At 51.9% G+C, this 71,485-nt stretch overlaps 1 protein-coding gene and 1 long non-coding RNA gene across 8 annotated transcripts; one reads left to right on the forward strand and one right to left on the reverse strand.

Moving 5' to 3' along the window:
- Nucleotides 1-37,061: 37,061 nt before the first annotated feature.
- LOC147975669 (uncharacterized) lies at nt 37,062-39,004 on the reverse strand. Its single transcript, XR_015601004.1, has 2 exons — nt 37,252-39,004; nt 37,062-37,129 (listed from the first exon to the last, which is right to left on the reverse strand). It is a non-coding gene; the product is annotated as an uncharacterized LOC147975669 (long non-coding RNA).
- A 219-nt stretch (nt 39,005-39,223) lies between these two features.
- LOC125551320 (uncharacterized) lies at nt 39,224-45,017 on the forward strand. 7 transcript variants are annotated; one of them, XM_087518283.1, is made up of 6 exons: nt 39,224-39,397; nt 39,583-39,653; nt 39,993-40,408; nt 43,947-44,090; nt 44,177-44,206; nt 44,520-45,017. In XM_087518283.1, the coding sequence occupies exons 1-4, from the start codon at nt 39,375-39,377 to the stop codon at nt 43,974-43,976; spliced, it is 540 nt and encodes a 179-aa protein (XP_087374409.1). In that variant the 5' UTR covers nt 39,224-39,374; the 3' UTR covers nt 43,977-44,090; nt 44,177-44,206; nt 44,520-45,017. The 7 variants fall into 7 exon arrangements, 2 of the variants coding, with proteins under 2 accessions (XP_087374409.1, XP_087374408.1); XM_087518282.1 differs by having other exon boundaries at nt 39,226-39,397; nt 44,177-44,339; XR_007302428.2 differs by lacking the exon at nt 39,993-40,408 and having other exon boundaries at nt 39,269-39,397; nt 43,940-44,090; nt 44,177-44,339.
- Nucleotides 45,018-71,485: the final 26,468 nt, after the last annotated feature.

A 71,485-nucleotide genomic window follows, 5' to 3' on the forward strand; every position in this document is an offset into this window, starting at 1 on the left:
CAACATGTGGTGTTTGCTTAGGATCTGTTTCTAGCCAAAAATTTCGTACTAAGTAGAAATACTACTTGTACATCCAAAAACCCTTAAACCCAGTTTATTTCCATGAGAATCCACCATATCTATCTATGGATTGAATAAGATCCATCAAGTTAGTTGTCATCGATGCGTAAAGCAATGAAAATTGCTCCTAAATATATTATGGCTTTTATTGTAAGGGAAAATTAGCGTTGTACAAACTTGTGATGGCAAAGTAATAAAAGCGACGGACCACATAATAAAGGTGGCTGTCATAAGGGGCAATATAACGTGACGTTCTTTTGGATTAAGAGCTTGCGCATCCAAAAATAAAAAGCACATGACAACCTCCACTTCCCTCAGCGAAGGGCCTATATTTTACTTCCAGTATTACTTTTATGCACGAGTCAATTGTATTACTTCCCATTTGAACCTCAATTATTCTCTAGTTGGCAAGCATCATGTGGTGGTGAAATATCTAGGCACATATGGCCAGTCAAATATATTTGATCATGAGTTATTATTATTGACAATTATCTCTATGATAAATGAGTTGGGAGGGAAAACATTAAGCCCCTATCTTTCTCTGTGTTTGATGGATGCCATTTTTTCTAAAAATATGCTTTGAGTACTAGCAATCATAGAAGACTATATGATGATTGAGTATGTGGAGCTCTTACTTAGAGTTTGTTGAGAATAAGTTGAATTGAAATTGTTTGGTGACTAAGAACATAGTTTGTTAAGTTTCAAGAGAATGCACTATTTGAACCATAACATGTGAATAGATTGCTACTTTATCATGATGAGTTTTATGAGAAAGAGTTGTTGTTATGATGCTAGGAAAAGTGATTGAAATTATCATTCGAACTTATGCACTATAATAGAATTCACACTTCATAAATTACTTCTTTTATCATTTACCTACTGGAGGCCGAGCAGGAATTAAGCTTGGGGATGCTGATACATCTCCAACGTATCTATAATTTATGAAGTATTCATGCCAGGCACCTCATGGCCCATCTTTGCGTGAAACCAACGCCAAAAATAATGTAAATAGAGAAGCCACCAGAAATAAACCTAGAACTTGGACTCCGCCACCGAAGCCTCTGTACCTCCACAATCAAATATAGAGCTCTTTTATGGCACTCTACTGAAGGGGGAATTCATCACCTTAGGCCATATTCATCACCTTCGTGATCTGCATGATGAGGAGTGAGTAGTTCACCCTCTGGGGTGAGGGTTTGTAAAAGTAGCTATGTGTTTGATCTCTCTCTATTTCTCTCTCTCTCTATCGTGTTCTTGAATTGACATGATCTTGATGTATCGCAAGCTTTATTAATATAGTTAAATCATATGGTGTTTCTCCCTCTCTATCTTGGTGCGATGAATTGAGTTTTTACCTTTGAGGTTTCACTTTTATTGGATTGAATACTTTGTTGGATTTGAGAACACTTAATGTTTGTCTTGCATATCAATAACCGTGGTGACAATGGGGTATTATATTGATTCACTTGATGTATGTTTGGGCACTCAACTCACGTATTCGAGAGGAGACATTGGGGTAATATATGCATTGGGGTTGATGCACTTTTTCGTCCTTGTTTCTCTGGTAGAAATCTTGGGGAACTCTTTGAGGTTCTTAGTGTTGGATTGAATATTATGAATCTGAAGTTCTTTGATGCATATCGTATAATCAACTCAGAGATACTTGTGGTGACATTAGAGTCGGTTCATGTGTATCGTATGGTGTTATTTTAGTATGAACTCTTGGGTTGTTTGTGACACTTATAGGAATAGCTCGATAGATCGATTGGAAAGGATAAGTTTGAGGTGGTTTCGTACCCTACGAACAATTCTGTCTTATGTTCTCCCCTACAAAAGAACTTTGGAGTGATTCTTTATTGCACATCGAGGGATTGCCATATGATATAATTATATTAGCACCATTGAGAGATTGGACTAGTGGAAGTATGAACCCTAGGCCTTGTTTTCAAGCATTGTAATACAATTTGTGCTCCGTTTTATCACTTGCTGCCTTGCTATTTTTTATTTTCGGATTACAAAACCTATGTCTACTATCCATAGTACACTTGTATCACCATATCTTCGTTGAACTGGTGCACCTATACAATTTGCCATTGTATTGGGTGTGTTGGGGACACAAGAGATTTCTTGTATTTGATTGCATGGTTATTTGAGAGAGACATCTTCATCCTATGTGTTCCATGCATTGATAAACCTTGTGTCATCCACTTGAGGGGAAATTGCTACTGTCCTACAAAACTCTGCATTTGGAGGCCCAACATGAGTCTACAAGAATAAAGTTGCCAGGTGGACAACAAGCTCTTTTCTGGTGTCATTGCCAGGGAGGTGAGTGCTTGAAGGTATATCTTTAGATCTTGCAATTGAATCTTAGTTTCTTGTTTTATTACTAGTTTGGTTTATAAAACAAAACTACAAAAAATGGAATTGAGGTTGCCTCATATTATTCGTGTTTATCATGTCATTCTTGAAAATGATGGAAAGGAAAATTGTGCTCGATTGATAGAAGAAGAATTCAATAAAAATGTTTGACACAAAAACTTTGAATGGTGAGCATGATTGCAATGTTGTTAATATGAATTATTTGAATATCCATGAAGCTAATTGTATGCAAAGCCATAACCTTGGGGATGCTATGTTTGATGAAGATGATATTTTTAGTCCCCAAGTTTTGATGAGAATATTTTTTATGATGATCGCATGCCTCCTGTTTATGATAATTACAATATTTATGAAAGTGGGTTTGGAAGAGTGTCAACTTTAGATAATAATGATCCCACCATTTTGGAGGGTGTTGGATCTTATTTCAATAACTATGGAAGTGGATTTGGAGATGGCATGACTTTATTTAATGATGAATCCACTATTTTGGAAGAGGTTTCGATTGATTATTATGATAACAAAGTTGCTATCTATGATGATTATTGTGTTGACATGTATGCTCTAAAGAACAAAGATAACCATGAAATTTGTCATCATGATTTTAATGCTCAAATTGATTTTGTAAATGAAGTATCACATGATAGTTATTTTTTTGAGTTTTCCCCCACTACTACTCATGAGAACAAATTTGCTTATGTGGAGAGTAATAAATTTTTTATGCTTGTGGATCATGAAAATAATGCTTTATGTGAAAGTTATTATGCTGGATTCATTCATGATGCTACTAAAAAATATTATGAGAGGGACATATGGTTTTACATACCTCAGTAATATCAAGTTTCATCTCTATGTGTTGAAAATTTTGAAGTTGTGCTTGTTTTGCCTCCGATGCTAGTGGATTCTTGCTCACAAAAATTGTTTGCTCACAAAATCCCTATGCATAGGAAGCATGTTAGGCTTAAATGTGTTTTCCATATGTCTCAATTCTTTACTTTTATGTGAGACAACCCAAGACTTATAACTACTATTTTTGTGTGTTCACATGATTAACTACTGTAGTAATGATGTTTTATAGCTTTTGTTTCAATTAAGTACCAAGTAAAGCATTTGGGATAGTGTGGATGTTAGTTGACTTGATTTTGTGCAAAAATAGAAACTTTGGCGCCCAGTAACAAAAATGTGTAAATTGTCTTGAATGTGATAAAGTTCTATTTTTTACGTATGGTTGGTATACAAATTTCCTACGTTGTCCTAAGTTTTCATAAGTTTGGGAGTAATAGAAGTATGGTCATTATTCAGATCATTACAAACTGTTCTATTTTTGACAGATTCTGTTTTCAATGCATAGTTTGCTTGTTTTGTAGTTTCTATATCTTATATTGTTCAATATGAATTGTGGAAATGATAAGGTAAAATATGCATTGTGTGAGAACAATACGAATCTTGTCTTCGACAGTTCCCAAGTGGGAGATTTGTCTTATCGTACGAACCTATCTCATGAAGTTCCATTTAGTTTTATGTGATTGAAGTTCTGCCATTTTGGGTGAGATATTGATATGAGGAGAATGAGAAGTGGCAAGACCCAGAGACTGGGGATTCCCAAGGAACCCCAAGGTAATATTCAAGGAATACCCAAGCAACTAAGCATGGGGATGCTCCGGAAGTCATCCCCTCTTTCCTCTTCAACATTATCGATAACCTCACTTGGATCTACATTTTTATTCGTCACATGATATGAGTTTTGCTTGGAGCGTCATTTTCTTTTATTGATATTCGCTTGTTGTTATTTATAATAATGTTCTTTATACTTTTGTGCAATAAAAATGTCAAGTGTATCCTTTACCATACTTATTTTGCAAGTCTACATGTTGCTGTTCAAAAATAGAAAGTTTCCTATCTTTGTCTAAATTCTTCTTGAAAGTCAGAATGTGATAAAATCTTGAAATTTTTTGACTATAAGCTACACTCAAATTTTCAAATGTGGTAAGTTTTTAGAATTTTTGGAGTTAGAAATGTATGAATATTCTTGCATTCTTTACAGACTATCCTGTTTAGATAGATTGCTGTTATGTTTGCATTGTTTGCTTTGGTTTGCTTGTTTAATGATTCTATTTTAGGGTAGGACTATTAAATATGCAGATGCATTTAGTATGCAATGTTAAATATTAATTTTAGTGATTTGCTACAATAGATAATGATAAGCTTTTCGCATTGATTTATACTAACTCATCTCATGAGTCCTTGTTGAGTTTTGTGTGGATGAAGTTTTTGAGATTAGGAAAACCGTGATATATAGGTAATGAAGAAGACACAAGTGCTCAAGCTTGGGGATTCCCAAGGCGTCTCAAGATAATATTTCAAGAAGTCTCAAGCATCTAAGCTTGGGTATGCCGCGGTAGGCATCCTACCTTTCTTCTTCAACAATTATCGGTTAGTATCTGTTGGATTACGGGTTCCGGCAAACCCTTGAGGTTTGAACACCAGGGTGCGCATGAAGATCTCTCCCCACAGCTCACGCTCTCGCAATGATCTCAAAGCCTAGCTCGCCGAACCCAAGGAACAAGGGACACAAGAGTTTATACTGGTTCGGGCCACTGTTGCGGTGTAATACCCTACTCCAGTGCGGTGTGCTGGATTGCCTTGTAGGCTGAGGATGAACAAGTACAAGGGAAGAACATCCTCCTAAGGAGAGGCGTTCTTGAGCTCGATGAGATTTTGTGGCTGGGGATGATCCGAGTGATTTGTCTCCAGATGAGCCTCTCTCTCTCTCTCTCTCGATGAGCCCCCCGGCTATGGTGGTGGCTAGCCCTATTTATAGAGGGCCGGGTCCTCTCCCCAAATATTAGGTGGGAAGGGATCCCACAACGGCTAATTCGAAGGGGGACAACAAGTACAAGTTATCCTGACAAAAGGTGGTCTTTGCCTGCCAAAGGTTCTGGTGGTGACGCCGTCGTAGGCTCCGTGTTGACCTCCGTCTTGCTGTCCTGCTTGTCTTGGTCTCGTTGCACCAATATGGAAACCTTTGCCTGACGCCTCGGGACTCCTTGCCTGCACTTGCCTCTTTAGCACCGAAGTGGAAACTCGCACTCTGCGCCCGCTAGCGCCCTCCTGGCCTTGGTCGCCATGGCTCACGTCATGAGAACCTCACGAGGTGCCCTTGCCTTGATCTCTCCGCTCCTCGTGAGCCAGCCTAGTGAGGCTGCCCCTGAGGAGGTCTTGTGTCGTCTGCCTCGCGAGGCTTGGCCCCTTGCGAGGGTCTTGAGCATTGGTTAATAAAGATGGGCCGTAGCAGGCTGCGGGTGGAGCCATGCCCTGGGCCGCATGTAGGCAGGTCTCGGTACCCCCGTTCCTAGGACGCCAACAGTAGCCCCTGGGCCCAAGGTGTGCTCGTGCTTGGCTTCGCGGCGAAGCCAAGGGGCAAGTACGGAGCGCCACGGGCCCCAATAGCCTGCGGCCTTGATTAACACATGGCGATTGGCAGGTCGTGGGCGTCTCCGCTTCCCCATGCTGCCTCAGCAACTGCCCGACTTGATGAGTCCTTGTTGCACGCAGAAAAAGGTCATTATTACCTTAGATCGTGGAGGTCGGCGGTTGGCCTCCTCCTGGCTATAAATGGGAAAGAGGGCGGATCCCTCGTCACCCATCTCTTCCTCCACTCCTCCTGCTTCTCCTTCTTCTTCCTTCCTTCACTGCTCTGCTGCGTCACCCATGGCGCCGAGACGGAGGTTCTCCGCCGCCGAGAAGGGGAAAGCCCCCCCCCCCTCCCCGCGAAGAGCTTGGGCCTCTCCTGCCGAAGAAGAGGCCGGCTCATTCGCCTGATGTCATTGTATGGCCGGAGGTGACGAGGCCTTGGTATGAATGGCCTCCACCGGGCTATCCACCACCTTTGTTCGCCCAGGCAGAGGGCTCCGGAGGAGGTAGCAGGGGTCAACGACCTCTGCGCCACGGCCACGGTGGCCGTGTAGTGGCGGCGCGCGCTGCCACCCCACGAACCCACACAGAGGGCTCCTCACGAGAACTCGTGCTTTGGGCGGCGTTGTCACTGAGCACATGGATCTGGATTCCACTATTATTCGCTGACATGATGCCGCCGAGGGGGGCGCTGAAGCTGTGGCTGCAGCATGCTGGGTGCGACACCCCGGCAAGGTCTTCATGACCCGAGGATGGGGCGAGGTCGCCCACGTCTGCCGCGTGGAGGGAGCTCTAGCCATCCATTTCGAGTACGACGACGCCTCCACACTATTCTTCAAGGTCTTCGACGAGGAGGGCAATTGCCTAGATTGTTGTCCTGGAGGGGCCGCTAGGATGGTGTAGCGGAAGGCGCTCAGCCCGCCCTTGGTCCTGCCGACAGCTCCTCCAGCAGCAGCGCTGGCTCCTGGTGGTCCGGCGAATCTCCCAAACCCGACGAGACTCCGGAGATGAGCGACGACAGATACATGCCCCCGAGCTCGCGCCGTGTCCCGAGCACAGCGGCAGCGTCTGTCCGCCGCCGCCGTTGATATGGATGGGTTTGGCGCTGGCCCCTCATGGCCCACTGTTGATGATGGCATCGGCAGTGATGCTTGCAGATAGGGCTCGTAGAAACCTTGTTGTTTTGTTTCCTGAATGGTGTCGAGATGAACCCCATGGGGGCGTGTAAGGAGTCTGTAGTGTCTTTTGTTAATATTTCCCTTATTATGAAGACCTATGACTGGGTGTCTCTCGGCGGCTCGGTCCCCACATTCCGTCCTCGTTGTAGCCTAGTGCTCTACGCCACTAGGTCCCGGTCCCTAGGCAGGCTACAGCCATCGCTGGTATGCCAGGTTATGATGCCATGGTCAAGGCCCGAGGTCCAGTAAGAGCTCCTGACGCGCGATGCTCAAGAGGTCCCCTTAGCACGCAAGCAACTACCTGAAGGTAGGAAAGGAAGGCGGTGTCACCGTAGCAAGGCTGCAAGAGGGAGGAATCTTGTGTAGCAGCACTTAGCTGATCCGGGTGTGAGACTTATCTTAGCGGTCCAAACTCGATTCCTTGTGCCACGCTAGCTTCGTGTGCCAATTGGCTCGAACTCGCGCGAGTCTCCCCCTCCTTTCATGCCCTTCTATGTGCTCTGTGTCCTCGGGTCCTGGCCCTCGAGCGAGCTCAGCCGCCGCCGGTATGCCAGGTCGCGATGCCATGGTCAAGGCCGGGGGATGAGGGCTGGAGAGCTAGTAAGAGTTCCTGAGTCGTGATGCTCAGGAGCCCCCGCTTTAACGCGCAAGTGAATTCTGTGAAAGAAAAGGGGGAGCCTGCGGTTCCGTCCGCCATCAGCCTTCGGTGGTTCCCGTAGGTTAGCATGAAGGAGGAATACAGGATGCAACCGCGCTCGCTGGCCTGCCACTTGTTGTTCCGCAAGAAGATGAAGGCACTAAGGGCCTGGAGAGGTGACGTGCGTGGGGCGTGCCGCGAGCAAGAGCTCGACCGCTCAGATTTGTCAGCATTGCAGGGACGGACCCGAGCACAAGCGCCGTGCCAGCATGGGTAGCCTCCATTGCGGGATGAGCAGGGGGCCAATGGGCAGCGCGTGTGGCCATGATGGATAATAAGCAAGTGATGACCAAGAAATGAGTCAAGCAAGGGGACATGTTAGCTCAGATAGATGCAAGAATGATACATGCCATCGGGACAGACCCGAGCGGCATGGGGATGATGCAGCCTGACGGGAGCCCCCAGCAAGGTAAGCTAGAGGTGTGAAAGGATACACGTCGTAGGGGCAGACCCGTACGACTTGGGGATGATGCAGCCCGAGGAGCGCCCCCAACTGAATGAACTGAAAGGAGTCACCTGATAACATTGCCGGAATGGTGTTGGAGTAGCCGATGACGCATGCCGAAGAGTCGCTCCTCACGATCCGCCAGAACCCTGAGCCTCAGGAGGCTCTGGGGCTCGGGTGGTTCCTTGAAGGCCATCGCCATCTCCGCCAGGACAGCGTGATGCCTGGCCGCCTGAGCCGCCAGAATGCTTCGCAGGTGGCGCTGGCAAGTGACGGTCGCGTTCGGCAAGCCAAATGGCATGCGAACGTAGCTGAGAGGTGGAACCTCACACCGACCAACGCGCGAAGGCCAGAAGCGCTCCTGAGATGCGGCCCTATTGAGCCCTGGAATGTCGATGCAGACGCACAGCCCGCCGTCCTCGCCAAGATGGGGGCTACGCCAGTTTTCAGTCGCTGCATATGGCCCTTGCCTCTTGAAGCTCCTGGGTCATCTTGACGATGAACTCCTGAGCTCCGGGTGCTGCTCGCCCAGCACCCTCCTGAGGGAAATGTGCGGCAAAGCACGCCTCCACATGGTGCCCGAGCGCCTCCCTCATGATGTTGGCTAGGTCTGAGGCTCTCTAGAAGAGAGCCCCCGAGCATTGCCTGAGGAGGGTGTCAGGCGCGCCTTCCTATGCAAGGGAGGGAGGCGCCCCAGCTGTGGGCGCAGGTCCTGAAGTGGTGCCACTGGAGACGCTACTCTCCTGAGTCCCCAGGAGGAGTAGCTGCTTCTTCTTGGGGATGGCCTCAGGAGGGTACATGATGCCTTTGTTTTCAGGATCTTCTTTCGCGGTGGCTTGGAAGGCGCACTCAAGGGAGCACACCACATCTCTTTCTTTGCAGGGGACCATGATGATGCCTCCACTCCCCGGCATCTTAAGGACATTGTAGCCATGGTGGGTCACCTCCATAAACTTGGCCAATGCTGAATACCCAAGAATGGCATTGTAGGGCAGACGAATGTGGGCGACGTCAAAGTCAATGAGCTCGGTGCGGTAGTTGTTACGCTGGTCGAAGGTGACAGGGAGGCGGACCTTCCCTGTAGATGTGGTGGAGCCATCGGTCACTCCTGAGAAAGGCTTGGTGGGCTGTAGTTGATTGTATGGCACTTGGAGGCTGTCGAATGTCTCAACGGACAGGACATTGAGCCCTGCGCCACCGTTGATGAGGGTCTCGGTGACTTGGACGTTGCTGATGATGGGTGAACAATGCATCGGGAGGACGCCAACAGTTGCCGCGCACTTGAGCTGGTCCGCTGATCTGAATGTGATGGCGCACTTGGACCACCTGAGCGGGCGTGTGGCCCCGAGCCTGGGAAGGGCTGCGTACACCTCATGAGCAAACTGCTTGAAGATGCGCTGGGAGGCTGGGGCCTGAGCACCGCCGAGGATGCAGGCGACAGCGCACGGCTCCTGGAAGCCTCGAGCCCCCTCGTCCTGATTGTGGTCATCGTTCCTCCTTGGTGGTGGCGGTAGCAGAGGGAGGCCAGCATTTCCCTGAGGACGGTTCTCACTAGGCTGGTCTCTCCAGACGCCCTCACGAGGTTGGTCCTGCCGGTGGTCCTCGCGAGGCCGGTCGCGCCACTCCTCACGGGGCTTGCGGTCGTCCCAGCGTCCCCCACTTCTTCCTCCTCCTTGGCCGTAGCCCCGATCATTGCGCTCGGGGCGCCGACCGAAGCATCCATCTCGAATGGTTCTAAACTCCTGGCAGTCAGTAGTGTTGTGGCTGTACGTTGTGGAAGGCCCAGAACAGATAGCTGCCCTTAGATGACTCGGGGTGGTCCCGGCCGTGCTTCGAGTCCGGCTCCGCCGCGAGCACGGCTACTCCCTTTCCCTTCACATCCTTGGCCTTGTCCTTCTTCTCTTCAGGGTCAGCCACAGGGAGCTCGAGGAGGGAGAGGCACCCCTCCTCAGCTCTTGCGCACTTGGTCGCCATGTTGAACATCTCCAGGATAGAGCATAGCTCTTCGTGGATGGCGAGCTCCTCCTTCATCTTGATGTCATGCACGCCATAGGAGAACGCGAAGATGATGGCCTCGTCCGTCACCTTGGGGATCTTGAGGCAGACGATGTTGAAGCGCTGGATGTACTTGGGTATCCCCCGGTTGCTGCTTGATGCGCCACAGGTCGCGTGCGACTGGCGGGCAGTCACGAGTACCCTGGAAGTTGGCGACGAAATGCTCACGCATCTCGCCCCAGGAGGAGATCGATCCTGTGGGTAGGTTCAGGAGCCACGAGCGAGTGCCATCCTTGAGAGCCATGGGAAACCAGTTCGCCATGACTTTTTCGTCGCCGTTGGCTGCCTCGATGCTCAGCTCGTAGAGCTGCAGGAACTCCGCAGGGTCGGGGATGCCATCGTAGCGCGGATGCAGATCCGTCTTGAACTTTCCTAGCCAAACAACGGTGCGCAACTCGGGAGTGGAGGCTCGGCAGCCTGCTATGGTCACCGGAGCCCGTCCTGGCGGTGGAATCTGGTCTTGCCACCGACACACCGCCACGGCAGGCGGCGCATGGTCTTGTCGTGGAGGCGCGGGGAGTGCGAGAGTGTTTTCTTGCAGTCGAGAGACCTCCTGGAAGCTTCTTTCTTCGTGCGCGGGCAAACGGCATGGCAGATCACGCCGCGGGACCACGCGTCTTGGGGCGAGGACACCGTCTTGGTGCGGAGGAGGCTTGGGTGCTCCATGAGCCACGCATCTCGACGCGAAGGCGCCGTCTTGATGCAGGGGCGGCGGAGGCGCTCCGTGAGTTACGTCTCCCGTGGCTGGAGGCGGGCGAGGTAGCGAGAGGGACGGTGCAGGAGAGCCCCCAGTGGCGCTGACGAGCTCGGCGATGCGGTCCAGCCAGTCTTCGTAGAGGTCGTCGACCGAGCAATAACACATGTGCTAGCGTGCCATGAGCAACACAGCCTGTGCATCCGTGGGCGCGCGACGAGCGTGGGACGATGAGCCGGCCGGAGTCAGCGACGGGGTGGCGGTGCGGCCGTCCCGCCGCACAGAGGGGTGCAGCGATGAAGCTTGCTGCTCATTTGCTGCCAGGCCGCTAGCGATGTTGGCAACAGGTGATGGAGAATGGCGGGGAGGTCCGCCAACGGGCGCCGTCTGGGCAATGCGAGCGGCGAGTGTGGCGCGGCGCTCAGCACGGGCTCGGCAAGCGTCTGACATGGATGTGATGGAGCCGCAGAACATGGATCGACGAAGGGAAAGCTTTAGCGCACCCCTACTTGGCGCGCCAAATGTCGAATTACGGGTTCTGGTAAACCCTTGAGGTTCGAACACTAGGGTGTGCACGAAAATCTCTCCCCCCAGCTCACGCTCTCGCAACGATCTCAAAGCCTAGCTCGCTGAACCCAAGGAACAAGGGACACAAGAGTTTATACTGGTTCGGGCCACCGTTGCGGTGTAATACCCTACTCCAGTGTGGTGTGGTGGATTGCCTTGTAGGATGGGGATGAACAAGTACAAGGGAAGAACAGCTTCCGCAGGAGAGGTGTTCTTGAGCTCGATGAGCTTGTGTGGCTGGGGATGATCCGAGTGATCTGTCTCCAGATGAGCCTCTCTCTCTCTATGATGAGCCCCACCAGCAATGGTCGTGGCTAGCCCTATTTATAGAGGCCCGGGTCCTCTCCCCAAATATTAGGCGGGATGGGATCCCACAATGGCCAATTGGAAGGGGTACAATGAGTACAAGTTATCCTGACAAAAGGTGGTCTTTGCGTGCCAAAGGTTCTGGTGGTGACGCCGTCGTGGGCTCCGTCGTGACCTCTGTCTTGCCGTCCTGCTGGTCTTGGTCTCGTTGCACCGATATGGAAACATTTGCTTGATGCCTCGGGACTCCTCGCCTACGCCTTCCTCTTTAGCACCGAAGAAGAAACTAGCACTCTGCCCCCGCTGGCGCCTGCCTGGCCTTGGTCGTCATGGCTCACGTCACGAGAACCTCACGAGGTGCCCCTTGCCTTGATATCTCCGCTCCTCGCGAGCCAGCCTAGTGAGGCTGCCCCTGAGGATGTATTGTGGCATCCGCCTCGTGAGGCTTGGCCCCTAGCGAGGGTCTTGAGCATTGGTTGACGAAGATAGGCCGTACCAGGCCACGGGTGGAGCCACGCCCTAGGCCGCAGGCAGGTAGGTCTGGATATCCCCGTTCCCAGGACACCGACAGTATCGGTTGAGCCTAAGTTTTTGCTTCTTCACATGATGTGTGCTATTATTGGAATATCAGTTTATTTTGTTTTTCTTTCTGTTTTAATAAAATACTTAGATCTAAAAGTTGTTTAAATAAGAGAGAGTCCTCAAATAGCTACCCATTTACTTAACTACTCTCTTGATCGTCAGATATCTTTTTGGAGTAGTTTGTCATCTACTATTGTCCTTCAACTATATCCTATGAGTAAATTGTTGAATGAATTGAATATCATGAAGTTGAAATTTTATGTTCATACCATGCCTACTAATAGCTTCACATTGGGTTTAGAGAGTGAAATCTTTTGAAGCTTGACAATCACAATATTGGTCATATAAGAAATTCATGAATGATTAGTATAAGTAAGAGAACTTTCACATACAAATATATTATCTTGGTCATCTTTTATGATTGTGTATTCCCATTAATTATTTTCATACTTGAGAAAATTAGTTGAAGTTGGACAAGGAAGACAATGTAATGAGTTATGGTTGTGTATATTGGCATATAAGTTATGCTGTGATGGATCCTCCAACATGTGGTGTTTTCTTAGGATATTTTGCTACCCAAAAATTTGTACTAATTAGAGATACTATGTGTGCATCCAAAAACACTTAAACCCAATATCTTGACATGAGTGTGCACCATATCTACCAATGAATTGAATAACATCCTTGTCGGTGTCCTGGGAAGCCTACCTGCGGCCCACGGCGTTGCTCCATCGACGGCCTGGTATGAACCATCTATAAGACCATCAAGACAAGACCCATGTGAGGGGCCAAGCCTCGCGAGGCGGACGACAGCAAGACCTCCATATGGAGCAGCCTCCTGAGGAGCGGAGATTTCTATGCAGGCGCCCAACCTCATGAGGTTGTGATGATGCAAGCCATGATGACCTAGGCCAGGCGGGCTCTAGCGGGTGTAGAGGAGGCAGTTTCCTCTTCGGTGCTCAGGAGGCAAGCGCAGGCGTGGGTTCCCAAGGACTCAGGCCAAGGTTTCCATTCCGGTGCAACAAGACCAAGACAGCTAGGAAAGATGTCATTGCCGAGCCAACCACAGCGTCACCACCAGAAGCTTTGCGGGCGAAGACTACCTTTCATCAGTTTAACACGTACTACTTGTCCCCTTTCACATTGGCCACTATGGGATGCCTTCCCTCCTATGTTTTGGGGGAAGAGGACTGAGGCCACTATAAATATAAGTTAGCCACCACCATAGATCACATCTTTCCACCCTAACCAGAGGAGGCCTCGCGAGGTTGTTCATCCCTCGTACTAGTTCATCCGCAGCCCCTCGCGTGGCCAATCCACCACAAAGCAGGAGTAGTGTTTTACACCGCAAGGTGGACCGAACCTAGGTAAATGGCCGTGTCCATCTTCTCCTTTGTTCATCGAGCAAGGCCATGGGGCGACAGCTGGTTGGCTGGAGAGGTTGAGTTCTTCACGCACGCCCTAGAGTTCGAACCTTTCTTAGGTCTGCGAAGCCCTAAATCTGACATTTGGTGCGCCAGGTTGGGGTGTGTCGAAGCCTCTCTTCCACCGATCGGCCTGCCGCCGTCCCGTCGTTCCTATGGCTGATGCTCGCCCTGTTCGTGCCTAGCGCTGAGCCGCCCGTGTTGCCCAGACGGCAGCCATAGGCAATGCCGCTCCTCACCGCTCTGCCTCCCCGGTGGCTAACACCGGCACCGACCCTGCTGCTCCCGAACAGTAGAATTCATCGCTGCACCCATCCGTGCGGCGCGACGGCCGCACCTCGACTCCAACACCCCCTCCAGCGACGGCATTGTCTTCTCATGCCTGTTGTGGGCCGGCAAACACACAGGCTGTGCTGCTCATGGCGCGTGAGCTTCTGGGCTACCGTCCGGCAAACGACTGGCTCGCTCGCATCACCGAGCTCATCAACGCCACCGGTGAGGCCTCGGCACCATACCGTTCACCTCGTCCTCCATCGTCCCTAGCGGGCGACATGGCTCACGCCACGCCTCCTCGTCCCCTGCATGGCATGGACCCCAAGCCTAGGTGTGAGGCACCCCAGCGTGACTCGCCGTGCAGGGCACTAGCGCGCGATGAAGGAAGCTGCCAGGTGGTGCAGTGGTCCCAAGGAGAAGCGCGCGCGCTTCCAGCACAACCGTGTCAAGACCGCATGCTGCCAGAGACTGCGGCGCGCGGGCGGCAAGATCAGGCTCCCCCAAGAGACCGGCCCTAGTGAGTTCGGCAGGCTGTCGTGCCTTCACCCCGGAGCTGCGCCGCATCGTTTGGCCTGGGAAGTTCAAGATGGACCCGCCTCCACGCTACGACGGTACCCCCGACCCTGCGGAGTTCCTCCAGCTTTACGAGCTGAGCATCGAGGCGGAGAACGGCAATAACAAGGTCATGGCAAACTGGTACCCCAAGGCCCTCAAGGATGGCGCGCGTTCTTGGCTCCTGAACCTTCCAGTGCTGTCAATCTCCTCGTGGGACGTGCTGCGCGAGCGCTTCATCACCAACTTTCAGAGTACTCACGACCGCGCTCGTGCAGCAAGCGACTTGTGGTGCATAAAGTAGTAGCCTTGCAAAACCTTGCACAAGTACACACACTTCTCGAACGTTCGCCTCAAGATCCCAAAGGTGTCGGCCGAGGCCATAATTTTGGCGTTCTCTGATGGCGTCCGGGATGTCAAGATGAAGTAGGAGCTCGCCATACACGAGGATCTGTGCTCGGCTCTGGAGATGTTCAACATGGCAACCAGGTGCACTACGGTAGAGGAAGGTCGCCTCTATCGGCATCCTGGGAATGGGGGTACCCAGACTTGGCTGCCTGCGGCCCAGGGCGTGGCTCCACCAGTGGCCTGGTAAGGCCCATCTTCACCAGCAACCGCTCAAGACCCTCACAAGGGGCCAAGCCTCGCGAGGTGGACGACAGCAAGACCTCCTCCGGGGCGGCGTCCCTACGTTGGCTCCCGATGAGCGAAGATATCTATTCAAGGGGCACCTCGCGAGGAGCGCGTGACGTGAGCCATGATGATCAAGGCGAGGCGGGCGCAGAGTGCCAGTCTCCTCTTCGGTGCTAAAGAGGCAAGCGTAAGCGAGGAGTCCCAAGGCATCACGCAAAGGTTTCCATATCGGGGCAACAAGACCAAGGCCAGTAGGACGGCAGGACGGAGGTCACCGTGGAGCCCACGACGGCATCACCGCCAGACTCTTTGCCAGGCGAAGAACACCTTTTGTCAGGATAACTTGTACTAGTTGTCCCCCTTCAAACTGGCCGTTGTGGGATCCCTTCCCGTCTAATATTTGGGAAGAGGACCAGGGACACTATAAATAGGACTAGCCACCACCATAGAAAGGGGGACAAGAACAAGACGAAAAACCAGACCATCCACACACACACAAGCTCATCGAGCTCAAGAACACCTCTCCTCAGGAGGCTGTTCTTCCCTTGTACTTGTTCATCCTCAGCCTAAAAGGCAATCCACCACACCACACTAGAGTAGGGTATTACACCACAACGGTGGCCCATACCAGTATAAACCCTCGTGTCCCTTGTTCTTCGGCTTCGGCGAGTTAGGCTTTGAGATCGTTGCGAGAGTGGGCTCACGGGCGAGAGAGATCCTTCGTGTGCACCCCATTGTTCGAACCTTAAGGATTTGCCGGAACCCGTAATCCGACATTTGGCACGCCAGGTAGGGGTGCGCTGAAGCCTTTTCTTCCGTCGATCCATGTTCCACTGCTCCATCGTATCCATGTCTGACGCTCGCCAAGCCCGTGCTGAGTGCCGCGCCGCCCTCGCTGCCCGCGTCGCTCAGACGACGCCCGTTGGTGGACCTCCCCGCCGTTCTCCATCACTAGCTGCCAACGCCGCCACTGGCCCGGCAGCGAACGAGTAGTAGGCCTAATTGTTGCACCCCTCTGTGCGGCGGGACGGACACACCGCCACCCCATCACTGACTCCGGCCAGCTCGTCGTCCCACGCTTGACGCGCGCCCACAGACGTGCAGGCTGCGCTGCTCATGGCACATGAGCTCTTGCGCTACTGCCCGGTCGGCGACCTCTAGGACGACTGGCTCGACCGCATTGCCGAGCTCGTTAGCGAGGGCTCTCATGCACCGCCCCTTTCGCTACCTCGACCACCTCCAGCGGTGGGGGACGTCGCCCATGGAGCACCTCCAACACCTCCACACCAAGACAACACCCTCGCACCAAGGTGCACGGTCCCGCCGCGGTGGGCGCCCTCGCACAAAGAAAGAAGCTGCCAAGAAGTCCCGGGGCCACAAGGAAACGCTCCTGCGCTCCCGGCACCGCTGCGTCAAGACCGTGCGCCGCCTGCGCCGGCGGCGCGTGGATATCAAGGCCAGGCCCCGCCTCCATGGCGGGCTCTGGTGACCACAGCAGGTTGCCGTGCCTTCACTCCCGAGCTGCACAGTGTCGTCTGGCCTGGCAAGTTCAGGCCAGACCTGCCTCCGCGCTACGACGGCACCCCTGACCCCGCAAAGTTCCTGCAGCTCTATGAGCTAAGCATCAAGGAGGCCAACGGCGATGAGAAGGTCATGGCGAATTGGTGCCGTCTGGCCCTCAAAGATGGCGCACACTCATGGCTCCTGAACCTTCCCGTGGGATCAACCTCCTCCTGGGACGAGATGTGTGAGCGTTTCATCGCCAACTTCCAGGGCACTCGCGACCGCCCGCCGGCCGCGGGCGACCTGCGGCGCATCAAGCAGCTGCTGGGGGAAACGCTGCAGAAGTACATCCAGGGCTTCAACAGCGTTTGCCTCAAGATCCCCGAGGTGACAGACAAAGCGGTCTCCGATTGTATCCGCGATGTTAAGATCAAGGAGGAGCTCTCCATGCACGAGGAGTTGTGCACGGCCCTGGAAATGTTCAACATGGCAACCAAGTGTGCGAGAGCCGATGAAGGGCGCCTTTCCCTCCTCGAGCTCCCAGCTGGCGATCAGGAGGACAAGAAGGCCAAGATCAAGGATGTGAAGCACAAGGGGGCTTCCGTGCTCGCGGCAGAGCCAAAGACGAAACACGGCTGCGACCATCCCGAGACATCCAAGGCCAGGCACTAGTTATGCGCCTTCCACAACGTCCACAGCCACAACACCAACGACTTTTAGGAGCTCAGGGCCATCCGTGATGGGCATTTCGGTCGACGCCCCGAGTGCAATGATCGAGGCTACGGCCGAGGAGGACGACGAAGTGGAGGACGCTGGGACGACCATGGCCCCCACCAGGAGTGGCGCCATCGACCTCGTGAGGACCGCTGGCAGGACCCGCCTCGCGAGGGTGCCTGGAGGGAGCAGCCTCGTGAGGACCGCCCTCAGGGCAATGCCGGACTCCCTCCTCTGCCACCAATGCCAAGGAGGAACGACGAACATCATCAGGACGAGGGGGCCGGGGGCTTCCAAGAGCCTCGTGCCATCGCCTGCATCTTGGGTGGAGCTCAAGCCCCAGCCTCTCAGCGTGTCTTCAAGCAATTTGCTCGTGAGATGAACGCAGTCCTTCCCAGGCTAGAGGCCACACGCCCGCTCAGGTGGTCCAAGTGCGCCATCACCTTCAGCTCGGCGGACCAACTCAAGTGTGTGGTGACCGCCGGCGTCCTCCCGGTGCTCTGCTTACCCGTCATCAGCAACGTTCAACTCACCAAAACCCTCATTAGCGGTGGCACAGGGCTCAAAGTCTTGTCCGTCGAGACGTTCGACAACCTTCAGGTGCCATACGATCAGCTATAGGCTACCAAGCCTTTCTCGGGAGTGACCGACGCTCCACCACCCCGATAGGGCAGGACCGCCTCGTTGTCACCTTCGGCCAGCGTGACACCTACCGCACTGTGCTCATCAACTTCGACGTCACCCACATCTGCCTGCCCTACAATGCCATCCTTGGGTATCCAGCCTTGGCAAAATTTATGGAAGTGACCCACCACGGCTACAACGTCCTCAAGATGCCAGGGAGTGGAGGCGTCATCTTGGTTGCCTGCGAAGAAAAGATGCAATGTGCTCCCTCGAGCGCGCCTACCAGGATGCTGTAGTCGAAACCCCCGACAATGAAGGCACCCTATACCGTCCTGAGGACATTCCCAAGAAGAAGAAGTAGCTACTCCACCCAGGGCCTCGGGGGAGCGGCGTTTCCAGTAGTACCACCTTAGGACCTGCGCCCGCAGATGGGTCGCCTCCCTCCCTCGCATAGGAAGGCGCACCCGACGCCCTCCTTAGGCTAGGCTCGGGGGCTCTCTTCTGGAGGGCCTCAGACCTAGGCAACGTCATGAGGGAGGACCTCGGGCACCACGTGGAGGTGTGCTTTGCTGCACGTTTCCCTCAAGATAGCGCAAGGCATGGAGCGCCCAGTGCTCAGGAGTTCATCACCAAGGCGATCCAGGAGCTTCAAGAGGCAAGGGCCGTACGCGGCAACCGCCGCCTACTACCCCACGCAGCTCCCCACCCTGGCAAGGATGGCGGGCTGCACGTCTGCGTGGACATTCCGGGGCTCAACAGGGCCGCATCTCAGGGGCGTTTCTGGCCTTCGCGCATTGGACGCTGTGAGGGTCCTCCTCACAGCTATGTTCGCATGCCAATCGGCTTGCCGAGCGCGGCTGTCACCTTCCAGCGCCATCTGCGGAGCATCCTGGCGGCTCAGGAGGCCAGGCATCACGTTGTCCTGGAAGAGGTCGCGACGGTCCCTCAGGAGCCACCTGGGCCTGCGGAGCCTCCCGAGGCTCAGGACCCTGGCGGCTCGTGAGGAGCAACCCTTCGGCGCACATCTTTAGCTACTCCAACACCGCTCCAGCTAAGATATCAGGTGACTCTTTCCAGTTCATTCTGTTGTGGGTGCCCCTTGGGCAACATCATCCCCAAGTCGCATGGGCCTGTCCCTGCGACGTGTATCCTTTTGCATCTCTAGCTTACTTTGATGGGGGCGCCCCTCGGGCTGCATCATCCCCAGGCCACATGGGTCCGTCCCTGTGGCATGTATCGTTCTTGCATCTATCTAAGCTAACCTGCCTCTTTGCTTGAGTCATTTCATGACTATCTCCTGCTACCTACTATCCATCACGGACACCCACGTCACCAATCGGTCCCCTGCTCATCCCACAACGGCGGCTACTCATGCTGGCACGACGCTTGTGCTCAGGTCCGTCCCTACAACGCTGACAAATCTAAGCGTTCGAGCTCTGGCTTGTGGCACACCCCACACACGTCACCTCACCAGGCCCTCAGTACCTTCATCTTCTTGCGGAACGACCAGTGGCAGACCGGCAAGCGCAGTTGCAACTTGTATTCCTTCCTCGCGCTAACCTGCAGGGATCTCCGGAGGCTGACGGCGGGCGGCACCGTGGGCTCCTTCATTTTTCACACAATTCTCTTGCACATTAAAGGGGGGCCCTTGACCATCGTGCCTCAGGAGCTCCTATTGGCTCTCCAGCCATCACCCACTGGCCTTGACCACTGCATCACGACCTAGCATACCAGCGGCGACTGAGCTCGCTCGAGGGCCGGGACCAAAGGACGCAGAGCATATAGAAGAGCATGAAAGGAGGGGGAAGCTCGCGCGAGCCTGACCCAGCTGACACACGGAATGGGCGCTGCGCAAGGAATCAGCTCCGGACCACTAAGATAAGTGTCGCGCTCAAATCAGCTCAACACTGTGAGACATTATTCCCACCTCCAGCAGCCTAGCTATGGCGCTGCCGCCTTCATTTCCTACCTTCAAGTAGTTGCTTATATGCTAAAGGGGACCTCTTGAGCATCGCGCCTTAGGAGATCTTACTGGACCTCGGGCCCCTCACCTCCTGGCCTTGACCACGGCATCGCGACCTGGCATACCAGCGATGGCTGCAGCCTTCCCGGGGACTGGGACCTATCAGCGTAGAGCACTAAGCTACCGCAGGGTCGGTAAGGGGGACCGAGCCATAGCAAGATGCACAATCACGAGTTTCATAATAAGAGTAACATCACGACAAAAAGCGCTACAGAGTCTTTACATGCCCCCGCGTGTTTCGTCTCGACCTCTCGGAGGGCACAAAAGGAGAAGGCCGATGCTAACCTCTTCCAGATCGACGACGGTGACTAGCGGACGCCGTCGCTGCGCTCCGGGCGCGATGAGAGCTCGGGGCCCGTAGTTGTCGTCGTTCGTCTCTGGTGTCTCGTCAGGCTCGGGAGAGTCACTGGAATCCCAAGAGTCGCCACTGCTACTGGAGGAGCTGTTGGCAGGCCCAAGGGCGGGCTGAGCGCCTGCCGCAACACCATCCTGACGGCCCCCTTAAGAGCAGCATTCCAGGCGATCGCCTTCCTCGTCGAAGGCCTTGAAGAACAACATGGAGGCGTCGTCGTACTCGAAATGGATGGTGAGCGCACCCTCCGTGTGACAGATGCGAGCGACCTCACCCCATCCGCGGGTCATGAAGATCTTGTCTGGGGAGACGACCTCGAACCTCCGCTCCTGTCATCGGGGTGTCGCACCCGGCGTGCTGCATCCACAACTCTAGTGGCCACCTCGGCAGCATCTCTTCAGCGAAGAACGGTGGAAACCGTATCCACCTGTGCGGTGGCATCGCCGCCCACACCACAAGTTCTCGTGAGGAGCCCTCGGCCTGGGTTCGTGGGGCAGCGGCACGCGCCACCACTTCACGGCCACTGCGGCCATGGCGCGAGGGGCATCGGCCCTTGCCTCCTCCTCTGGAGCCATCCGCCTGAGCATAGAAGGGCAGCGGGTAGCCTGGGGGAGGCCACTCGTGCCAGGGCCTTGTCACCTCCGGTCTCGCCACCATGTCACGGGAGCGGACCGGCCTCTTCTTCGGTGGGAGTAGGCCTGGCTCTTCGCGGGGGGTTTTCCCTCTCTCAGCGGCGGAGAACCTCCGTATCGGCGCCATGGGTGTTGCTGCAAGGAAGAAGAAGAAGCGGGCAGAACGGAGGAAGAGATGAGCGACGGGGGCTCTGCCCCTCTCCTCATTTATAGCTAGAGGGAGGCCAACCGCCAGCCTCCATGATCCAAGATACTGATGACTTTCCTCTGCATGCAATAGGGTCTCCTCAAGTCGGGCAGTTGCCGAGGCAGCATGGGGAAGCGGAGACGCCAACAACCGCTCAATCTCCACGCGTCAATCAAGGCTGCAGGCTATTGGGGCCCGCGGTGCTCTGCCCTTGACCCTTGGCTTCACCGTGAAGCCAAGTACGAGCGCGCCTTTGGCCCGAGGGCTACTGTCGGCGTCCTGGGAATGGGGGTACCTAGACTTGCCTACCTGTGGCCCAGGGCGTGGCTCCACCAGCGGCCTGGTTCGGCCCATCTTCACCAGCAACCACTCAAGACCCTCGCGAGGGGCCAAGCCTCGCGAGGAAGACAACACCAAGACCTCCTCCGGGGCGGCCTCCCTAGGCTGGCTCCCGAGGAGCGGAGATATCTATGCAAGGGGCACCTCGCGAGGAGCGCGTGATGTGAGCCATGACAAACAAGGCCAGGCAGGCGCTAGCTGGCGCAGGGAGCCAGTCTCCTCTTTGGTGCAAAAAAGGCAAGCGCAGCCGAGGAGTCCCGAGGCATCAGGCAAAGGTTTCCATATCGGTGTAACAACACCAAGGCCAGCAGGACGGCGGGATGGAGGTCACCGCGGAGCCCATGACGGTGTCACCGCTAGAGTCTTTTCCAGGCGAAGACCACCTTTTGTCAGGATAACTTGTACTAGTTGTCCCCCCTTCGATCTGGCCGTTGTGGGATCCCTTCCCGCCTAATATTTAGGAAGAGGGCCAGGGCCTCTATAAATAGGACTAGCCACCACCATAGAAAGGGGGACAAGAACAAGAGGAAAAAACAGACCATCCACACACACGCAAGCTGATCGAGCTCAAGAACACCTCTCGTCACGACGCTGTTCTTCCCTTGTACTTGTTCATCCTTAGCATACAAGGCAATCCACCACACCACACTGGAGTAGGGTATTACTCCACAACGGTGGCCTGAACCAGTATAAACCCTCGTGTCCCTTGTTCTTCGGGTTCGGTGAGTTAGGCTTTGAGATCGTTGCGTGAGTGGGCTCGCGGGGGAGAGAGATCTTTGTGCGCACCCGAGTGTTCGAACCTCAAGGGTTTGCCGGAACCCGTAATCGAATAGCCTCTCACTCCTAGAGCTCCCGGAGGTCGATCCTGAAGACAACAAGGCTATGGCTAAGGAAGTTAAGCGCAACGGTCATGTCGTGCTGGCCGTAGAGCCCGAGATAAAGCGCGGTTGTGACCATGATGAGCCTCCCAGAGGCAACCACCATTCTGCGTCTACCACAACGTCCACAGCCACAACACGAACGACTGTCACGAGCTCAGGGAAATTCGTGACGGGCGCCTTGGCCACCACCCGAGCATAAACGACTGTGGCCCCCGCCCGGAATGGCGCGACCAACCCTGTGAGGACCGCTGGCAGGGCCAGCCTCGTGATGTCCCTTGGCGTAACTAGCCTCGCGAGGACCGTCCTCAGGGCAATGTCGTCCTCCCTCTGCTGCCACCGCCGTCGAGGAGAAATGATGACGACTGCCAAGATGATGGGGGTGGGGGCTTCCAGGAGCCTCGTGCTATCGCCTGCATCTTGGGTGGTCCCTGGGCCCCTGATTCTCATTGCATCTTCAAGCAATTTGCTCGTGAGGTGAACGAGGCCCTTCCCAAGCTTGAGGCGTCACGTCCCCTCAGGTGGTCCAAGCATGGCAGCACCTTTGACTCCTCGGATCAGCTCAAGTACCCAGCTTCCTCTGGTGCACTCTCGATGCTTTGTGTACCAACCATCAGCAATTTCCTCGTCGCCAAGACCCTTATCGATGGGGGCGCGGTGCTCAATGTTTTCTCCGTCAAGACGTTCGAGACGCTCCAAGTGCCCTACGACCAGCTCCTTCCAACCAAGCCCTTCTCGGGAGTAACCAACGGCTCCACCATCCCCATAGGGCAGATTCGCCTCCCTGTCATCTTGGGCAAGCGTGATAACTACCACACCAACCTCATCGACTTTGACGTCGCCCACATTCGCCTCTTGTACAATGCCATTCTCGGGTATCCGGCCCTCGCCAAGTTCATCGCGGTGTTGCACCACGGCCACAATGTCCTCAAGATGCCAGGAAGTGGTGTTATCATCATAGTCCCTTATGACGAGAAGAATGCGGTGTGCTCCCTCGAGTGTGCCTACCAGGCTACGACGGTCGAGAACTCTGACGATGAGGGTGCCATGCACCCTCCTGAGGTTGTCCTCAAGAAGATGAAGCAGCTCCTCCTCAAGGGCCGTCAGGATCCTGAGGCGCCTGCTGACCGTGCCTCAGGACCCGCGCCCGCTGCTGGGGCTCCCTTCCCTGTCGCATAGGAAGGTGCGCCTGGCGCCCCTCTCAAGACGGGATCAAGGACTCTCATCTAGAGGGCGTCTGACCTAACCAGCGACGATCAAAGCTTGCCTGGGGACTGGGTCCTGTTGGCGTAGAGCACTAAGCTACCGCGATGATGAAAGGGGGGAATCATGCCAAAGCAAGAGACGCAAACACAACATCGATTGGAAGTGATAACATTAAAATGCGAATTTCACGGTTTTTACATACCCCCGCGGGCCCATTATGATTTTCGCATAGGAATAAATCGAAAGAAGAAAGGCCTCCAAAAGAGCACGGCTTAGGCATCATGATTTAAGCTAGCACCATTCTTCCCCTAGGTCGGGGCGCGACGACGCGACGGCTCGCAACTGTCGTCTTCGCTCGAGCTTGGTCCAGAGGAATCGCTATTGCTGCCAGAGGAGTCCCTGACAAGGCCAAGGGCAAGCTCACCACCGGTGGCTTCATCACCTCACCAACCCGTAGGGGGGCCTCTCTCTCAATCGCCTCCCAAAGACCTTGAAGAAGAGCGCCAATGCCCTATCGTACTCGAAGTGGATGGCATGCCCCCTTCCGAGCGACAGGCGCGGTCAATCGCGCCCCATCCTCGGGTCATGAAGACGTCGCCGGAGTGGATGACTTCGACCTCCACCTCTGAAGCTTGGCTGCAGTAGCCATCGTGTTGTAGCCACAGTTCAACGGGCCCCTTGGGAGGTATCTCCCCCGCTCAGGACCGCGAAAGTTGGATCCACGTGCGCAGTGGCATTGCTATCCACACCACGAACTCACGAGCCGTGCCGTATGCATGGGCTATCGGGCAAGGTGGTCGGCCGGCCACCACTTGTGCTCCTCCACGGCTCATTCCTCGACGGCTTCCGCGGCCGTTCCCGTGTGCAGGGCCATGCGCACGGGCATACTCGCGGACGGGGAAACCCGACGGTGCATGTTCGTGCCAAGATTGCGTGGCCATTGGCGCAAGAGGACTCAAGACAAGAACATTTGATATGATGCGGAAGCACGGCAGGCCGTGGATCGATGAGCTACCGGTACTTCTCTAGTCCCTCAAAACGACAACGAATTAAGCTACCGGGCAGACTCCCTTCTCCCTAGTCTATGGGGCAGAAGCAGTTATCCCCATGGAACTCATTTACGGGTCGCCTCGAGTGCTTCCCTATGATGAAGTAGCGCAAGATTAGCACCGGCCTGACGACGTTGTGCTACTCGAGGAGAACCGTCTCCAGGCTGGTACGCATGCTGCAGGCTACCAACAAGCCCTGCGTCGCTATCACAACCGTAGGGTTCATGCCCAGTGTTTTGAGGAAGGCGACCTTGTCCTTAGGCACGTTTAGTCAGCCAAGGGTGCAAACAAGTTGACGCAGAAGTTGGAAGGCCCTTACTGGGTAGTACGAGTCACCAGACCTGGTGCAGTCTATCTGGAGATCGGAGATGGCATTCAATTGCAAAACTCATGGAATATTGAGCATCTCCGCTAGTTCTACCCATAAGGCGTAGGTGTTGGGCCCTGCCCGGCAGCCACCCTTTTGTACGGGCCTTGCCTCAGTTGCATGTAACCCCTTTACAAAGCCAGGCGCAGACCTTGAGCAATAGAGAAATAAATGAAGCACTTGGGGCCCCCGACAAGTTGCATGCATGCATAAGCACTTCATGAGCATTGCATGGATAAGCATTCCATAAGCATTGCATATAGATAAGATCGCATCTTGCATCATTAACAACTGCAGGTTCCGACCAAGAACTTGGCCTCTAAAGGGATCTGGAAAGATGAACCAACACTGCTATCTCCGACAAGCCAAACAGATAAGTTCTATCTCTTGTCCATACGTGTTGTGTAAGAGAAAACTTGTGCATACAGAAACCTTGTCGCTTTTTGAAACTTAGGTGTTCCCGTCCTTTGACTGAAGCACCGCTTCAGCCAGGATGGTCGCAGTGGCCTTTGATGAAAAAAGATTGGCGGGGGCTAGGCCCTCATTCATGCCTAGTAGGCTCGGTTCCCCGGCAACAAAATAAAGGGTACCGATAGGATAGCCTACTGGGCCAAACTCATTTATTTAAACATAAAGAGGCACTCCACCTATGCATGGACATTTACTTGTGCGAGTCCTCGGCAAGGTTCATCTTTTTCATTAATATGTTGATAAAACAAGTACAAACCTTATAGAACACAAACATGGACTCAAGAGATTACATTATTCGAATTAAAATTTGGCTAGTCCCTACAGGTTTAAGATTGAAAATATAAGTGCCCTGTAATCTCCTCTTTTTGTTTCCCCTCCGTCGGGTATTGCGGTGGGAAGAGAAGAGGACTAGGAGAAGCACCCAAGCAGGAGCCCGTCCTGGTTTCGCCATGGCGTGCTGGACGCAGCCTGGCAAGATCAGGAGTGGCGAGGCTGTGAAGGAGGGGCATGGGGAGAAGCTTAGCGGTCCCCTGGTGACCACCTCCAGGACCAGCAAGAAGCCCTGGCTTGGGCACCGGTGGAGTCATCCACCAAACCTCAGCCGGAAGACTGTTGGAGAGAAGGCGAAGGCACCAAGGGAACATACCTCCCCGGCCATCACCCAAAGAGGCTGGTGATGATGGTGCCGGGGAGGGATGGGAAGAGCGAAAAGACGAGGCGGCAGGTCGCCAGTAGGAGACGAAGGCACCAATGCCATCGTACTCCAACCTGACGCCATGTCACCCGCCTTCTCCGCCTTCCCTCGTTTTCTCTCCAACACTAACACTCCTGGGAAACACCAGACCCCCGGCCCGACGCATTCCCCGGAGGGGCAGCCAAGAGCCTAGACAACCAGGGAGCTCGGGGCGCACCGCTACCCGCCTTGGCGGGTAGGAAGACGTGCCTCCCCTTAGCATCAACCACATGCCCGCCGGAAGGAGCGGGGATGGCATTACCAACAAACCCCAGCCCTGCATATCGGACGAGCGTCAGGGGATCACGAGGCTTAGTCACCGAGCTAACAAGCGGCGACAGCTCGAAGCGAGATGCCGCTTTACCAAACGGGACCAGACTCGTCATCCACATCTTCTCTGGGGTAGGACCAGGCTCATTCCCCAAGCATCAGCACAAGTAGTCGACACCGCCAACCTCAAGCTACTGCCCGGGGCCTGGTCCCGGGCTCTCTTCTTCAGCATGGCCAACAGAAAGCAGAGGATGGAGGAGAAGGGATGAATGACTCTATTCTTCCCCAGGCCGTCCTTTTATAGGTGGGTCGGGAGAGAGAGAAAGCTGATCCCTCAACAGTGGACGACCGCCCTTCTCCACCAATTCGAGAAGACCGAGCCCCCACCTTGATGCTCTACCACACCACGCGCCTCTGTTACCTACCCGATGTGATGCATGCAACATACATGGCTAAAGGATAATGGCATGATGGGAGGAGTGGATTGGCATTTACTTCCCCATGCGTTAAAGTCATTCCCGGGCCATTACAAGAGTAGCCCCACCACAATTGGCTTTACGCGACACACGGGAAAACCAAAAACTAGCCTGGATCCAAGGTTAATGAAGAAGCAAAGAATATCTCCAGGGGTAGGCCACTTCCACGCTCCCGCCTGTGCACTTATTAGGGCCTTCCCCGACAACGCCCGGCAGCGCGTTCGGGACAGGCCCGGGGGCTTCTATCGGTGCAACAAACCCTGGGTCTATTAACCAGACTATACACAAGCATGGGGACAAGACCACAACTCCAAAGACCGGATTGGAGCGCAAGAGACCAGCCCTTTGAAGGATCCAACATGCGGATCAAGAAGACCAAGAGGAGCCAGAGAAGCAAGACGCGCCAAGGTAAAAGCGTCCCTTGCCGGGAAAGCGATCCCGACAAGGACGGGGTTTCCCCTGGAAGCATGCTTTCGAGGTGTCCCAGCAGGCCTGCCGGGGCTTACGGAGGCAGAACGACCCCTCTGCACCACCTCATCACGACCCAACTCATCGATCAGTGCGGTGTCAAGCTCCAAGGTGACTAAGTGGTTGCTATCCACCATTTGATAGCCACTTCCTACAGAGAACGTCTACAAGTGAGACCCGTCCTGCGGCGTGTCGAGCAAGCAGGCGCGAAGCTGGCAAAACAGCCCGGCGGGACCTGCCGGGCAAGCTGTGATGTGACGTTGAGCGTTGCATTTATTGCACCCTGTCAGCCTATGGAGTTAGGTATGATAGCACTGTTTGCTATCCAATCAGTGCATAATGACTGATTTGCCACTTTGGTGACCCCTTCTATCTATAAAAGGAGGCCCAAGCCAACCGTAGAAGGGGTTGGATTATTCATACCTCCACACACTCGTACGCGCGTAGCCACTCTCACCCTCAAAGCGACCCTACCGGGCGAGTGAGCTACGCTCCCCACCATTTTTCCACCATCAACCCACCAAAGTAGGAGTAGGGGTTTATGCCTCACGGCGGCCCGAACCTAGGTAAAATTGCCCGTGTGATCTCTGCCATGCTGTTCCACACTCTTCCGCTCTTTGTGCAACATGCCACCCACCCCCCCACCCCCCCACCCCCGTGTCAAAGCAAAAAGGGGCTCTTGGTCCCATAGGTGTCTGTGGTTTCCCGCGACAGCAATTGTCAAGTTTATATATAGAGCATGGATTTGCTATCCACACTATCTCGAGTGGTAGTTATCGGAACCGTCCGTTCGCTTTAGGATCCGCACTTTTAGATGAATAAGGTTCCGATTTTGTCAATTACTGAATTTCGCCATGATAAATGAGGAAAGAGAGGCTAGACCTTTCTGAAGTCGCAGACCTGCAAATGGCAACCTACTCTCTGACTTTGCAGGTGCACTCAGAACAAAAGCAGGTTGGACTTTCTAAAGCGGCAGGGGTGACAGGAACTACTTCCAGCCAAATGCTGAATTTGACTGATGATGACAATTTACTAAAAGTTCTGGGCTCCGCCCGTGCTGGACGGGCATTATAAAAACTGCCATTTCGTATAGCCAACTGAACAAAAGTTTCGGCACCTTCTAGTAAATGGACAGCGATGCATCCTGCCATTTTTTGTCTGGGTAAATGACTGTTGCACCGTTCGGACTAGTAGTACTTGACCTCCCACTCACAGTCACGCCATGGAAGGTAAAAGGTGAATCTGCCGCCCGCTAGAAGAAGGCATTTTGGGTTCTCCTACTTCCATAATCATTTTGAAAACCTCCACAAAATCTCTATTTAAAAGAAAAAAATTGGGTGGCATATGGCACAAGGACATCCTGACCGGTCTTTTCAGTCCCCCAGGGGCCAGGATCTATCTACACCCCTGCACACGGCGGGGCTACCAGCAGAGGCCATTATAGCTCGGCTCAACACATGAATGCAGTACGACTATATGGTATGTCCACCATGTGTCAATGGTGAGACCAATGCACCTTTTAGTGAGCAAGCACATATATTTGCACATAGTACTTCGTCAAAACAACCGTGACAATTGTTTTCTAAACAAAAACAAGAAAACATTTGTGAATATGCATTTCCGTAAACAAGAATAGACATTTTGTTCTTTTGAGCTAGAAATGCCAATTAGTACTAGGGAACAGACAATAATGGCTTTATTCCACCAGAGAAGAATACAATAGTCGCAGCTGCACACGTGGGAAAGTGCAGCGCGTGTAGGAAACAAACAATATGTAGTACTACCTCTATCCTGGTTTATTGGTCCCATCATGTTTTGTGTCAAATTTTGACTATAAGTTTAACTATAAAAATATTAATGCATGTTATAAAAAATAGTATCAATGAAAACTATGTCCAAACATCAATCTAACGATATAACTTTTGGTGACATGCATTAACGTTTGTTAGTAAAATATTTGATCAAAATTTGGCTCAAAATACAAAGGAACCAATAAACCCGAACGAAGGTAGTACAACGAACGAGATAGGAAAATGCAGCTCCTCCGGTGAGTAGGAGACGGTGATCTCTAAGGAGAACCAGTACTTGCAGTAGCGGACCCGGCTTCTCTCAAAGGTGACTCGGACGAACGAAGAGATTATGATGAAGCGCTCACTCCGTTAGATAGGCCCGATGCCACCATTGCTAGCGCGTATGACGGAGGAGCCATCGTCCCGACGCTCCTCTGCGTGAAGCGGGAGCTGGCATCCCCTCACCGGTAGGTGAACGACGAATCGGTGTCCCTGTCACGCAACCGTGGCCTGCACATCGGAGGTCGCATGAAGGAGTCGGTGTCCACCCAGCGCCTCCGCCGCGTCAAGGACGAGCCGACGTCGTCCCCGTAGCACAGCAGATGCGTGCAGATTAACACGCCCTCATCGCCATCATGCCGTCACTATCGCCCGATAAAGGAGGAGCCGCAACCCGCGATCACGATGGCGCATGGCCGCCTCCTCCACTACCTCGGAGGAGGCAGGGCCTCCCACTCGAGGGTCGTGGTATCTGAGGCGGAGCGCAATGAGGTACGGCCGGCGCAATGCCGGTCGCTGCTCCTCATTTACCAAGATGGACGTGGCATCAAAATGGGTCCGCAACGACTCTAACCTCGTCGTCGCGTGGGCAGTCGACCGCTCCGTGACCACCGCGGAGACGGCGGCCAGGCGCCGTCGTCGCCTTTACGGGGAGTGGTCGCTTAGAGAAAGTCCAATCGGGAACCCATTTCGTATGCCCATGTCCGTTTGGGTTGCCGCTTACAAAAAAGATGGCCCAATGCACCGACCCATTCCGAAAACACGTCCGCTTCGCGTCAGCGTGGACCATTTCCGGCCCAAATTTATGTCTAAAATGCGTCGGCGTGGACGCGAAGTGAACGTGCCGTGTGCCCTCTCGGTGTCCACCGCGATCCTACATGGCGGCCAGCGAACGACCAGACGCGGTCATTTAATAGAGGACACCCACGCGTCGGCCAGTGGAAAGCGTTCTTTTTTAATCCATGCGCGCGGGGGCCAGCCTCATCCACTTCCACTTCTGTCCACCTCTAGCTCCCCAACACCCCCTCGTGCTTCCTTACCGGCGACAACCAAAAACACTAGACATGAGGTTGTTCAATGGCAGTGGCTCCGGCAAGAGCAACAGGAAGACCCTCAGCGCTTCCTCTTCCCACTCTCTTCCTCCTATGTCGTTGCCTCCAGCACTTGCTCGCCCCGCTCGGCAACGTCTGCACATCCCGGTGCACCAAGCACGGTGGCACTGGGGGTTCAGGCAGCCGCTGCCGTAACCCGACGTCACGCTGCTGCAACACTCGCACCTCGATCTGCAACAGATCCCCGTGCTCTTAGCGACTGTTGTGTCAACGCCGACTAGGGCAAGGTCGTCGCCAGGGCTCCGTAGCACAGGGTGACAACACGTACGAGGTGGTCGTCTGGTTAGGATTTAGTTTTTTTATTATTTTTGTAAAACGGTCGAAAAATTGTCCGTTTATGTAAATTATATGTGAAATTTAATGGAATCCCTCATATTTGCACGATATCGTTTGATTAGCTTAAACAGTGGTTAAAATGTATTTGAACAACTTTAGGTGACTGACTTCCGTATCAGTGCCGTGAACGGATGTCGAAGCTTATTTGCAGCCAGAGTTGAAGATGACCTCCCAAAAATGTTCAAATAAGAAAGGCTGTCGGTGCCTCCGCGGAACGTGAGAAAATCAAACTTGCATGTATCCGTCCGCGCAGCAATGGTAGCGGTGCGACTGGTTGGGATCACGTGATTGATGCATGTGCAACCAGAACCCAGAAGAGACGAGCGGTCAAGCACAAGCTTAAGGCGGGCCATCACGGGATGTAGGTAAACCGTCCGCTTCTCGCCAAAACCTCACCTCGAGCGGGAGATCCGAGGCAAGGCTTTGCTGCTCGCTGCAACAGCAGGTAGGGGTGGTGACGAGCACGCGGTTGCACTGTTTCTTTTACAGCAGCAGCGGCGGCAGCACGTTAGTTACTGTGTCCTTGCTGCAGTAGTAAAGGAAAACAAAATCATCTTTGGTCGACAGACATGGTAAAAAAGCACGAGCCTCGATTTAAGGAGCCAAAGCCAGTAAAAAGGGTGGTAAAATGAGAAAGAGCATCCGTCCGTCGTCCTGTGTGCGTGCGTGTGTGGGTGCTTGAATTTTCAACGAAAGCAGCTCCTCCCATTCCCACTCAGTGGTCAATCTCCCTCTCTCTCAGCTGCCGCTGAGCTTAGTCTGCACGGAGAGCCAGGCCTACCTCTTCATGAAAACCATGACTTTTTTTCGTGGGTGGGAATCTTATTTAGTCAACTGATCCAAAAACTTATTTCATGATGTGGCCCCTACAAACACGCATTTTTAGTACACAAGATGACGCTCAATCTGACGGCAATAATTCCACGCTGGCTGTCGTGCCTACGGGGGTGTTTGCTTACATTGATTTTTGGTGGTTGCATCGAAAAAAGAGGCAAGCTTAGCAGGGCTGTTTAAGAAAATACAGGGTAAAATGCAACATTTCCGTGTTATATGGTCGCCTGCACGAGAGGTCTTGTCATCCAGATGCAATATTCATCTGATGTTTGGTTGCATACATGCATAGTAATTAAGGGTTAACAGGAAGATCACAGTAGAACCCACATGTCAACGAGGCCGGGCACAAGGAAAATGGTGCGGCGTCGACGGCCTTCTGGTTGCCCACCTTGTCCCAGAGCCCGTCGGAGGAGAGGATGAGCAGCTCACAGTCAGCACCCATGTCCATTGTCGTGGTCTTCGGCTCCGCCACCACCAACAGCTTGAGGTGCACGTCGCCGATGTCCCGGGTCACGGCCAACGAGCTTGAAGATGCTCTGCCCTCTCCTCCCCGTCGGCGGCTCTGGTGGCTGCAACGGGTTCTCCCCGTGGAGGGTTGGAGGTGCTATCCCCGAGCATTCTGGACTTCTCGTCGCTGGCGATTGGGAGCCCCGTGACGCCTCTCCCGCATCTGCCGGGGTCGTGGGAGGCCGCCGCGGCCGAGGACCATGCCACTTGCCACACCTCCAACCACACGTACTACGTCGTACGTGTTATCAACTGATAATAAGCGTTGGTCGGCGATCGAGGCCACGCACGATGGCCATTTTTCACCGCTTGCTCCTGCACCCATGGATCGACCGATCGAATTAGGGACCAGGTGGCGAGGACGGTGCCCTTGTCGTGGTTGCCTTGAAGATCCGAGGGGTGTAGAGCACCACGGCCTCGATCCCGCTCAGGTGCTAGAAGAAGCGGGTGCCTAGGGAGGCCACTAGGATGTGACGGATGGTCGGCATCGGGTGCAGGAACAACGTCGGGTGCAGGGACACACCGGGGGTTGCGGGCCGACGCAGACCAAGTGCCCGAGCATACGCCGGAGAAGACCTACGTTCGGCGCCTGTTGGACGCGTTGCGGGCCACGCCGTTGGGCGCCACGCCATCCGCGCAGCCTCAGTCGCGCGATGTCAAGGCGGTCGCCGACTCAGTGCTGGCGCTAATGGCATAGAGTCGACGTCGCGTCATGTCATCGTCGCGTGCTCGTCGGCGCCGCATGGAAGATCCGACGCCACCTCGTAGTAGGGGTGGGATCTGGTCAAGGACGAGATGGATCCACCGCGCAGGAGATCAGGGTTGCTGGATCTGACGATGTTGGGTGGTGGTAGGACTTGGTGGCGACAGGGAGGAGGGCCGGCAGCGAGCTTGAAGCGACGGGCTGTTGTGAAGGAGCAGAGCGAGAGATAGGAGGAGGGGTTGACCCAGAAGGAGGAGGAAGGGGACAAGTGATTAACTGCTAACGCGTTTACAGCGAGCCACCCATGTGCGCTTCCTCGCCTCCCTCGAGCCTGGCTCACCGAAAACTATCGATTCGGCCGTTCATAGCGAGCCAGGACCAGAGGTGCTTTAAGAAGCGTGCTATGTAGGCCCAATAGTATCTACGTATAACCAAACATCCCTATGAATGGTGGTGGTGGGTGCAACGTCTGCCTTATAGTAATGACAGATCGTGCACACTCCCATCCTCGGTACCATCCCCTTAGCCAAATGGTGCTCCTAAAATATCTCTCTCTCTCTCTCGCCACCCACCAACAAACTCTGAGCGGTCCACGAAGGACAAATGACCACTACAGAAGGTTCTCATGCACAAGAAAAAAGGTGCCCTCTAGGGTGAGTGCACGGTTCTCATTGTGTAAAACTAAGGTTCTTCATGTAAGTATAAGTGTCATCTAAACCCAACGCACTCACATCCTTGTTGTCACCCTCATATGTAGGCAAATGTGATGCACGTCAAATCCCAGAAAAAGGATGAAGGTTATTGAAAGTTCTCATTCCTATGAAAGTTAGTGTCCCTCGTGCAGTGTGCATGGTTTCAACAACGCAAGGTTAACATCAGATTTTGTGTGGATGCATGCATCCCAAAAAAAACTTACATGGGGCGTGGTGTCCGTGGGTGCAACGACCACCTTATAGAGAATGTGCTCGTGCACACAAAAAAGGGTGCCCTCGGGTGGATATGCACCATTCCGATAATGTAAAATGGAAGTTCTTGTGCAATGACCAACTTATAGAGAAGGCTCTCGTGCACCAAAAGGAGGTGCCCTCAGGTAGGTATGCATGGTTCCGACAAATGTAATATGGAGGTTCTTGTGTAGGTGTTGTGGTGATGATATATCGAGCTATCCATCGCTCCATCCCTCTTTAGTCCTTTATCATCTGATTGAACGCGCACGCATCATAAAAAACTTACATTGGGGTCAAATGGTGTTGGTGGGTGCAACGTCTACATTATTGCAATGACGAATCATGCACGCTCTCATCCTCGCTACCATCCCCTTTAGCCAAAATGGTGCTTGTCGAAAATCCCCCCTCTTTCTCTCTCTCTCATTTCTGGTACCCGCCAACGAACCCTGAGCAGTCCACGAAGGACAAGCAACCACTACAGAAGGTTCTCATGCACAAGAAAAAAGGTGCCCTGTGTGGTGGGTGCACGGTGCTCACAGTGTAAAACTGAGGTTCTCCATGTAAATATAAGCGTTGCGATGGTAATTTACCATCTAAACCCAATGCACACTCACATCCACGTTGTCACCATCGTATGTAGGCAAATGTGGTGCACATCAAATCCCAGAAAAAAGGATGAAGGTTATTGAAAGTTCTCGTTCCTATAAAAGATAATGCCCCTCGTGCGGTGTGCATGGTTTCAATAATGTAAGGTTAACATTAGATTTTGTGTGGATGCATCTCTAAAAACTTACACAGGGCGTGGTATCCTTTGGTGCAACTACCACCTTATAGAGAATGTGCTCGTGCACACAAAAAGGGTGCCCTCGGGTGGATATGCACGGTTGAGATAATGTAAAACAGAAGTTCTTGTGCATTGACCAACTTATAGAGAAGGCTCTCGTGCACCAAAAAAAGGTGCCCTCAGGTGTGTATGCATGGTTCCGACAATGTAATATGGAGGTTCTTGTGTAAGCGTTGTGGTGATGATATATCTAGCTATCTATCACTCCATCCCTCTCTAGTCCTTTATCATCTGATTTAACGCGCACGCATCTTAAAAACTTACACTGGGGTTGAATGGTGTTGGTGGGTGCAACGTCTACGTAATAGTGATGACGGTGAGTGCAACGTCCACTACAGAAAAAGGGTGCAATGGTTACATGTAATCTAATAGAGCGATGACACATTGTAAATGGGTTATGGAATCAATTAGAAAAATTACGTGGCATTACAATGTAAAACCAAGGCTCTTGTGCAACGATCAACTTATAGAGAAGGCTGTCGTGCACACAAAAAGGGTGCCCTCAGGTGGATATACACGGTTCCGACAATGTAAAATGGAGGTTATTATACAACGACCAACTTATAGAAAAGGATTTCGTGCACAAAAAAGGTGCCCTCAAGTGGGTATATATGCCACTGGCAATGTAAAAGGGAGGTTCTTATGTAAGTGCTGCGGTAATGTTATATCTAGCTATCCATCGCTCCATCCCTCTCTAGTTCTTTAACATTTGATTTAACGCACACGCATCATAAAAGACTTACACGGGGTCGAATGGTGTCGGTTGGGTGCAACGTCCGCCTTATTCTGATGACGGTGGTTGCAACGTCCCATGCATAGAAAGGGTGCTGTGATTATGTGTAATCTATCGATGCGATGACACGTTGTGGATGGGTTATGAAATCAATTGGAAAACCGAGATGACATTACAATGTAAAACTGAGGTTCTTGTACAACGACCAACTTATAGAGAAGGCTCTTGTGCTAAAAAAGGGTGTCGTCGGATGGATATGCATGGTTCCGACAATTGTCGTTTGGGGTCAGGCGAGTGAACGCTTTTGTCCGCTTTTGTTTTGGGTCGGTATGGCATCCAACACGAGCTTACCCACAACCAGAGTTGTTGGGGCTTCGCCGGCCGAGACGAACGACGCCTGCAAGGCCGAGCACCACCGCGGAGGAGCTCTTGCTCCTGGTCTGCCCACCGATTGTCTGGGTGGTGGTGGAGCCTCCGGCGGATGCACCCGCCATGGCCGAGGTGTTGTGGGGGCACCGGGGTCATGCACCTCCGAGAAACACCTAGGCCGAGGTGCTACAGAAGAACACTGTCGGTGGGGGGTGCGACACGAGCGGCGAACTGCTACACCTGTCGTTTGGCGCGACGGCAAGCAAGCGGAGCTCACGACTGTGTCTGGTGCACCGTGCACGGCGGCTTGGACGTGCGCGGGGGGCGGGGTCCCCGAGCTGCACCACAGACCGGGTGTTTCTCGGCGATACCTAGGCAAAGCAGAGAGATAAATAACAAAAGTACTCCATTCGTTCTTAAATATTTGTCCTTTCAAATATTTCAAATGAACTACCACGGATGTATATAAACATATTTTAAAATATAGATTCACCTGCTTTGTATGTAGTTATTTGTTAAAATCTTTAAAAGGCAAATATTTAGGAACGGAGGGACTACAACTTTGTCATGAGGCACGTGTATAGAACTGCAGTAAATAAAGTGACAGCAGCCACGATGACGGACACATACTACTGAATCAGGTCATCTGCTGACCAATAACTTGACCACCGATGCCCGTGAACAGTAATTCGAGGCCGCCACCGGTAGAGACGGAGAGCAGCCGCACCAAAGCCTTCCAACAATGGAGCCAAAGAATATACATCGATTACATCATACTAGGTAAACATGAATTCCTCTGCTTGCGTCTGTGAATGGTCTACCAGGAGACCAGTGATAGTCCCAGAAAAAACTAATGAAGAAAGTCAGTCTACTATGACTTGGATTAGCTCCGGTCCAGGCTAGGTTTTGGACTTAGTTGCAGAGGATTGTAAACCCGAAAATAAAAGATGTACCGGAGGCTCGGCTGTCCGATCATCAGGCGAGTCACAGAGGGAAACATACTTACATATGTTGTTCTTTAGTCAGTCCCAAACAAAAATAACAATTACACCAGTCCCAAACAAAAATAGCAATTTCTTGTAAAATAGCATCGACATAGATAGGATCAATCAAGCAGTACCTAAAAGCTGCGGAGAAATTGAGTTATCCAATTAGGCAGTTCATTGACAAACACACACAATATCTAATAATCTGAAGCAGAGACGATATGAGAGGTGGTGAACTAAAATCTATCTAGCAGTAGTATTACCGTGCAGGAGGCCCATCCGGTCGTAGCAGTAGAACTTGAGCAGGAACACCTGGGGCTCCGCGAGGCCGTCGGGATCCTGGAGGCCGGCGGCTGCGAGGTAGCTGCTGTCGACGCCGAAGGGCGCGGGGATGGGGCAGAGCTCGACGAGGTTCTCCTTGAGGACAGGCGACGGCCCGACCCCGACGCGAGGCGGACACCCAGAGCACGATGTAGCACCAGTAGGCAGCGACCGTCGGTGCTCATGTCACCCTTGAGGACGTTGAGGTCGAAGAGGAGGACCAGGCGACACAGATCGCAGCCCAGGCCCGTCTGGCACGGTCACCATGGTCGGCCGGTAGGGTCGTCGACCGCGTCCCCGTGCCGGATTTGGACCACCTCGTCGCTTGGGCTCGGGATCCTGAGGATCCTGGCCCTGCGCAGCATCATCATCAACAAGGAATATAAAGGCTTCTTACAACACCGCCGCTGACTGGAGCTAGCTTGCCACCAGCAAACCAAAACGCCGGTTGCAACCAACAAGACAGTGAAGTTGCAGTCGCTCTGCGGCGCAGACTAACCATCGGAGCCATCTTTTACTCAAGCCTTGAGCACCCCTTGAGTGGGCATAAGAAACCAAGAAAAAGCCAAATCGAAGCTGGCCCTAGCCATGGTGCAAACTAAGAGCCTGCAACACATCACCATGACTTGAAAGGAACGATGCTCAAAGATGGAAAACAAGGCATGCATCGTACCAAACCAAGTTGATCTAGCTTTGTGGCTTCCAGATCTAAAGCAAAACAATAGCAACACTAGAAGGAAACGAGATATTGGGGAGGACTAGCCCAAGGGAATAACTTAAGAAAGATGGAGGATTTATTAGGTGGAAAAAGGAAATGGAACACGAGCTGTCGGCATAAATACTTGCTTCACACCCAGGAGACAAACCTTGCAGGAGAAGAAGGATCGGATCCGGTACGCACAGAACTGGGGAGGTTATTTTGGAGAGCAATGGCAAGGATGACCACAGCAGCGACCCACACAAGAACAACCATGGAAGGAGATAGAGGAGCGGGCCCTCCTTTCTTACCTCACCAGCGTAGAGGCTGTCAGATAGAGGTCTGTGGCAGAGCGGGAAAGCGAGATGGAGGACCAAGTTTATTTTTTAGTTGAATATAGAACAAGTTTATTGTCGTCGGCTATCCGCCGGCCTAAATGGCTTAATTAGCCACTAATGACATCCCCTGGGTCACTGACATGTGGAACCCAACCCTCTTATTAACCATGTTTAAAGTTAACTAACTATGTTAATTTAACTGAAGTGTATGATAGGTGGGACCCCCTAGTAAGATCGACCAGTCAACTGGCCACAGATGTCGTCGTTTCCTCATGAAGGCTCCGTCGTGGTTTTCTCTTCTCTCCATGTTGCTCTGGGTGAAAACTTGTTCTTCGGGATCGGGTGGTGGCGACTATTCGGTGTCATGCCCTTCTTGAAGGCACCGCGCTTGGAGTCCATGCTTCATCATTGTCCCACTTCACTTCTTCTCGGTGGTAGTTCTCGGGGGTCTTCGTTGGCCCCAAGTGGTTATTTTTGGCTCATCTGTAGTGTGCTTGGTGGTTGATTGGGTAGTGTTGTGGTGCATCTTACACCTTTATATCTTGCCTTGGTATGTGTTGTGTGTGTTTGTGGCGTGTTGTTTCAGGATTTTTTTTATCTCTGGTGGTTGCTTTATATAAAAAGGGGTGAAAGCCTTTTTTGCTAACACATCAGGGCGTCTCCACCGCGGGCCCTTGAAACAGCGCGGCTAAACGTGTTGAGGCGTCCGCTGGGTGGTACGGACGATGCTCCCGTTGCAGGTGACTTCTCCACATTCAAACGGCACCTCGTCTCCCCGCCAACGGGCCTCCATCAACCACACCGTCGCGGCCCGTGTTCAAACCTCATCCCGCGCCATAGCTGCAGTCACTGGCGGAGCATCATGGGGACAATTTCGGGCTCTGGCCACCCCTTCCATCAGCGCAAAAAATATATTTATAGGATACACGGCCCATTTTCATGGCCCACGGTGGACTAGGACAATGGTTAGCCCGTGACGAGGGAGGAGCAGTGGTTCGCCGCCCCATCCCCGTTCCTCTGGTCGCCCCCCATGGTGACTGCTGCTACTTCCAGGTCTTCCTCCTCCTCTCAACTTCTCCTACCCCAATTCCCTGAGTGGCCACGTGTTCTTCCTGCTCAGCTCCTCCCCATCTCCATTCTCCACTAGTCCCCTACTCCCTGACCCCCTGAGCAACTGCTCGAGTCCCCTCCCAATCCAGTCCCTAAATCTACTTTGTATGCTTGCTCTTTTCTTCTAGATCCTTTCTCAAATCAAGCAGTAGCAAGTTAGGGCAAGTTGCAAGCTGGGAGCTACAACTCGACATTTATGGTATGTGGCTTTAAGTTTCTGCAATTCTATCTTGACATGTAAATTGCAGACCACCTTTATTTCTTTTATTTTAGATGGTTAGGGTAAGTAGATTACTTCAAGTAAAAGAACAAATGTGGAATCACTATTTTTAGCTGATAAAAATTTGTTTACAAATTCCAATTTAGGTAGCAATGGGCAGAAACAGAGAAACAACCATGCTTTTCATTTTTGCTGAATCTTTACTGAATCATTCAGTGGACTGAACTTGCACTTTCTTGCTTTTACTTGCTATTTTTTCATAAATCTGAACCTGTTGGCCCCCCTCATTTTTGGTTCACGCTCCGCCACTGGCTACAGACATCCTTCTCCGGCCATTTAATCTCTTAGTAGCACACGCCCTACATGTCCTCCTCACGCTCCAAAGCCCACTGGGACAACCGTTCCACGGAGCGAGAATGAAATGCCATTCATTGTTGCGGGCTGGCAGGCCAACCAGCATACCGACCCCGACTACGCCTAGATGGAGGACGAGCTGGAGCCAAGGAGGCCGGTGCGTGCTGTCCTCACAACCGAGGCCGCGTTTCATCGGGCGCAGGCAGATGAGGTCTATAGACCTGGACCTCCTCGAGGAGCGCCGGCCCGCGGATGAGCAAATCTTTGCCAGCACGGCCATCGTTGCGGGCGTGGACGTGGTGGAGCATGAGGTGCTGGTCCACTCCTATATCTCCAGTGGAAACTTCCGCCACGATTGCTGGAGCTACCGCCTCCGTCAGGTATGACTGGCTGCTACCCTAGAAACAGCGGTAAAATTGACAAATTTGACCTCAAAGCGAAAGTATTTCACAAACTAAACTATTTTTAAAAATATTTCACACAACTGACCCTTTTGTGCAGCTCTCGATAGTAAGGCGCTATACTCTACTGTGCAACTCGTTACAACTAGGCGCTGCACAGTGTGACGCCTGTGTGTTAGGCGCTGCACAGTAGAATGCAGCGCCTTACTGTTAGGCGCTGCACATTAAGGCTCAGCTGAGTGAAATACTTTTAAACATAGTTTAGTTTATGAAATAGTTTCGTCCTAAGGTTAAATTTATGTCTTTTGCGAGAAACAGCATGGGCGTCAATCGAAAATCCGGTCTGATGCGCGCAGGCAGGCACCTGCGGCGGGAAACCCAACCATCATAGATGCGAGCAGCATTGGGCGCCTTTTGACTTGTAACACCATGTGAATGCAGCCGCACACACAGGGCCTTATCTATTCGGCCTTAGGCCAACTCCATCATGCGACCTCATTTTATCCGACCCCGCCCGTTTTAGGTAAAACGGACAAACAAGGCGGCTTGACGCGCGACGGCCCGGACCCATCTGGTCTGTTTTGTGTCCGCGCCGACCCAGTTCGAGCGCAAATTTGCACCGGGTTTGGGCCGCCGTGGACACCGAACGGACGCGCCGCTCGTCCGCGGCTGACCGCGTGGCGGGGCGGCCACCTACCTCCCACCCGCCAACATCAATGCGCACGGGCGGCCGGGCCCACCTGTCATCGGCCCAATGGAAGGTCGCCGTCCTTCTTAAATGGGTAACCAGTGGACCTGTCGTCGTCCACACTGCCCCACTCCATCCCACGGCCTCCTCAAAACCCGACAGCGCAAAAACCCTAGCCTCCCCCGTCCTCAAGCTCACCGGCCGGCCACCTCGAAGCCATGGGCTTCTGGAACCGCAATGGGAAGCACGACCGCGAGGCCGGCTCCTCGTCAGGGCGCCGCGCCGGCTCCATGAAGAAGGAGGAGCCGACATCACCACCACGCCGGGCCCCCGCGCCGCCCGCGTTTTCCATCGCCCCACGTCCGCCGGCGAGCGTGACTGGCATTACATCCGCGCGTCGGTGTGCCGCCGTTATTGGGAGATGAAAACGTCTCTCCCCTGGAGCGATGTCCACCTCCCCAACAACTGGCACTTATCTGCCGACCGTGTGCCGATCCCTCCCGTCCTGGCGAGCGGTCGTGCGGACCGTGAAGAGATCGAGCGCCACCGCCGCCTCCTCCCCAATGACCTGTACTATGACGACAGGTACGCCCCGGACTCCGCTCTCCGGGACACCTGGCTCAAGAATGAGCACGACGTGTGGCGTGCCTCCTTCTTCGCCGGCACGGCGTCTAGGCCGCGGCGGCCACGTCGGGAGCGCGCAGCGCCTGCTCCCCAAGAGCGCGGGCATAGGCGGGTGCGCGGCCTCACGCCCACGCCGTCGCCGTCGCCTTTGCCGTCTCCACCACCACCTCCTCGCATGACAGAGGAGGAGGAGGCCCGTCTCATGGCGCGTGTCATGGAAGACTCCATGTAGACGTGCGATGAGCGCCAGTGGGAGGGCCTGGAGGAATGATGGCCCGCTCCGCCGCCGGCGAGGTAGCCATCCCCGAGCTGGAGATGGTGGCCGCGGAGGAGACGATGGAGGAGGAGCCGATCGCCGCGGGTGGGGCTGGTCCTGCACTGCTCCGGAGATGGCCGCCGTCGTGGGCGTGAACTGGTGCGCCACTCTGCCGCGGTCACCGGAGCGGGAGGCGTCGCCAAGGGAGGAGGTGGTGCAGGCACCTCCCGCCGTCCAGCCCGCCCGCGTCTACCACGCACCACCGGCCCACCTCTGGACGCCGCCGGCCTACGTCGACCTCGTCAGCGACGACAACGACGCCGGCGACCACGGAAGACGGCGACGGAGACAGCATCGACGGGCACGGGTAGGAGCGCGCTGGCGGCAGCCATTTTTTATTTTCTTTTTTATATTTAATTATGCCAAGTTGGACGTAAAACTGGGTCGTTTTGTGGCCATGGACCCTAACTTAAATTTTAAGATTTTTAAACCGCGTTTATTTACTTTTTAAGTCATTTTATTTAAGTTTTTATGTTTTTTTAAACACGTCCGACACGGACAAGTTTTGGGGTGCGACCGCGCGCTGGGCGCACCCACGACCCATCGGACAGACGCGGACATGGGCGAACCCATTGCCGCCCCAAAGGGAAAAAATTTAGCCAAACCAGACCTCTGTTTGAGGTCGTGCGGTGAAGTTGGCCTTAGTGCATGTTGACTCAAAACGGGCATCACCCCAAAAACCGCATGCGCCCATCACTCCAAAACTCATGCCACACCTTCAGCTGCATTAATCTCTGAAGCGTATAGCCCAATTAACCCTTGCAGTTAGTTAATACAACGATGCTGGAAAAAAAGGAACAAACATTCGGGCATCACTACACAGGCTAGAGGCTGAAAATTTCAACGGGTGTTCGCTCACACTGACAGTCGTATGACGGGTCAGACCAGGGAACGCTGACGAACGTATTTGTTCGGTTTTACTCGTCGTGTTTCTGGTTGCCCAAACGCCATGCACCACGCACGCTTGAATGAATAACGGGATGCACATCTACTTCTAGTTGCCCTACGTAGCTCTCGGCACAGCAAAAGTGACCATGTGGGATAAGCTTCGTCTGCGTCCCTTTTACATATTCCTTTTCATTTTTCATCACATTTTTTTCCGAGTGCTGATGTCCGTGTACCCAAATAACGGCCCGAGCAGCGCTCTCTCTCTTATTTCTGATCAAAAAACATATTCTCAACTTCTGCTTTTTTGCATGGCATGATGGTAGAATATGAAAGAAACGGGCTGATTCAGAGCCCATAGCACCTGCGTCAAAATGACCATGTGGTGCTAACAAGGCCTGTAATGTCTGTATCAGAAAACAAAAAGAAAGGCACTAGAAAAACAAGTAGGAAAGGTTCGAACCTTTAGTCAACGGTTCTCCAAGACCTTCGTGGAACCGTTTGGGGCGAAGGCGAGTGGTCCATGCCTGCTGGACTGTGCACTTGGCAGCCTGGTGTTGTTGTCTTGCAGGTAGCATGGTCCACCTTTCTCTAAAAGAGGAAATAAGCATCAAATGGAATATAAAGTGAAAAAGCAAATGAAGTAAGAGGAGGGACCAGATCCCCACACGAACGAGCGCTTGTGATTGCAGCCACGCTAGCGAAACTTTATATCTTTGCTTTTTCCTATATATGTGTGTGTGTGTGTGTGTGCGTGTGTGTGTGTGTGTATGTGTGTGTGTGTTCGACTCATTTTTCTTACATCAAAGAAATTTACAAATGTCTGTGTTGCTGGTAAACGGTATCGACTTGTCACTTTAATACATTGCCAAGAACTTGTTTGTTTTACTAGTTCATGTGTAACTAAATACATTGCCAAAATTGGTTAGTTTTACTAGTTTGATGTTAGTTTCTTATGGCTCTTGCAACATTTTATTTATGATTGCTCACATTCAAGTTTGCAGGATCCAACTGAAACTCCGTTGGCACAATAGGCATGTTTTCAGAAACTTCCTTGTTTACCTGGTTTGCTGGTGTGACTTGTTGCTGTAATAATCTTACCAACATCAAGCTTTCAGGATCCAATTGGAAGTCCAATTGCACAACAGGTACATTCTTAAAAATATATTTGTGTAATAGGTTTGCTGCTGTAACTTGTTGCTCTAATCAAGTTACTGGCTACTCAAATTTTCAGGATCCAAGAGAAACTGCAGTGCCACCACAGGTTCCTTTTGCAAAACTTGTTTGTTTAACCACTCTGCTGCTGCAACCGGTTGCTCTAATCACGTTACTGGCTACTCAACTTTTCATGATCCAAGCGAAATCCAATGCCACAACACGTACCTTTTGCAAAACTTGTATGTTTAACTGCTTTGCTGCTGCAACCGTTTACAATGATCTTAATAACTACTTTTCAGCATCCAATTGAAAATCTTTAATTCCTTATTTGTTTAACTGGTTTGATGTTGTAACTCCTAGTTGATATGTTTTCTAACTTCAACTTTTTGTAATCCAATCATAATTTAATGGCAAAACAGGTTAGCCCAAGATCAAAGAGCAAGGTCCCTGTGGACGTTGTATCATCCCACAGCTGTGGCACCAGCCCAATCGTGCATCATGAATTGCCAACTGATGATGCTCTAGAGGCTAAACTATTTGTAGAAAGAGATTTTGCTTCTGCACTTAGAGAGGAAGCTGACATGTTGAGGAAGCAAACAACACAATCACAAGCAATACTCAAGACAACCATTAAATATTTGGTGGATTTCAAAACGAAGCAAGTTGAGACTGACTGTATTGTTAAGGTCCTAAAGGAAAAAAGGAAATTAAATTCCCATTTGGTAAATCATAGGTGAAATGTTATTTCCATCGCTGAATAACCTTTGTGTGATTTGTTCATGTAATCGGTCAAACCATTTGTTTTAGAGTTCATGGAATAATTGTTTTTTTGTTTGTAATTTTTTCAGCACAAGTTTGTATTAGTTGATAAGACTCTGAGACATTTTGATTGTTGTGCCAATCAGGTTTAATGTGCATTTAACAATAATAGTAGTATAGATGGTCCTTAAATGGCACGCATCTGAAAAGGCCGAGATGATGTACTAGCTTCGCTAAAAAATGATGCTCTTCTAGAAAATAAAAGTACAGTGGCATGGCTTATGTATGTTAGTTGATATTATTGATCCATATACTCTATAAGTGTTTATATGTCTGTTAGTTTTGTACATTATTTATTGATTGACTCGGTATTTTGAATCTTGAGACATCTCTTTTGTACATATCTAAATGGGACTACACATTATGCAACGTGTGACACTTGAGTTGGAAATAAAGTGGTTTCAAATATTCAAATTCACCTTAAACCGGATTCTAGCTTCTGAATTCGAGTATCGGCATTTGTAAATCATATTCATATATGACGGTGGAATACATCTTTGTCGTGCTTTTGAAGATATATAAAAACACATAGAATGATTTATAAAGATTCGTATAAGAATACAAAATGGATTTGAATTTAGTTGCGAGGGTAAACGTGGATACTTATTTGTCGGCGTTTTGGGAACGGGGGTCCCCAGACTTGCCTGCCTGCGGCCCACGGTGTGGCTTTACTGGCGGGCCTATAAGGCCCATCTTCATCAACAAGGAATCAAGACCCTCGTGATGGGCCAAGCCTTATGAGGCGAGCGACAAAAGACCTCCTCAGGTGCAGCCTCATTAGGCCAGCTCGTGAGGGGCGGAGAGTTCAAGGTCGGGCAAACCTCGTGAGGTTCTCGTGACGTGAGCCATGACGATCGATGCTAGGCGGGCGCTAGTGCGCGGAGTGCCCTTGTTTCCTCTTTAGTGCTAAGGGGCAAGCGCAGGCGCGGAGTACCGAGGCATCAAGCAAAGGTTTCCATATTGGTGCAATGAGACCAAGACCAGAAGGATGGCAAGACGGAGGTCACCGTGGAGCCCAGGGCGGCGTCACCGCCAGAACCTTTGGCAGGCGAAGACCACCTTTTGCCAGGATAGCTTGTACTAGTTGTCCCCTTTCAAATTGACCGTTGTTGGCTCCCTTCCTGCTCAATATTTGGTGAGAGGACCAGGGCCTCTATAAATAGGACTAGCCACCACCATAGGCGGGGAGAGGATGGAAGATCATCCTCAGCCACACAAGTGCACCAAGCACAAGAACACCTCAACCTGAGGAGGTTGTTCTTCCCCTTGTACTGTTCATCCTCAACCCAAGAGGCAATCCACCACCACCACACTGGAGTAGGGTATTACACCACAACGGTGGCCTGAACTAGTATAAATCTTGTGTCCTTTGTGTTGCGAGTTCGTCGAGTTAGTTCGTGAGATCTAGGCTAAGTTAGGACGCGGATCGATAGGGGGGGGGAGATCTTCGCGCGCACCCTAGTGTCCGAACCTTTAGGGTTTTGCGGGAACCCGTGATCCGACATTTGGCGCACCAGGTAGGGGTGTGCTGAAGCTTCCTTTCGGTTGCTCCGTGTCGCGTCGCTTCATCATCTCCATGGCGGACGCGCGTCGCGCCCGTGCCGAGCGCCAAGCTGCCCTCACCACCCGTGTTGCTCAGATGGCCCCTGTCGGCGGGCCACCGCGTCGCTCTCCGTCGCCTGGCGCCAACGCCGCCACTGGCCTGGCGGGGAACGAGCAGCAAGCATCCTCGATGCACCCCTCGGTGTGACAGGATGGCCGCAGCGCCACTCCATCACTGACTCCCGCTGGTTCGTCGTCTCACGCTCATCGCGTTCCCACGGACCACGGGCCGCGCTCCTCATGGCGCACGAGCTCCTGCGCTACCGCCCGGTCGACGACCTCTACGAGGACTGGCTTAACCGTACTGCCGAGCTTGTCCGCGCCGCAGGGAGCTCCCCAGCGCCGTCCTATTCTCTGCCTCGCCCTCCGCCAGCCACGGGTGACGCCGCTCATGGAGCACCTCCACCACCTCTGCCCCAAGACGGCGCCCTAGCGCCAAGGCACGCGGCTCCGCGGCGCGACCCACCACGTCTGGCGCCCGCGCGTGAAGAAAGAAGCTGTCAAGAAGTCCCTCGACCACAGGCGAACGCTCCACCACTCCTCGCTCCGCCGTGCCAGGATCATTTGCTGCAGCAAGGCCCCGCACCGCTAGCCGTAGCGGCGCGCGGGCGCCAAGGCCAAGCTCCACCTTCGAGGCGGGCCCCGGAGACCACGGTCGGCTGCCGCGCCTTCACCCCGAGCTGCGTAGCGTCGCTTGGCCGGGCAAGTTCAACCCAGATTCGCCTCCTCGCTACGTCGGCACCCCCGACGCCGCGGAGTTCCTGCAGCTCTACGAGCTAAGCATCGGGGCGGCCAACGGCGATGAGAAAGTCATGGCGAACTTGTTTCCCATGGCTCTCAAGGATGTCCCCCGCTCCTGGCTCCTGAACCTGCCTCCAGGGTAAACTTCCTCCTGGGATGAAATGCGCAACCGCTTCATCGCCAACTTCCAAGGCACTCGCGACCTCCCCCCGGTTGCAGGTGACCTGTGCCGCATCAAGCAACAACCAGGAGAGACCCTACAGAAGTACATTTAGCGCTTCAACAGCGCGCGCATCAAAATTCCCAAGGTGACCGTCGAGGCCATCATCTCAGGCTTCTCCGACGGTGTCCGCGACGTCCAGATGAAGGAGGAGATCGCCATCCACGAAGAGTTGTGCACCGACCCTGGAGCTGTTCAACACCGCAACCAAGTGTGCAAGAGCTAAGGAGGGGCGCCTCTCCCTCCTCGAGCTCCCTGCTGCAGACCCAGAGGAGAAAAAGACGGAGGCCAAGGATGTGAAGTGCAAGGGAGCAGCCATGCTCGCGGCGGAGCTAGACACCAAGCGCGGCAGAGACCAGCCCGAGTCATCGAAGGGCAGCCGACCGTTCGGTGCCTTCCATAACCTGCATACCCACAACACCAGCGACTGTCAAGAGCTCAGAGCCATTCGAGAAGGACACTTCGGTCGACGCCCCGAGCACAGCGACCGGGGCTACGACCAAGGAGGAGGACGTGGTGGCGGACACTAGGACGACCGTGGCCCATGCCAGGAGTGGCACGACCGGCCTCGTGAGGACCGCTGGTAGCATCAGCCTCGCCAGGGCGCTTGGTGGGACCAACCTCGTGAGGCTCGTCCTCAAGGCAACGCAGGCCTTCCTCCATTACCACCACCATCTAGAAGGAATGATGACCACCATCTAGACAAGGGGGCTGGGGGCTTCCAGGAGCCACGCATTGTCGCCTACATCTTGGGCGGAGCTCAACCCCCAGCCTCGTAGCGTATCTTCAATCAGTTTGCCCGTGAAGTGAATGTAGTTATCCCCAAGCTCGAAGCCACACGCCCACTCAGAAAGTCCAGGTGCCCCATCACGTTCAGTTCGGCAGATCAGCTCAAGTGTGCGGCCACTACTGGCGTCCTCCCAATGCTCTATTCGCTAGTCATCAGCAACGTGCAAGTTACCAAGACCCTCATCAACGGCGACGCAGGGCTCAATGTCTTGTTCGTCGACACGTTCGACAACCTCCAAGTGCCATATGATCAGCTTCAGCCTACCAAGCCTTCCTCAGGAGTGACTGAGGGCTCTACTACCCCGATCGGGCAGGTTCGCCTCCCCGTTACTTTCGGAGAACGCAACAACTACCGCACCGAACTCATCGACTTCGACGTCGCCTACATCCACCTTCCATACAATGCCATCCTCGGGTATCCAGCCCTGGCCAAGTTCATGGCGGTGACCCATCACGGCTACAATGTCCTCAAGATGCCAGGAAGCGGCGGAATCATCACAGTCCCGTGCGAAGAAAGAGACGCGGTGTGCTCCCTCAAGCGTGCCTTCCAAGCTGCAGCAATCGATGACCCTGATAGTCTGGGCGAGTGCCCTCCTGAGGCCACCCCTAAGAAGAAGAAGCAGCTACGTCACGCAGGGCTTCAGGCAAGTGGCGCCTCATCAGGATCGGCGTCCGCGCCTGGGGCACCTCCCTCCATCGCATAGGGGGCGTGCCTAGTGCCCCTCTCGGGCAGGGCTCGGGGGCTCTCTTCTGGAGGGCCTCACACTTTGCCAGCATCACAAGGGACTCACACTCGCGGCACGTTTCCCTTAGGAGAACATAGGGCAAGGAGTGCCAACCGCTCAGGAGTTCATCACCAAGACCACTCAGGAACTGCAAGACGCGAGGGCCATGCGCGTCAGCCGCCGCTCACCAGGCGCAGCTCCCCATCCAGGCGAGGATGCCGGGCTGCATGTCTGCATCGACGTTCCAGGGCTCAATCGGGCTGCCTCTCAGGAGCTTCTCTGGCCTTCGCGCATGGGACGCTGCAAGGGCCCACCTCATAGTTACGTCCGCATTCCCTTCGGTCTGCCGAGCGTGGCGGCCGCCTATCATCGCAACCTGCCGAGCATCCTGGTGGCTCAGGAGGCCAGGCACCACGCCGTGCTGACGGAGATGAAGACGGTCCTCGAGGAACCCCCTGGGCCCCCAAGGCCTCCAGAGCCTCAGGGCCCTAGTGGCTCATGAGGGGCAGCCCTTCGCCGCACGCCTTCAGCTACCCCATCTCTCCTTCATCGACATGACTAGGTGACATTTTCCAAGGTTCATTCAGCAGGGAGCGCCCCAGGGCAGCATCATTCCTAGGGCGTGTGTGTCCTTCCCTGTGGCATGTATCTTTCCTTTTATGTCTTTAGCTTACCCTGTTGGGGGCGCCCCTTGGGCTGCATCATCCCTAAGCCGCTCAGGCCGGACCCGGTGGCATGCATCTTCCCTGCACTTACCTGAGCTAGGTTGCTTTCCATGCTTAATCTATCTATGACTATCGCCTGCTTGATAGTCACCCACCGTGGGAGCCGCGCGTCGGCCGACTTTCTTCAGGACCCTTCGCATTGTCTAACCATTTCGCAGGACCAGGACAACAAACAAGAACAAGACCAGGCGCAACCCGCCTTGAGGTAGGGCCTCGTGAGTCCCGCGCTGGCTCACGAGCGCCCAGATACACCTCGTCTAGCCCTGCTGTGCAAGCCACGTGTCAGGGCATGGTTGTACATGCCTCGGGGGATCTCCGCAGTAGAGAGGCCCCACTCACGCACCAAAAGCAAACCAGCAATCACCACGGCGACCGGTGCCCTTCCATGTGCTAGCTTGCAGGAATTTCATGAGGGCCATAGCAGGCGGTACCACGAACTCTCTCTCTCTCTCTCTCTCATCATGCGATTCGCTTGCGCGTTAAAAGGGGGATCCTGAGCATCGTGTCTCAGGAGCTCTTACTGGCTCTCCAGCACTCACCCCCTGGCCTTGACCACGGCACGCGACCTGGCATACCGGCGGTGGCTGAGCTCGCTCGAGGGCCGGGGCCTGATGATGCAGAGCACCGAGAAGGACATGGAGGGGAGGGGGAGGCCCGCACGGGCCAGACCTAGCCACACTACAGTGACCGGCGAGCGAGTCTGGCATGACCCGAGGAGCAGACCCTAGAACGCCAAAGATAAGTTCTCGCTCTAGATCCACCAGTCGCTTGCGGCACGAGACCCTCTCTCACTCCCTTCGCTGCCCTGCTGCGACAACGTTTTCTTCCTTTCCCGTTCTAAGACAGCTGCTTGCGCGCTATGAGGGACCTCCTGAGCATCGCGCCTCAGGATCTCTTACTGGACCTCTGGCCGCTCACCTCCTAGCCTTGACAACAGCACGCGACCTGGCATACCAGCGATGGCTGCAGCCTGCCTGGGGACCGGGACCTGTCAGCGTAGAGCACCAAGCTGCCCCAGGATTGGAAAGGGGAGGCCGAGCCTCGGCAGGATATGCGCACACAAATCTTCATAACGGTGCCTATATTGACAAAAGGCATTACAGACGCTTTACACACCCCACGGGGCCTGCTTCATGATTCCTCGCAGGGAACAAAGGGAAGGAATTCCTAGGGGTTCTATCTACGTGCACCAGGTGTCGCCGACGCCATCATCAATAGTGGGCCACACGAGGACAGCGCCAACTCCATCCAGATCAGCGCCGACGGTGGCTGGACGCCGCGGCCTTGCTCCAGGCTCGGTGGGAGCTCGGGGGCACGTGACTGTCGTCGCTCGTCTCCAGAGACTCCAAGAGCTCAGGAGAGTCACTGGACCACCAAAAGTCGCCGCTGTCGCTGGAGGAGCTACAGCCAAGACCAGTGGCCGGCCCCGCGCTCGCCGCAATGGCGACATCCTTCAGGGCAGCACTCCAGGCGGCGGCCTTCCTTGTCGAAGACCTTGAAGAACAGCACGGAGGCGCCGTTGTACTTGAAGTGGATCATGAGGGCGCCCTCCGCGCGGCAGACTCGGGGAATCTCACCCCAGCCTCGGGTCATGAAGATCTTCCCGGAGGCAAGGGTTCCAATCTCCGCTCCAGTCACTGGGGCGTTGCAGTCGGCATGCTGCAGCCAAACTTCGCGGAGGCCCTTCTGCGGCATCTCGGTGGCGAAGAACGGCGGGAGGCATATCCAGGTGCTCGGGGGCATCGCCGCCCACTGCACAAACTCGCACGAAGACTACGCAGCATGGACCCCTGGGCCGACGACGTGCACCTCCGTGGCACGGCGACCATGGCCCTGGCGCGGGCGGCGCCACTAACCGCGCTCCTCCCTCCGGAATCGTCAGCATGAGCGTGCAAGGGAAGCGGGTACCCAGGTGGCGGCCTCTCATACCAAGGCCTCGACACCACCGGCCTCACGACAACCTCGCGGCGATGAGACCTCCTTTTCTTCGGCGAGAGCAGCTCGGGCACGTTGAGGGGAGCCTTGCCTTTGTCTGCGGCCAGGAACCTTTGGATCGGCTCCATGTCTACACAAGCAACAAGTGGAGCAAGGAAGAATAAGAAGGAGGAGAGGTAGAGGAAAGATGGGCGACGGAGGCTCCGCCCCCCTCCAATTTATACCAGGAGGAGGCCAACTAGCACCCCCCACGATCACAGGTAATGATGGTTTTCCTTGCATGTCGCAGGGACTTCTCACGTCGGGCAGTTGCCGAGGCAGCGTGGGGAAGCGGAGATGCCCACGTCCATCCAACCGCCACGCGTCGACCGAGGCTGCAGGCTATTGGGGCCCGCGGCGCTCCGCACTTGACCCTTGGCTTCTCCTCAAAGCCAAGCCCGAGCGCGCCTTGGGCCCGGGGGCTACAGTCGGCGTTCTAGGAACAGGGGTCCCCAGACTTGCCTGCCGGCGGCCCACGGCATGGCTTTGCTGGCGGGCCTGTACGACCCATCTTCATCAACAAGGAATCAAGACCCTCGCGAGGCGGACGACACAAGACCTCCTCAGGAGCAGCCTCATCAGGCCGGCTCGTGAGGGGCGGAGAGTTCAAGGTCAGGCAAACCTCATGAGGTTCTTGTGATGTGAGGCATGACGATCGAGCCCAGGCGGGCGCCAGTGCGCGCAGCGTCCTTATTTCCTCTTTAGTGCTAAGGGGGCAAGTACATACGCGAAGTACCGAGTCATCAAGCAAAGGTTTCCATATTGGTGCAACGAGACCAAGACTAGAAGGACGGCAAGACGGAGGTCACCGTGGAGCCCAGGACGGCATCACCGCCAGAACCTTTGGCAGGCGAAGACCACCTTTTGTCAGGATAGCTTGTACTAGTTGTCCCCTTTCAAATTGGCCGTTGTTGGCTCCCTTCCCGCTCCATATTTGGGGAGAGGACCAGGGCCTCTATAAATAGGACTAGCCACCACCATAGGCGGGGAGAGGATGGAAGATCATCCTCAGCTACACAAGTGCTCCAAGCACAAGAACACCTCAACCTGAGGAGGCTGTTCTTCCCCTTGTACTGTTCATCCTCAGCCCAAGAGGCAATCCACCACCACCACACTGGAGTAGGGTATTACACCACAACGGTGGCCCGAACCAGTATAAATCTTGTGTCCTTTGTGTTGCGAGTTTGTCGAGTTAGTTTGTGAGATCTTGGCTAAGTTAGGACACTGATCGATAGGGGGGGGATATCTTCGCGTGGACCCTAGTGTTCGAACCTTAAGGGTTTTGCCGGAACCCGTGATCCAACATTATTGCGCCAAAATTCTAAAGAAGCAGCAAAATGTCGACTCCCGCGTCAGCTGCCCGAAGCCAGTGTTTGGGAAATGTAAATTACTGTCTAACCCTTACACGGACAATCCATCGGCCCGATTTCCATTGTTCTCACTAGGGGTAGGTTAGTAACTTCAATTAGATGTGAGACGAGTGCCTCTGAGCGCATTCCGACACGGTGGGCGCCAAACATGGGCGGCAAAACACATTTGCTTCAAGCTCATGCGAGAGACCTCTGTCTCTCCATCCATTTCCCCATTCATACACGGTGGGCGGCAAAACAAACTCGACTCGGCCGAAATCGATGTAGGGAAATATTTTCAACAGGGGCAGGTTTGTAACTTCACTTAGATGTGCCACAACCGCCCTACTTGTCAGCATCGTTCATACACTGTGGGCGCTAAAACAACCTCCCCTTGCCCTAAATCACTCTGGGCAAATATTGGGGAGATGCGAGATTAGCGTCCTATCCCCAATCGAGGAGACATCCAAATTTTAAACGGGGGCTAAGTTCGTAACTTCCCCATATTTCAGATAGACGCGTCCCAAAAACATGGTTCCCTATACCTCTCCCTCCATTCGAGTTCATACACCGTCCGCGCTAAAACATTAAAGTGCAACTATCCCTGGGTGGTTTTGGTAATTCCTAACAACATATAGCTCATTGAGCTAATGCTATTCCAAGATGAATATTTCAGGAAAGCTCAATGGTTGGCATGGCATGGATTAGAAAGTGGACCCTTCAGAATGCTAAGGATAAAAGATTGGCTCAAGCTCAAAGCACAAGACTCTACATTTTCTATTGTAGTGATCCAAGATCACATTGAGTCTATAGCAAAAGCCAATACTATTAAGAAGGGATGAGGTGTTTCTTAATGAGGTGCTTGCTCAAAATGCTTAGTGATATGCTCCAAAACCCTCCACTACTTTCTCACATCCACATATGTCCCAAACCATGAGTCAAACTCGGCCCCACCGAAATTTTCTATCTAGCGCCCCCGAGTTCAGTTGACATAGCCACTGCCAAAAACCCTAGTCTTGTCAGTCTCACCGATAGGGATCTCGGTCTCACCGAGATGGGATTCTAATCTGTCTGTTTCCCTTCGTAACCTTTTGGTCAAACCAAGATGAGCGACCGGTCCCACCAAGATTGCAATGTAAACTCTCTGTTTTCCTTTTGTAACACTTCGGCCCAACCGAGATGAGCGAATCGGTCCCACCGAGTTTGCCTGACCAACTCTCTGTCAGTCCATTACCAAAATCGGTCTCATCGAGTTTGTGTAATCGGTCTCACTGAGATTATGTTATGCCCTAACCCTAACGAAGTCGGTCCCACCGAGTTGACATGTCGGTCCCACCGAGAATCCTAACGTTCACATTTTGAACTAAATCGGTCTGACCGAGTTTCATGATTCGGTCCCACCGAGTTTGGTGATTTGTGTGTAACGGTTAGATTTTGTGTGGAGGCTATTTATACCCCTCCACCCACTCTTCATTCCTGGAGAGAGCCATCAGAACATGCCTACACTTCCAATACATATTTTCTGTGAGAGAACCACCTACACTTGTGTTGAGGTCAAGATATTCCATTCCAACCACATAAATCTTGATCTCTAGCCTTCCCCAAGTTGCTTTCCACTCAAATCTTCTTTCTACCAAATCCAATCTTATGAGAGAGAGTTGAGTGTTGGGGAGACTATCATTTTGAAGCACAAGAGCAAGGAGTTCATCATCAACACACCATTTGTTACTTCTTGGAGAGTGGTGTCTCCTAGATTGGCTAGGTGTCACTTGGGAGCCTCCGACAAAATTGTGGAGTTGAACCAAGGAGTTTGTAAGGGCAAGGAAATCGCCTACATCGTGAAGATCTACCCTAGTGAGGCAAGTCCTTCATGGGCGACGACCATGGTGGGATAGAAAAGGTTGCTTCTTCGTGGACCCTTCGTGGGCGGAGCCCTCCATGGACTCGCACAACCGTTACCCTTCGTGGGTTGAAGTCTCCATCAACGTGGATGTATGATAGCACCACCTATCGGAACCACGGATAAAAAATCTCCGTGTCAACATTGCGTTTGCTCCCTCAAACTCATCTCTTTACCTTCATATGCAATTGTTTTACATTCCGCTGCTATACTCTTAGAATTGCATGTGTAGGTTGATTGCTTGACTTGTGCTATGTTGCTAAAATCTGCCAAGAACTAAAATTGGGAAAAAGGCTATATTTTTATTTGGTCAAGTAGTCTAATCACCCCCGTATAGACATACTTTCGATCCTACCGAACACCATCCCCACACCAGCCTCCTCCGTCCACCACCCCATCCATCGCTGCCGTCCTCCACCCCATCAATCGCCGCCATCCTCCACCCCATCAATCGCCACCGTCCTCCACCATGCCAGAACGCCTACCAAGACCGCGTCGTCCACTGCTAGGGATGGACGTTTCTCATCCATGGCGACAGACTAGGAGCCTTGCATCGCGTCCTCTTGCTTCATCGGCGGCGGCGTCCTCTTTGCCGGGGCCGCTGACACGACCTTCTCGTCCACCACAACGGACTTATCCCCCGATGCACCCGTCTACCGTTGCAGATCTGCTTCAACGACACCGTTAGCCATTGCATCCTCGATGCCTACACGGCGCCACAAGAGAGGTGGTACTTTATATCTGCTCGACTTTTTGATCTCAACCAGAAAATAGATCGTAACTTGGTTCTTAGTTCGAAGCAAACAATGGAAGCTAAATAGCATTTATGTGGTTTGCAGCATTAAATCTGCCATGACATAGTCATAATAGGGTTTAATTGATCATGCTTAGGGTTTAATTTATCATGTTGGTTCCATGGTGGTTTCTTTAATAGAAATCGGAGGGTAAACCCTCTTTTCCTCAAAAAATGCTTAAGGTTTACCCCTTTTATGAGCACTATACGATCAACATATGTGCTTCGTGTCATAATAGCACCGCTCCACCCATCAAGCTAAACAAGCTTAGTTGTTTAAATATGAATCTAATATTATTAAAATAGAGTCATTTAATTGGTCAGCTAAACGTTCCTAATTTCGTCGAAAATGCATGTACGCCGCTTGGGTGTGTATCTACAGGGTGCCCACGGTGGGATGCGGCCCACCCTAGTATTTTTGGTCGGCCCAGGCCCCGATTCACCTCTGTTTTGCTGCGCTTTCAATCTCTACTCGCCCCCATCCTCCTGCCTCGCCGGCTGTCGCGGGAAACCACGGTCACGTATGGGATCAGAGGGCCCCTTGCTGGTTCGGCATGGGGACGTTACGTTGCACAAGGAGCAGACGAGCATGAGGCAGCAAGGCAGAGATCACACACGCAATTTTACCCAAGTTTGGGCCGCCGTGAGGCGTAAAACCCTACTCCTGCTTTGGTGGATTGATGGTGAAAGAGTGGTCGCGGTGCGTAGTACAGTTGGCGGGGAAGGGCGGCAGTGGCTACGCGCGTATGGGCGTGTTTGTTGTGCGACCTTCTAACCATTTCTATGGTTTCTATGGGCCTCCTTTTTATAGATTAAGGGGCTACCACAATGGAAAAGTAGTCATTATGCGCTGATAAGATAGCTAACAGTGCTATCATACCTAACTTTGCCGGCTGACAGGTTGCCCGGTAAGCCTTGTCGGGCTATTTTGCCAGCTTCACACCTTCTCGCTTGAAATGTCGCAGGACGGGTGTCGTTCTAGGTCATCTTATGTAGAGAAAGGCTGCCATGTGGCGAATGGCTGCCACTTAGTCACTTTACGGCTTGACACCGCACTGATTGATGACGCGGTTCATGGTGGAGTAGTTGGGTGATGTGGTTTTGCCCTCGTCTTTCCCAGCAAGCCCTGTCGGGACGTATTGGGCGTCTTCTTCCGGGGACTGCCCCGCCACTTCTGAGCTCGCTTGCCCGGTAAGGGGGGCTTTTCTCCTAGTGGCATTTTGCTTCTTTGGCTTTATCTTGGTCCTCTTCCTTTGCATGTTGGTCCTCTGAAGCTCTTGGTCTCTTGCACTCTGACTTGGGCTGGTGCCTCAATCATGTTCCTGTGCCCTGTGCATAGTCTGGGCAATGGACCTATGGTTTGTTACACCGACTAAAGACCCCGGGCCTACCCCAAACGCGCTGCCGGGCGTCGTCGGGGTAGGGCCTAATAAGTGCATAGGCGGGCGCGCTGAAGAGGCTGGCCTCTTGAGGTTTTTTCTCTTTTCTTCTTCATCAATCTTGGGCTTGGGTCAATTTCCGGTCTTCCCGCACGTCGTACGCAACGCTATTCAAAAATTTCGGTCATGTCCCGCGGATTGCCCACGCCCCATGATCACGGGGCGGAATATGCCAATCCACTTGCCTCCTGTTTCGCACGCATTGGGCATGGTAGGTGGTGGATACAGAGGGCGCGGGTAGGAGTGCCATGGCCGGAAACCGGACGCCGATGGTTGGAGCAGAGGGTCGGCCTTGATTCTTAGAGCCATAGAGGGCGCAGAGAGGCCGTATTGGAGGAGCGGGGCGGCCATTTCCTGTGTGAGAAGCCAGTCCCCTGCCTCATCTTCCTATAAAAAGGGGGTAGGGGCAGTGCTGCTCCGCAACGCTTCTTCTTCTTCCCCTCCGCAATCCTTCTATTTTATGGTGAGAGGGCGAGGGCGTGGCGGTGTCCCAGCAGCGGTGCAGAGGGCTTCTAATCAACAGCGCATCCCTCCTCCTTCAGATCCTGTAGTGGCAGAGCCTGCCGTGAGGGGAGGAGGGAGGGGGCGAGGCCGGGGCTGCCACGACGCCCGAGGAAGATGGGGGCAGGGCGACGCCACGGCTGTGCCCCCAGTAGTGGCCCTTCCGCCAACGGAAGGCCATGTCAGAGACCAACCTCGAGAGTTCATCGTCAGGATGTACAAACCTCTGTGCATCCACATTCGCCTCCCAACTCCCTTTGCACGGGAAATGGAGTTCGAACAGCCATGCGCTCTGAGGTTGCACATGAGGGGTTGTGGGAATGGCGGCATGTGGGTTGACGTCGACTTCCCTGCCCCTCACCTGATGTACCTCCGCCGTGGTTGGAAGACTTTTGCTCGCGCCCACGGCTTCTCGGAGGGGCATGTTCTCCAGTTCAAATTAATGGAAAGCGGCCTGCTCTTTGTCAAGATCCTCGGGCGCTCAGGAGGTCGCTTAGGGTGCTACACGGAGAGCTCGATTGACGAAGAACGATCCTCCTCGAGGAAAAGCGACCAGGAGGACAGTGATGACGATGACGGCAGTAGTGGGCGGGAGGGCGACGACTCTTACTCCGGTTGAGTGGCGCCTGCACCATCTTCATCAGGCGGTAGCACCATCATCTCCATCCGCGTCTCCATCCCAGCAATGTGATTTGCCAGGGAGTTGGATGCAGAGGTGGGGATGGTGCTCCCTGGCTCCTCCAACAGTCCCCCAGCTAGACCCCGGCCGGCTTCCTCTCGGGCTGTAGCTCCGTTAGCCCTGCTGTGTCCTGCTGGCCCTGGTGGTGGTGTTCGATGGGTCGCCCCCGCCGTGCTCTCCATCCACGCGTTCCCCGGTGCTCTCCTGCTCCCGCCGAGCTACCTCTCCTGGAGCCAGAGGGGGGCGGGCTAGGCTTGTAACGCCCTATATACAACTTTCCATATTTGTAACACCGACCCTTGCCATTCTCGGCTATGTGATATGTTATTCCCTTCGTGGTTGAGTTTTGTCTTCGTTTTGCATTTTGTTCATGTCATGCATTTCATATCATGTCATCATCTGCATCTCATTTGCATGCGTGTTCGTCTCATGCATCTGGTCATTTTCCCCATTGACTGTTTCGCAATTTGATATTCCCACATGCACACGGCACAACCCTCTTTTCTCTTTTCATAAGCGGGAGAAAAACGATCTCGGAATGGGTCGAGATTTGTCAAGTGGCCCTGGTACACCACCGGTAGACCGCCTGTCAAATTTCATTTCATTTTGGAGGCCGTTTGATGCCCCAACGGTTAACAGGGTAACCGCAAAAGCCTCTTTTGTGTTGCAGCCCAACACCCCTCCAAAACAGCCCAATAACCCATGTAAACCATCTCCATGTTCTCCGCCGTTGGATCATGATCTTGTGGGCGAAAACCGCACCTCATTCGGACACTCCAAACTCCTCCTACCTATAAATAGGTCCTCCCCCCTCCATTTTCGCAGTCCAAACCCTAGATCCACTCCTCCCCGTGCCGCCAGACATGTCCGCCATTGCCCCACGCAATGAGACGCGGCCACCTGTCCCTGGCCGCCGCCCCGCCGCCAGGCCCACTCGGGCCCATTGCCGGCCCTCCGGCCCGGCTCACCGAGCGCCGCTGCCTCCCACGGACGTCCGAGCGCCGCCCGCCTGCGTGCCGCCGCATTCGCCGGTGGCCGCCGCATGCCTCTGTCGGCCACCTCTACTGAGCGCGGCCGCCAACCGCCCGTATGCCCCCCGCCGCACTGCGCCGCCTCCTTCGGTCGCCACCGCAACGCACCCCGCTCGGCCCCGCTGCCTACTCCTCGTCGTGCCGCCGCCTCCTCGTCGCCGGCCATCGCCGGAACATGGCCGGAGTCACCGCCTCGTCGCCGGATCTGGGGAGTGGGACGAGATCCACCACTCCCCCGAACCAAACAACACCCGCGTCTCGGATCCCTCCGTCCCGGATATCCACGTCCCGCGTTGACTTTTCGCGAGGTGATTTTTTTCACTAAGTCCTTAAAATCTGTGACATTTTCATGCCTACTTCATCATGCCACATCTTGTAGCTCGGTGCTCCGAATCATGCATATGATATGTCAAAATATTCGCCTCCTCGAGCTCTTCATATTAAGAGCATCTCCATGCATGTTACTGTCCATTATGATGACATTTTCGTTGTTCCAAGAGTGCTATAAAATGTTAACTGCTGGTTCTTATCAGATCTTGGTGATTTGCCATTTTTCTTGCATTTGATGTGTGCATCCTTTGATCTTGAGGCCTACATGTGTTTTGAACTATAATATTCCATATTTACAGTGGTGCAAGTCTTGTATTTTTGTGATCTATAAGACGACTAGCAACAGCATGCAAAGTAGGCTCCATAATGTTGTTGTTTTCAGGGACTTTGGATTTTGCTAAGTCTTTTTCCTTCTATTATTTTGATGCCATGTAAACTTGACACTACTAGGGAAAACGTTATACATAGAACTTTAGCAGTAGCACTTGTTAAAAGAGCACGCTACTGCTAGACAGCAGTAGCGCGTGCAAAATAAGCGCGCTGCAGATGGACATATATCAGTAGCGCGTCTCACCGAAAACTTGATACTACTAAAATTCCAATCACTTAGCCGATGGGCTACACATAGTAGTAGCGATCTTCCAAGAACCGCGCTACCGCTAATAAACTTATAGCAGCGCGTTTATGCGTAAATCGCTACTGCTAACGAAAATAAAATAAAATGAAAAATGAATAGAGAAGTAAATTAAAATGAAAGAAATAGAAAAAGGAGAAAGGAAAAATATAAAATGTAAAGAAACATAAATGAAAAAGGAAAAAAATGATGAAGACGTAGCAGTAGCGCGCTCTCTGAAACGCTCTGTAGCTAACTTAGCTATAGCGTGTTTTCTGAAATGCGCTACCGTTACTTTTGACTTAACCAAAAACTATTTCCCCCCGGCCACCACTTCTCCCCCAAATGGATCCCTCGCCCCACTTCGCTGCCGTCTCCCCCACTTTGCCGTTGCCTTGACTTTGCCGCCGTCTCCGGCCAGCGTCGACGCCACGCTCATCCTCACGGTCGCCGCCCGAGGCCGCCCAGCTTCACCGCCGCCGCCTCTCCGGCCACCCTCGACCTCACCGTTGCCTCCCTCGACCTCACCGCCACCGCCCTCGACCTCACCGCCCCCGAGCCCGCCAGGACCCCATCGTCCTGATCCTGAGCCCGCCCTCAGCGCCCCTACCTCCATCGCCCAGCACCTCCCCGCCACCGTCTCTCCCCTCTCTGTAGGCGCCCTACCCATCCTTTTTAATTAATAGATATTAATGTTAAGTAGTAGATAATGTTGATGTTTTTTAGTTAGGGTAATAATAGACGATGTTAAGTAGTAGATAATGTAGATGTTAATTAGTTCAGTAGGGTTTAGTTTTTGAATTGAGTTTGTTTAACTAGATGTTAATTAGGGAAGTAGGGTTTAGTTTAGAGTAAAGTTTAGTTCAGTAGTTAACTAAATATAATCTATATTTGGTTTTTGAATTGAGTTTGAGAGAGCATGAGATTTGTGTAGATTTTCTTGAAGTGTCAAACGCTAGGACATGCAAATTTGAAGTGGCCAGGATATATGCAAATTCCTCAATTGTGTTTGCCCATGTTTCGATTGTGCTCAAGTGGCCTTTTGTTGTTTCCAGGGAATGAAGTTGAGTGGCCTATGTTTTGCCAGAATGTTGATTCATTTCCATTCCGGAAAATTTCAGGTTCTCGATTTGTCCACTTTTTAGCAAAGGTCATGCTGAAATTTTCCATGAATTTCGGCATGACTTGTGCTACAAACTAGGACATATCGAGTGCCCGAGATTTGCCGCACAAGGAAGGAGTCAACGTTCCTGCAAAACATAGGCCTTTTGTATGTCATTATTCATTTTATTAGGTCTAGAATTAATTTACTAGATTTAATCGTAGGAAACATGGCTAGCAACGATGAAGGACAGGGTTATGGTGATTGCGATGACGTCTACCTGCCGGCAGATGAATTTTTGAGCCGTGCCGACGATCAACCGATGTTGTTGCTGGGCCCGCCGGTCGCATCAGGGACTGAGACCGACACGCATACCGGCACTGAGACTGAGATCGGTGCTGAGACTCAGACCGACATCGAGACCGGCGCTGAGACTGAGACCGGCGCTGCCTCGGGGTGCGGAGCCGGTATAGAACCGAAAGCAAAGAGGCGACAGCTTCCTAGCAAGCTCATGACTACTATACTGGTGGTCACGGAGGTGGACAACGGCAATTTTGAGCCAAACGCGCCTGAGGAAGCACGCGCGTGTTACAGCAATCAAATTGGCTGCATCATACGGACAACTGCCACCATCAACGATGAGAAACTAAACAAGTTAGATAATATGGCCATCCCTCCTAAAGAAGCTGCACCAGATATTCTTGTTCCCGGGCCGGAATGAAAAGGATTATAAAGATCCAGATAAGGACCCGGCAATGAAGAAGATAAACAAACACGCCATGAGCAAGTTTAGCGACACGTTGGCCGCCTGGAAAGCAAGGGTGAAATATCAGATCTTCAACGAAAAGGAACCCTACTCTGAGATTGTAAAGGATAATCCGGAAATCATGGCAGAGCACTTTGAAATATTCAAGGCGGCTTGCGAGGCCGAAGATGCCAAAAAAAGTCAGAGTACATGAAGGGGCTTCAACAGAAGAACATTGGGTGCCACCACTTCGGAAGCCGTGGTTATGGCGGGAAGAGGTCCATCTGGGCCAAGGAGGACGCGGAAGTCGCGAGTCTGGGCATCCCAGACCCCTTGGCGGAGTTCATCGACCCGGCACCGTTGTGACCCAGTGAAGAAGGTTTTCGAGAAGAACGCGGTCATGACGGAGTTCATTAGACTGCTGGTAATTTTAGTTTCTGATCAATTCAACTACACGTTAGTCATATTTGTAAACGATCCTTGTGCCTTTTGCAGAGAGAGCAGCACAGGATTGTGGCCGAAAGAGACTCACCGTCTGAGGCGTTGGCGAAGCCCAAGTGGGATACTCCATTCAATCGGGCGTTGAACATATTGAAAGGACTCCCGGTGGAGACTCAACCGTCGTATGGACGCGTGCACGGTGTCGGAGATGGCGCCACGTGGAAGAAGTACTACCGTGAGACCGCGGAGGAGAGAAAGGAAAGACAAAGGTTAGCTGAAGAAAACATCGACAAGAAGGTTGAGATTGTGGTTGAAAATAAATCATCTCAGGCAGTCACAACAGCGGTAGCTGCCGCAAAATAGGTGCTTGTAGATATGTCTACTACCTTGGTTCCGGCCGTTTTCAATTGGGGCAGGCAAAATCCAGAAAAAAAGGAGCGGACTTTCCCCTTGCTGACTTCCTTAGGAGATGCTCGACTAGCGTTGCACCAGCACCTGCACCTGCTCCCGCACCGGCTCCTGCACCTGCTCCCGCACCTGCTCCGGCACTGGCTCCTACACCTGCTCCAGCACCGGCTGCTGCACCTGCTCCCGCACCGGCTGCTGCACCTCCTCCCGCACCGGCTTCCGCACCTGCTTCGGCACTGGCTCCAGCACCGAACATGCTCGGCGGTGCTTCGTCTTTGGCTGAGCTCGACGCCCTCACGGTACCTGTCACACCGGCCCCCTTCAATTAATGTATAATCTCCCATTTTCGTTTCCTTTCGGATGTCTCACGTCGCGGACTTTTCTTTGCAGGCCGACGAAACCCCGTGCACCATATTGTACACCATCGGCGACCAGAAGGTGGACCTGGGGAAGGCAACGATAATGGAGCCGAAGGAACCATTGTTCCACAGCCGGCCGATCCCCCCGGAAGTCTTCAAGGTTTCCGTGGCCAGGGTCAAACCGGGCCACGAGAATTTGGCTCCTCCGGTACTGGTGGGGGATGATGACGAGACCTCGCGGCAGCTTGGTGATTGTTGCAATGGGTGGGTCCTGTTGTTGCCGAAGAGTCTGCTTCGTCTGGAGGCGGCCGGGAGCACACCCACCAGCACGCAGTTAGGTATGAACATCAACATGTCGCCTACTCCATTACTCGCTGGTGACGTCGCCATAGATGAAAATGAGGATGATGATGACACTCAAGAGTATGTCTATACTGGTGCCTACTTAGGGATTGAGCGTCATGAGTCAGTGCTTGAATTGCCGCCTCCGGAGTCTGAACGTATTATGGACAACCTTCCGGTAGTAAACAAGTCTAGGAAGAGACCGAGGAAAGGCAAAAAAGCTGCTTCAGTGATCTAGCCGCCTCAGCAGCCCCGGGTTCAAGACCGTATAGATATCCCCGGTGCGGCAAAATGGCATATCCCCGGTCAACCAATCCTACCTGAAGCAGCGCTGCAGGCCAGATTTGGCGATTTAAGGAGACTTCATGACGATGTGTTGTGGATAGAGAAAGGCCTCATCGCCTCAAAAAACCAGGATACCCACTCTACGTGGTTAACATGCCGCGGGGATTGTCATACGTCGACACATTCCCTGCGGAGAAGTTCTTCCTTCGATTCGATTACATCTTCGACATGTTTCACTTGAAGAAGCTGAATTTTGCCTTTGTCCGCCTTTATGCTTTGCACATGAACTACCTCATTGGGGTTGAGCAGATACCTCATATCTGTGTCGCTGACCCGTACTTCATGCACGAGGCCTTCTTGGGAGTCTGCGCAAAGCACTGTGAATACGCGAGGGAATACATCGTCAATTTCATGCTCGCCAATAAGGAAAAGGAGGCAATTCTCGTGCCTTATCACCCCATGTAAGTCATCCGTGCGGATATCCTTCCTTTGATTTCAATCATTCATTTGCACGGTGGAGGCTAATTAATTTGAGGTGTACTTATTTTGCGCAGTGGCGGGCGCGCCGTCCTCATCATCCTCTACCCCCGATACTCCAAAGCTCTTTACATGGACTAATCAAAGAACATTAACAAAAAGGATTACACCCACATCAAGTATGTTCTCGACAATGCTATGTTCTACTATGGCGCATGGGGTGGAGAGGTCAAGGACAAGAAGAAAAAGGACGGCAGGCCCGCCTTCGGCCATAAGACCGACTATTGTTGCATCCAGCAACCGAGTGATTCTCTTAATGATGGATTCTATGTCCTACATCAGATTCTGGAGTACAGACGGGATCACCAGAACCTTCGCATGTCACCTACATCCGGTGATGCCCATATTCTGCAATGGGCAAAGAACTTAGGAGATATCGAGGATCATCGACTTCGAGCTGAATTCTATCACATCCAGCACAAACTTGCCCAAATCATCATGAAGGAGGTCATCGAAAAAACAGGGATGTTCTACGAAGGACAAATGTCGCCGGAAGACGTCCGAACACGCATAGCCGCTCAACGTCTCGACCCGAAGCCTTTCACTAAGCTCGGGGACTATCTCCCCGACTTGGATGGATGGCATGACATGTTGTGATTCTCGATATATGACAATCTGTCTGTTTAGTCCATACTATCTGTATGACGAAACTTTGCATTATGCACGATGAAACTTTATTTGTGATGTAATTAAACCGTCCTCCTCGACTAGCGAAGATCACTTTAGTTAGGGAATTTTGGGTACGATGAACTTTGTTATTTATGCTTATGATATGTTGCTTCTACTTTTGCCAAGTATGTCTCTTTCTGTTGCTCAACTATATATGTTGCATATCATCGACTCATGTGACGATGTAGGTGTATAGATCATCGATGGTGAAGAAGTGCTATGTCAGGAGTATACGACGAGTGGCCGGAATGTCAGCCCCAGGTGTACCGGTTTCCAGTTTCCAAGCGAGAGCCAGTAGTTAGTTTAGGTCCACACAAAGTGTTAGGTCTTCTCGCGTATATCATTGTTTAGATGGATGACGATGTAGTTGCAAGTAATCGAGATTTGTATTGCTATTTTCGAGATGATGACGAGATACCACTTTGTGTTGGATGATGATTATGATGATGACATGATTTGATGAGAATATTTGTATGTATATGCTATGATTACATTTGTATGTGTATCATATGCTAAAGATTATTGTATAAAGCCTATTCAAATACAAAACAAATATGCAGAAAAAACTACTAAAATTAGCAGTAGCGAGTGGAGAAAAATTAGTAGCAGCGCCACAGTAGGAGTAGCGCGTCCAGGCAAAGCGCGCTAGAGCTATTAGTAGGAGTGAGCTTCCATGAAGCGCGCTGCTGCTACACTTGTATAGCAGTAGCACGGGCGTGCATGCGCTACTGCTACAGGTTAGCTGTAGCGCCTTATTAGTAGCACCGGTCCCCGCGCTACTGATATACCTAGAACCCGCGCTGCTGCTAGCCTTTTCCCTATTAGTGTGATGCTACACTGAGATCCATGCTTATTTTGAGATACTTCAGTAAGGATGTTGTGAACATGTGGTTATGCTCTATCCATTCAAGACCCTGTTTGAAATTATGGAGTGATCTAGCATGTCATTTTCTTGCTCTACTTTTGCTATAAAATATTCCTGGCAGATTGTTAACATGTTAATCAATATTGCCATGGTTGTTGCTAGTGATCCATGAATCCTATTAGCTTTCCCTTGCCATGGTTAGCTTCATGAACATGTCATCTTGGTATTGGTATGCTTAAGTTTTCATTTAATACTTTTTGTGAGTGGCATGAGCTCGCAAAGTTGCTATCATAAATCTGTTAATGCCATGCTCTGTTTTTCTTCTAAGTCTGAATCTGTTTATAAAAACTTGCTATGTTTGCTTGCGTTCCATCATATCTTATGTGCCTTCTTGGCTCATATTCAGTAAGGGAGTTTTTTTTCTATGTATTTAGTAGAATCATGCCATGCCTTTGTTTGCTATGATATGTTCCTATAGCATGTTGTTTGCTAGCCCTAAACAGTGCTTCCTGATGTTGTTTTTGACATGTTAGTATTTTCACAAAGTCTGTGAAGCTGATATCTTTTGCACTTTTGCCATGCTTGTTTGAACATGTTCTAGTGTGATTTAGCCGTAGCTCAGTATTCATGTTTTGTCAAGCATCTCTTGTACATCACTGCCATATGCCTTGTTGATATGTTGGAGTGCAGTAGCTTAGTTTTTCTTGTTGCATTCTGAGTGCCATCGTGCTGTTAATCACAGTTTTGCACCATTCTTGTTTTGCTTGCCATTTGCAAAGTGTGCTTCCTATTTCCGTTGATCCTTATATTGATTTTGACTAAAATCATCTCATCTTTCCAGCAGCATACTTGGTTTGCCAAGTTGATTCCTTGATCATTATTTCCCTTCCGTAGCACGCATATGCATTGCGTATGATATCTTGCATATCATGCCATGTATTGCATCATGTTGCTTGTGCATTGCACCGTGATTGATTGTCGTTCCATCACTTGTGTTGTTGCTTTGGGTAGATCCAGGAGATGAGTACGTAACCGAGGAACCTATTGAGTACGCTAACGAGGACTTTGCAGGCAAGATGACCATACCATCGAAATCACTTCTATCTTTGCTTGCTAGTTGTTTGCTCTATCGCTATGTCGCGCTACCTACCACTTGTTTTTCATGCCTCCCATATTGCCATGTCAGGCCTCTAACCCACCTTCCTAGCAAACCGTTGTTTGGCTATGTTACCGCTTTTCCTCAGCCCCTCTTATAGCGTTGCTAGTTGTAGGTGAAGTTGAATTTTGTTCCATGTTGGAACATGGATATTGTTGGGATATCATTATTACATCTTATTTACTTTGAAGAATCTATATACTTGGTAAAGGGTGGATGGCTCGGCCTTATGCCTGGTGTTTTGTTCCACTATTGCCGCCTTAATTTCCGTTATACCAGTGTTATGTTCCTTGATTTTGCGTTCCTTACGCGGTTGGGTGTTATGGGAACCCCTTGACAGTTCGCTTTGAATAAAACTCCTCCAGCAAGGCCAAACCTTGGTTTTAACATTTGCCACCTAAGACTTTTTCCCTTGGGTTCCGCGGACTCAAGGGTCATCTTTATTTTAAACCCCGTGGCTAGTGCTCCTCTGAGTGTTGGTCCAAACTAGAGCACTGTGCGGGACGTCCCTCGGGAACTTGGGTTATTTTGGTACCTGTACGCTTAGCTTATCCGGTGTGCCCTGAGAACGAGATATGTGCAACTACCTCGGGATTTGTCGGCACATCCGGGCGTTCTTGGTGGTCTTGTTTCAGCATTGTCGAAATGCCTTGTAACCGGGATTCCGAGACTGATCGAGTCTTTCCGGGAGAAGGAATATCCTTCGTTGACCATGAGAGCTTGTGATGGGCTATGTTGGGACACCCCTGCAGGGTATATACTTTCGAGAGCCGTGCCCGCGGTTATGTGGCAGATGGGAATTTGATAATATCTGGTTGTAGAGAACCTGACACTTGACTTAATTAAAATGAATCAACCGCGTGTCTAGCCGTGATGGTCTCTTTCCGGCGGAGTCCGGGAAGTGAACACAGTCTTGTGTTATGCTTGAATGTAAGTAGTTTCATGATCAATTCTTGATAACTTCTAGATTCTCGACCATTGCGTTGCTTCTCTTCTAGCTCTTATTTGCATATGTTAGCCACCATATATGCTTAGCGCTTGCTGCAGCTCCACCTCACTACCTTATCCTACCCATAATCTTAAATAGTCTTTATCTCGCGGGTGTGAGATTCCTGAGTCCTCGTGACTCACAGATACTTCCAAACTATTGTAGGTGCCGATGATACCAGTGTAGGTGACGCAATCGAGCTCAAGTGGGAGCTCGATGAAGATCTTGATCGTTGTTTTGTTTCTTTTTTGGTTGATCAGTAGTGGAGCCAAGTTGGGACGATCGGGGATCTAGCATTTGGGGTTCATCTTCCTTTTATTCGGATTTGACCGTAGTCGGTCTTTGACTGTATTTGGATGATGTATGAATTATTATGTATTGTGTGAAGTGGCGATTGTAAGCCAACTCTTTATCCCTTTCTTATTCAGTACATGGGATTGTGTGAAGATTACCCCTCTTGCGACAAAACTACCATGCGGCTATGCCTCTAAGTCGTGCCCCGGCATGTGGGAGATATAGCCGCATTGTGGGTGTTACAAGTTGGTAATCAGAGCCATCCCCGAGTTAGGAGCCCCCTGCTTGATTGGATCGCTGACGTTGTTCAGTCTAGAAAAAAAATGTTTTGAGTCTTAGGATTATATATATATATCAGAGAGTAGGATTCTTTTTACTCCTCAGTCCCTTCGTCGCTCTGGTGAGGCCTCCTGACGTAGAATTTTTGACTCTCCTCTCCTCAAATTTCACAAAAAAAATTTAGGATCACGTGGGTATCTTGGAATCGTTCCAATAGTCTTGTGACGAGAACATTATTCTTGGTGCTTCCTGACATTTAGGGGTTGTGGCAGTGTCCTGGGGAGTTGAGCTCCGAGGTGTTGTTGTCACAACTTTATCATTGCAGTTCTGGAATACCTGAGTTTGCCGACATTGAAAATCTCTTTTATGCAGTTGTTGGTGAGATAACATCGACGCCACCCAGTACAGGGGCGGGAGTTCGGGAGTAATTCCAAAACTCGTATAACGGATGCTTTTCGAAAGTTGAGGTACATGATTTCAAAAGGTTTCTTGGTTGTGTGTTGAAGGATGGATACAGCTGGATGTAGGGATTGTTAGTTTGGGTGAGATATTATGCTTCCCTTGTATCCCCAACACCTGATTTCGTAACCAGAAAGTTTCGGTAGTTTATAGGTGGGAATTCAAGTATCTCGTAGGATATCTTTCCGATAGATACATGATACAATATGGGGGTCTATCATATGTTTGTTTCTGGCTTATTCTGCAAGCCAAATCCTTTGTTTTGTTTTGAGTTGTGGTATTCGAGTTGCTTCTATGTCAAATGTAGATTCCATACCTTTTCTGAACGGTGTTTGTTTCATCCGTCCCCAAGTTGCCTTTGTTTTTCCCGCCCTCCCAACCCTTTTCCTTCAAGGAATCAGATGTCTTAATCAAGTATCCATTTGATTCATGTGAAGTCTCTTCATTCTTTTCGATCAATGTTCTTACCCGGTGGTTCTTATGAAGATGCTCTACAAGTTCATCATTCTTCATTCGTTTTCCTTCTCCGGTGGATTCAATTCAAGCTTTTTGTGTTGATCATATCCCTTTTCCTTGTTTCAAATGCTTTCCCATGCTGTTGCACCTCTTAATCGCTCACCTCTCCCTATTCATGTCCGAAGTGCCGAAGATATCTCAGGAGATTCGTGTTTTCACTCCTAATCCGTTCAACCTATCTCGACGTTGTTATCTCATTCAAGTCATTTAATTCAACTGGCGCAATTGCTCTTTTAAATCGTTCAACGGTGTATCTTTTGAGTGGGCCCTAACCAACAGGTCTTTTCCCAGGATCTTACCTAACTCTTCTAATTTTCTCAGAGTTACTGTCAAATTCTTTTCAATGTGTGACATAAGAATGGATTGTCATCAGTCATATGTCTTTCTTTAAGATCTTTCAAATTCTTTTCATTGTTGTTTCAACCTTTATATTCTACATTATTCCGGAGTGTCTGAACAATTCATGGTAGTGTTTCTCGTCGTCATTCTTAGATTTTGAAGACCAAAGAAGAGTTCTTCTTAAATCCTTACCCACTCTTCCAAAGATTCATAGTTCAAGCTTGCCGCCATCCTCTCAAAATTGTGTTCGATTGTGAGAATTCTTTTCACCCATCCGGACAATTTCGGGAGTTGTTTTCGTTTTTCTTGATAATCTAAAGGCCATCATTTCAGAAGATTTATTCATTCCAGCTTTCAGCTCTCATTCTCAAATTCTTCCGTGGCATCGTTCAAGTATTCTCTAATCAACTTGTGATCTCTTCGTTCTCATGTATCTAAATTCCCTCAAGTATCTTCATTCATTCTCTAATTCTTCCCGGTGTTTTCCTCCTCTTTTCTTTGTTCATTTTCAATTCTTATGATGGTTCATTCAAGAGTTCTCTTCCTTCATTATCATACAGATTCATTCGTTCTTTCCAAACCTACTGGCGGTTCGTTGAAGTCTTTTATCAAGTTTGCGCTATATCTCTCTTAATCCTTTCTACAAGAATAAGTAGTATGCCAAATCCGTTGCTTGTCATCAATTTAAATTGGTGAAGGATAAGCATAATGTAATTCTTATTCTTGTTTCATCAAGTAAATTCAATTCCTTATTCCAGAGCTTCATCAAAAAATTCTTGGTTTCAATTGCTCATCTTTCTTTTCTGGAGTTCCATGTTTTCTCAGTTATATCATCGCGAAGATCCATCTAAATCATTGCAAGGCTTCACCTTGTGTTTTCAACTTCTCTTTCTTTTTATCATCCTTTTATTATCGGTGTTCTTTATGGAGACTCTACATGGTGGTTCGTCAAGGATTCTTTTCATTCTTCAATTGTTCTTCAAGATTTCTCTCGAAGTTAAGTTCCGCCAAGCTATACTAAAAAATAAACATAGTGTTCAACACATGTCTTGTTTTGAGGAGTTCAAGCATTCTTCATCTTGCATAACAAAGTGCAATTCTTTCACATCTCATCTTTTGAGGTGGTGTTATGTCATTGTTGATAATTTCCCTTCGTGTTTCATGATTCACAAGTTTTCAAGAGTGACATATCTAAATCCATCATTTTCTCTTCGCTCAAGATATGATTTCAATCCATCAATCTCTTCATTGGAGTTATATTGGGTTATATTTCACCTAAAGATTTTCCTAGGGATTGTCGCTATTTATGGTTCTCATAAATGACCCAAGTTCTTCATTTATCCTCCCGGTGAAGTAAGTTTCTCGTCTCCT

Source organism: Triticum urartu, chromosome 4A (assembly GCF_056163025.1).
Source record: "Triticum urartu cultivar PI428250 chromosome 4A, HENAU_Tu73, whole genome shotgun sequence".
Taxonomy (NCBI): domain Eukaryota; kingdom Viridiplantae; phylum Streptophyta; class Magnoliopsida; order Poales; family Poaceae; genus Triticum; species Triticum urartu.

Excerpts from the sequence above, each read along its gene's own strand:
- LOC125551320 (XM_087518283.1), top strand. The coding sequence starts at position 39,375 with ATGGTGACTGCTGCTACTTCCAG. Across the intron at positions 39,654-39,992 it reads GCTACAACTCGACATTTATG|ACATCCTTCTCCGGCCATTT; the intron begins GTATGTGGCTTT and ends CACTGGCTACAG. Across the intron at positions 40,409-43,946 it reads GGAGCTACCGCCTCCGTCAG|GATCCAACTGAAACTCCGTT; the intron begins GTATGACTGGCT and ends TCAAGTTTGCAG.